This window comes from Triticum urartu, chromosome 4A (assembly GCF_056163025.1).
Source record: "Triticum urartu cultivar PI428250 chromosome 4A, HENAU_Tu73, whole genome shotgun sequence".
NCBI lineage: Eukaryota > Viridiplantae > Streptophyta > Magnoliopsida > Poales > Poaceae > Triticum > Triticum urartu.
Genome location: NC_141876.1, coordinates 479,705,628 through 479,777,716, shown reverse-complemented (window position 1 = coordinate 479,777,716; position 72,089 = coordinate 479,705,628). Strand labels below are relative to the sequence as shown.

Sequence of the window (72,089 nt, the reverse complement as noted above, 5' to 3'; positions counted from 1 at the left end):
ATTTCCGTAAACTAAATAAAGCTACTAAAAAGGATCATTACCCGTTACATTTTATTGATCAAATGCTAGAAAGATTATCCAAACATACACATTTTTTCTTCCTGGATGGTTATTCTGGTTACTCTCAAATACCTGTGTCAAAAGAGGATCAAGAAAAGACAACTTTTACTTGCCCTTCCGGTACCTTTGCTTATAGACGTATGCCTTTTGGATTATGTAATGCACCTGCTACTTTTCAAAGATGTATGACTGCTATATTCTCTGACTTTTGTGAAAAGATTGTTGAGGTATTCATGGATGATTTCTCCGTTTATGGGACTTCTTTTGATGATTTCTTAAGCAACCTTGATCGAGTTTTGCAGAGATGTGAAGAAACTAATCTTGTCTTGAATTGGGAGAAATGCCACTTTATGGTTAATGAAGGTATTGTCTTGGGGCATAAAATTTCTGAAAGAGGTATTGAAGTTGATAAATCTAAAATTGATGCTATTGAAAATATGTCGTGTCCTAAGGACATTAAAGGTATAAGAAGTTTCCTTGGTCATGCCAGTTTTTATAGGAGGTTCATTGAGGACTTTTCTAAGATTTCTCGGCCTCTGACTAATCTTTTACAAAAAGATGTTCCTTTTGTCATTGATGATGATTGTGTAGAAGCATTTGAAATACTTAAGAAAGCTTTGATTTCTGCACCTATTGTCCAGCCTCCTGATTGGAATTTACCATTTGAAATTATGTGTGATGCTAGTGATTATGCTGTAGGGGCTGTTCTAGGACAAAGAGTTTATAATAAATTAAATGTTATTCAATATGCTAGTAAAACTCTAGACAGTGCTCAAAGAAATTATGCTACTACTGAAAAAGAATTTTTAGCAGTTGTGTTTGCTTGTGATAAGTTCAGACCTTATATCGTTGATTCTAAAGTAACTATTCACACTGATCATGCTGCTATTAAATATCTTATGGAAAAGAAAGATGCTAAACCTAGACTTATTAGATGGGTTCTCTTACTACAAGAATTTGTTTTGCATATCATTGATAGAAAGGGAGCTGAGAACCCCGTTGCAGACAACTTGCCTAGGTTAGAAAATGTTCTTGATGACCCACTACCTATTGATGATAGCTTTCCTGATGAACAATTAGCTATCAGAAATGCTTCTCGTACTGCTCCATGGTATGCTGATTACGCTAATTATATTGTTGCTAAGTTTATACCACCTAGTTTCACATACCAGCAAAAGAAAAAGTTCTTCTATGATTTAAGACATTACTTCTGGGATGACCCACACCTTTATAAAGAAGGAGTAGATGGTGTTATTAGACGTTGTGTATCTGAGCATGAACAGGAACAGATCCTACATAAGTTTCACTCTGAGGCTTATGGAGGAGACCATGCTGGAAATAGAACTGCACATAAGGTATTGCAATCCGGGTTTTATTGGCGACTCTCTTCAAAGATGCCCGTAAGTTTGTCTTGTCTTGTGATAAATGTCAAAAAATTGGTAATATTAGTAGATGTCAAGAACTGCCTATGAATTATTCACTTGTTATTGAACCATTTGATGTTTGGGGCTTTGATTATATGGGACCATTTCCTTCCTCTAATGGGTATGCACATATTTTAGTTGTTGTTGATTATGTTACTAAGTGGGTAGAAGCTATTCCAACTAGTAGTGCTGATCATAACACCTCTATTAAGATGCTTAAAGAAGTTATTTTCCCGAGGTTTGGAGTCCCTAGAGACTTAATGACTGATGGTGGTTCACATTTTTATCCATGGTGCCATTCGTAAAATGCTTGCTAAATATGATGTTAATCATAGAATTGCATCTCCATATCACCCACAGTCTAGTGGTCAAGTAGAACTTAGCAATAGAGGGCTTAAATTAATTTTGCAAAAGACTGTCAATAGATCGAGAAAAAATTGGTCCAAGAAACTTGATGATGCATTATGCGCTTATTGAACTGCATAGAAAAATCCTATGGGTATGTCTCCATATAAAATGGTTTATGGTAAAGCTTGTCACTTACCTCTCGAATTAGAACATAAGGCATATTGGGCTATTAAAGAGCTCAACTATGACTTCAAACTTGCTGGTGAGAAGAGGCTTTTTGACATCAGCTCACTTGAAGAATGGAGAACCCAGGACTACGAGAATGCCAAATTGTTTAAAGAAAAAGTTAAAAGATGGCATGATAAAAGGATACAAAATGTGAGTTTAATGTAGGTGATTATGTATTGTTATACAACTCTCGTTTAAGTTTTTTTGCAGGCAAACTCCTCTCTAAATGGGAAGGTCCTTACATCATCGAGGAGGTCTATCGTTCCGGTGCTATAAAAATCAACAACTTCGAAGGCACAAATCCGAGGTTGGTGAACGGTCAAAGGATCAAATATTATATCTCAGGTAATCCCATAAATGTTGAAACTAAAGTTATTGAAACCGTAACCCCGGAGGAATACATAAGGGACACTTTCCATAACGTTTCAGACTCCGAAAAGGAATAGGTACGTGGTACGGTAAGTAAACCGACTCCAAAACTGTTCTAATGGCAATTTTTCTCTGTTTTGGAATATTTAAGAAAATAGGAAAATAAGAAGCAGTCCGGGAAGGACACGGGGCTTCCACGAGGGTGGAGGGCGCGCCCTACCCACCTGGGCGCACCCCCTGCCTCGTGGGCACCTCGTGTGCTCTCCGGACTCTGTTTTCTTGCATGATACTTCTTTTGGTCGGTAAAAATTCACTATATAATCTCCCGAAGGCTTTGACCACCTATCACGCAAATATCTCCTATTTTTGTTTCGAGCTGTTTTCTACCAGGGTTGTTAAAGCCAGGCATCATGTCATCTCCCTCCTCTTCAAACAATGAGGGCAACGATGCTTGGCTAACGAAGATAGAGCTGAAGAGAGAAGAACCCGGAGAGATCAACAAGGATGATGGGATCAAGAAGGCCATGGGGGATCAAGTTCCGGCAGTAGCGGAAGAAGACATCCTTCAACCTCACCACAATCTCTTTACCCCAACAGAAATTGAAGCTTTCAAGATGATTGAGTTAGCTCGCATTCAAAACAAGTATCTCACAAGTGAAAATATTTTTTGAAGGAGCATATCATCGCACTCAAGGGCATTATCCACAAATTGGAGGATCTCCTACGCTCGATGTGCGACTATCCATCATTGCCAACACCTTCTTCACCAACAAAGAAGAACTGAGCATCGGGTATGGGCACTCCCCTTGGCAACTGCCAAGCTAGGGGGAGTGCCTCGGTATCGTATCACCATCATTTTCATCTTTACCGCTTTTCTTAGTTCGATCCTTTTGGTAATTTCTTGATCTAGTAGAATAAAGTTTTAGTATGATCTAGTTGTGAGCTTTGCTTTATGATTCTTCTATGTAATCGAGTCCGTGAGCTATATGTAATAAAGATTAGTGTTGAGTCAAGGGCTTGATTATTTTGCTATGATCTTGAGGGAATAGAATAAAAGAGAAAGAAATAAAAAGAAATGAAGAGATCATATGGATCTTATGGAGAGTAATGACTTCACATATAAAGAGTATGATGAATAAAAATTGTTGAGAGTTGACAAACATAGTTTTGGTCATCGTTGCAATTAATAGGAAGTAATAAAGAAAGAGAGGTTTTCACATATAAATATACTACCTTGGACATCTTTTATCATTGTGAGCACTCATTAAAGTATGATATGCTAAAGAGTTGACGTTGGACAAGGAAGAACACGTAATGGGTCATGTTTTCTTACATCTAAGATAAATTACCAAAAGGATCGTCCAACATGTTGAGCTTGCCTTTCCCTCTCATGCTAGCCAAATTCTTTGCACCCAGTAGAGATACTACTTGTACTTACAAATATCCTTAAACCTAGCTTTGCCATGAGAGTCCACCATATCTACCTATGGATTGAGTAAGATCCTTCAAGTAAGTTTTCATCGCTGCAAGCAATAAAAATTGCTCTCTAAATATGTATGATTTATTAGTGTGGAGAAAATAAGATTTATACGATCTTGTGATGTGGAAGAAATAAAAGTGACGGACTGCATAATAAAGGTCCATATCACAAGTGGAAATATAAAGTGACGTTCTTTCGCATTAAGATTTTGTGCATCCAACCATAAAAGCACATGACAACCTCTGCTTCCCTCTACGAAGGGCCTATCTTTTATGCTTGTCTTATACTTCATCCAAGAGTCACGGTGATCTTCACCTTTCCCTTTTACATGTTATCCTTTGGCAAGCACAATGTGTTGGAAAGATCCTGATATATATGGCTAATTGGATGTGGGCTTTCATGAACTATTATTGTTGACATTACCCTTGAGGTAAAAAGTTGGGAGGTGAAACTATAAGCCCCTATCTTTCTCTGTGTCCGACTAAAACTTCATAACCGTAAATATCACGTGAGTGTTAGCAATTGTGAAAGATTAAATGATAGTTGAGTATGTGGACTTGCTGAAAAGCTCTTATATTGACTCATTCCTATGTTATGATAAATTGCAATTGCTTCAATGACTGAGATTATAGTTTGTTGGTTTTCAATGAAATTTCTGATTCATACTTGAGTATGTGAATGGATTGTTACTTTAGCATGGGAGATCATATGACAATATTTATATATGTTGCTGTTATAAGAATGATCATGATGCCCTCATGTACGTATTTTATTTTTATCGAAACCTCTATCTCTAAACATGTGGACATATTTTTCGATTTCGGCTTTCGCTTAAGGACAAGCGAGGTCTAAGCTTGGGTGAGTTGATACGTCCATTTTGCATCATGCTTTTATATCTAGATTTATTGCATTATGGGCTGTTATTACACATTATGTCACAATACTTATGCCTTTTCTCTCTTATTTTACAAGGTTTACATGAAGAGGGGGAATGCCGACAGCTGGGATTCTGGCTTGGAAAAGGAGCAAATATTAGAGATCTATTCTGCACATTTCCAAAAGTCCTTAAACTCCACGGGAATTATTTTCAGAATATACAAAAAATATTGGGCGAAAGAAGTACCAAAGGGGGGCCACCCACCGTCCACGAGGGTGGGGGCGCGCCCTACCCCCTGGGCGCGCGCCCCTGCCTCGTGGGCCCCCTGATGGCCCTCGGATGGCCATCTTTGGCTATATGGAGTCTTTCATCGAGGAAAAAATCATAAGAAAGCTCACGGGACGAAACTCCGCTGCCACGAGGCGGAACCTTGGCGGAACCAATCTAGGGCTCCGGCGGAGCTGTTCTGCCGAGGAAACTTCCCTCCGGGAGGGGGAAATCATCACCATCGTCATCACCAACGATCCTCTCATCAGGAGGGGTTCAATCTCCATCAAAATATTCACCAGCACCATCTCATCTCAAACCCTAGTTCATCTCTTGTATCCAATCTTTGTATCCAAACCTCAGATTGGTACATGTGGGTTGCTAGTAGTGTTGATTACTCCGTGTAGTTGATGCTAGTTTGTTTACTTGGTGGAAGATCATATGTTCAGATCCATTATGCATATTAATACCCCTGTGATTATGAACATGAATATGCTTTGTGAGTAGTTACGTTTGTTCCTGAGGACATGGGAGAAGTCTTGCTATAAGTAGTTATGTGAATTTGGTATTCGTTCGATATTTTGATGAGATGTATGTTGTCTTTCCTCTAGTGGTTTCATGTGAACGTCGACTACATGACACTTAATCATTGTTTGGGCCTAGAGGAAGGCATTGGGAAGTAATAAGTAGATTATGGGTTGCTAGAGTGACAGAAGCTTAAACCCTAGTTTATGAGTTGCTTAGTAAGGGGCTGATTTGGATCCATATGTTTCATGCTATGGTTGGGTTTACCTTAATACTTCTGTTGTAGTTGTGGATGCTTGCAATAGGGGTTAATCATAAGTGGGATGCTTGTCCAAGTAAGGGCAGTAGCCAAGCACCGGTCCACCCACATATCAAATTATCAAAGTACCGAATGCGAATCATATGAACGTGATGAAAACTAGCTTGACGATAATTCCCATATGTCCTCGGGAGCGCTTTCCTTTATATAAGAGTTTGTCTAGGCTTGTCCTTTGCTTCAAAAAGGATTGGGCCATCTTGCTGAACCTTATTTACTTTTATTACTTGTTACCCGTTACCAATTACCTTATCACAAAACTATCTGTTACCAATAATTTCAGTGCTTGCAGAGAATACCTTGCTGAAAACCACTTATAATTTCCTTCTGCTCCTCATTGGGTTCAACACTATTACTTATCGAAAATGCTACGATAGATCCCCTACACTTGTGGGTCATCATGCTGCTCTATCTTGAACTGATATGATTTGAACCGTGTCTCTATTTTGATTTGGCAAGACAATGCAGTGACCATAAGACATAGATATATGTTTGTTTGATGCTTTTATTATGTACTACTTGGCAATAGAAGACTTGGTAGTTTAATCCTGTCCACCTTACTAATGAAGTGGTTCACCGAAATGAGTTTCATATACTAGTACATGCTAAACCTGTTATTTGTCTACTTGTTTCTTCTTTTAGAATGCTGGCAGAATATTGGGGAAGAGTGCCTTATTAAGCAATGGTAAATGAAGTAATGCAGATAAGGTTCAAGATAGTGAGACATCCTTGTTGGTCTCCAACAAAGCTGATAAACAGCTAAGGAAAACTATCTTGAAGACAGTGAGACAACCCCAAAGTTCTGCCTTGGTTTGGTGTTCAAGTTACTGGCCACTACCGCTTGCACAAGCTATTCAAACTCACTGTCTAAATCAGTTCAGTTTCTTGAGTCTCAACTACAAGCTGAAAGACATCGATCAGCTGTGCTGCGACAAGAAGCGGAAGGACTGCGGAAGTCCCCGAAGCATTCAGATGCATACTTTCTGGTGCAACAACAAGCGTTGGAGGATTTTAGCGCCAAACAGGACAAAGCTAATAAGATTGCTAAGCATATTGACAGCATGGTGGATACCCAGGATAACGTTTCTTGAGCTCTTATGAAGTTGTTTCAGTTATGGACTTGTTTTGATGCTGCGTTTATTTGCACCGGTGGCCAATTTAGACGGCCAATGTATGTAATATGCTGCTTTGTTCCCTATATTTGCACTAGTGGCGAACTTTCATGCCCAGTGGATGTAATATGTGTAATAGCCGTAATAGCCTAGTGTTCGTTGCTTGCTTATTAATTTCCTTATTGTCTTGTTTAGTTGTTTGCTTGTAGTCACTATAGTTCTTTTTCCGCATTTTTCTAGTGGCCACAATAACCTATTTTTATAACTAGGCCACAATAACCATGGCAACACACGGATTGTTGCGACCATGGTCCTGCTACCTGTTGTAGTGACCATGGCCCTCCACGGGCAATACGATCCATGTGCCTTCTATAGGCCGTAGGATCCATGGGCCTTCTATGGGCCGTCTCATCTACGGGCCTTCTACGTGACGTATAATCGTTTCGCCAAACATGGGCCATACTATTCATGGACCAATAACGTACCGCAAAATGGGTCATAAACGGGCTAGAGTGGAGATCATTTGTTTTATGGCCCGACCATAACGGGCCGTTAATAGGCCATAATTATGACGCTATGAAAACAACCCAACTAGTTAACGGGCCACAAACAGGCCAACTGTAACCACGGGCTGAATTTGGCCCACAAGCGGAACAGGCTAGTAACGGACTGTAAGTAATCAAATTCTGGAAATGAGCCCAAGAATAAATGGGCCCTTAGAAGGCCGAAAGTTAACATGGGCTGGAAACGGCCGATGGACTAATGGGACGTTAATGGGTATAAAGTGATGCACTGTTCATTACGGGCTAGTTTCACCACGGGCCATTAATGGGCCAAGAGTTACAAAGGGCCTCATATGAGCCGAAGATGCCATGGGCCATACATGGGCCAGAAGTTACAACGGGCTGGAATCATATTGGATGGCCCAAATGACGCTATTGGGCCTAATTTGGATAAGCCGTAACAGGTCATGACTTAGCGGGCTGTAAATGGGCTATATGCGAATAGGCCGTTAACAGACTTTTCATGGGACGGCCCACTACCTTTTAACCAAGTCAAATGGGCCGGCCTTTTCATCGGAATGGGCCTTTGTTGGGCCATGCCACGTGTCGACGTATCATAGGCGCCTTCCATCCAATGAGTGGATGACATCTATCCCAACGGTGAGCCGGCACATGGTTCCTCTGGCCATTCAGAATTTTACATGTGGAAAATCCCCATTGGTCCGGGCTATTAACAGGTTATCGAAATGAAACCGGAACCCAATAGCTTAACGGCGACCCGTTACGGAGGATTCCACGTGTCGGTTACCCTTGACGAAAGCAATTCTATGACGCGTGATTTATCGTCATGGAAGGGACACTTCCGTGATGATAATTTTGGTAATGTCATGGAACACTTCTACGACAGGACAGGTATGACTACTTGATTCTGTAATAAAATCGTCATGGATGTACATGCATGACAGAAAACGTGGCCTACTGTGACAAACATGTATCATCACAGAAGTGTATTTTTTTGTAGTGCAAGCCTCGGGGCACGAGATGTAGGATTTTTACCTCCACCGAGAGGGGCCTGAACTCGTTAAATACTAAGTGTTACACCTGTGCCGTATCTAGGCTCTGCCCCTTATTCATACCCCTAGTACTCATTGTCAGGATCACAACCCTGACAATAGATGCTGGAAATATTAGGACATTTTTTATTATAATCTGCGAGTAGATAGTGAGCACGACATTAACGGTATGCAACTCATACCGATAAGTAAACATGTGAGCACATATATAGCATACAACCGAGACATCTCCGAGCGAAACATATACGGCTAGCGCATGAATGAGCAAGTAGGGGATGAATGAATCATACCCTTTGGTAGGCCATGCTAAGGCCGCAACGGCTTCAGCCTCTTCTGCGGCCTTCTTTGGTGGCGTCATCTTCAGCCATGGGGTCGTGTTTGAGGAAGTAGACGAAGTGGAGGACGAAGATGAGGACGAACCGGGAGGAGTCGCACCTAGATGCTCTCCAAAAACCTTATCACACCTAACTCGATTACATGATGAATCTCTTCCAACTCATCACCGACCAGCGAGCCTATGAAGGAATTACATACTCCTGGTGGAGAGCATCATGGAATTGGCAGTGGAGGAGGGTTGGTGGTGATGAAGACCGAAGATTACCCTCTCCAGAGATCCAAACGGACTCTAGATCTGGCCTCCCAATGAAGAACAGGAGGTGACGGCGGCTCCGTATCGCGAAACGAGATAATTCTTCCTCCCTCATTTTTCCTAGAAAAATGTGATTTTATAGCGACGATTTCAGGGTCCACGGGGCCACCAGGTGGGGACAACCCACTTGGGAGCGCCTGGAGGGGGCGTGCCTGGTGGGTTGTTCTCACCTAGGGGCCCCCCTCCGGTGGTTCTTGCACTACTGCAGGATGCTGCTAACGCAACACTACGATCAGAGACCCTTCGACAAAACTGTGTGCGATGCCATAATCGCAACTAGTGGTGTAAAAAACCATCAAAAAAGGTGCAAAACGTTTGCAATGGAGGATGCATCAAACATGGTTTAGATTTTAGTTGCGTGTGCGATGCAGGGCATATGGTTCAATTCTAGCAACCATTTGCGATGAGGACGAACAAAATAAACGGGCAGACAGATGAAGGTGTGTGGGATGTATAGCATACGGTTCACTCGGACGAACTATTTGTGATTAGGCAACACAAAATAAACGATCAGCCAGATCAAGGTGTGTGCGATGTACAGTATACGGTTCACTCGGATGAACTGTTTGTGTTGAGACATGGGAACAGAAACGGTTCAACTTAACAAGATGTGTGTGATACGCGGCAAACAGGTCTGTAAACAGAAATGTGTGTGAAGACCGATAATAACACAGACAATTGCTTCTAATAAGACGTATGTGATATGCTATGTCTACACAACATCTATTGGCCATTGGGGGACGGGCGGTCATCCGGATACACCATAAGGATGCGAAGAGGCATCCTATATCAGCAAGGACTAGTTGTTCCACCAGTAGCTCATGTAAGAGAACTCTCAAGTTAAGTGTGCTCAGGCTGGAGCAGCCATCAAATGGGTGACTGGATGGGAAGTTTAGTTGATGTTAAATTAACTGATAGGATGGGTCGTATTTGTCAAATTAAATGACTGATACGACCCATCTCATGAGTTAATTTAACCTCGAGGTCCTTGTTTTTTAATTTTTTTAATTTTTGAACACATGTTAAAGAGGGTCTACCACATTACTTTTTGATAATGTACGATATGTGGCATACAGTTGATCCATCCCACCTGTTTGTGATGGAATAAGCTGTGTGTGTTGGGCAAATGCTTGCTAGTATTCAACCGTTTGAAATTGATGAATTCATCACCGACGGGTTCCCTAGTGTGGTCCGTGTTCATCTGATCATCATCTACTTCTTGTGCTAGCTCAATGTTCCTTCTATGCTAAGTTTCCATTACTTGATGGCATTTTGTGAACACGCCATCTTTTCCCGCCATTTCCTCAATTGTTTCCCGCCACCCAGCGATATTGCGCATAAACCTAGGCGGCGTGCAACGCACAGAGGCGACAAGCGCAGCCTGTAGCACATCCACCTTTCCCAAGCATGCCAACCCACCAAAGCGCCGCCTCTGCCATCAACCTCGTCGACGAGGAAAACAAGCAGGTGCCACGGCCCGTCGATGCCGAGGCGCTCCCCAGCAATGCGATGGACGACACCGTGATGCGCGTCATCGCCAGGGTTAAGCAGACCTTTGGAGCATGGTGCTTGAGTGCCGTGGATCAAGATAGGCATGTCAGAGCCGACAGGCTACAGCTGGCCGCACAACATGATTGACGGCACGCCACAAAGCAAGCTAGGCACGTCTGCGCCGATAAGTTGTAGCTCGCCACACGGCGAGACCGTTGGAGCACCGCATAGCAAGAGCGGATCCATCGGCGCTTGCCTGCTGACGACACGGTGTCGCAACTGGGTACATGTCCGGTCAATACCCCCATTCCTCGCCAGGAGTGGGCAGAGGCCCTCAGCGCCATACTTGCACCAGAGGTCGGCCGCGCCATACTTGCACCGGACACCCGTCGTGCCGTTCGCATTGGTGCCACCATTCGCCTTGTCTATGGCCCACTGGATGCCAACGCGTGGGTCCGTAGGCTTGACTGCCTCCTTGGCCCAGGTGTCCACCTGGGCGCAGTAGAGAAACATGGCCGTCGCATCCTCGAGCTGGTGATCTCCGATGAAATAGCCAACTTGGAGCTCGAGATCCCGCTCCAGATGTACCGCGAGCATGTCGACCGCTTGGACGAACGCCTGCATGAGTTCAGGCAGGGCCAAGAGCTACCGTAGGCAAGGGCTGGTAGTCATGTTCTCATGGACGCGTTTTATTTTGTTGAGTCGTTTCGACGTGGATATCTATGTATTCACAGCCATCATAGTATTGCTCTGTTTGTTCATCTGTTTCAATGTGTTTACCCTGTTTTCCGTTCTTATATGTTCTGTTTCAATGTGTGTGTATACGGTTTCCATTTTGTATATGTGAATGATAACAACTAGATTCAAATTAGTATACAAAAATAGATAGAAAATGGAATTCATAATATATATATATATATATTAATTGGTCATTAGTTCATCACAGAATATATATATATATATACGTGATGATACTTAACTACTAGGTACAATGCATAAAATTGAAAACGAACAATACTAAAACTAATAATCCCTCCTGGGCCAGTATTTCGGCAACCCCTTGCCAACAGCTCCGTGGTGCGCGGCGTCTTCCTAGTGTGGAGGCAGTACTCCGCATCCTCCGCCTCACAGCTCTTTACATACCGATCTGCCTCTTGTTGGCGGACGCGCGCGAACGATCTTGCCATTTCATTGGGCGCCTACCGGAGCTCCTCGTCGGTGGCATGCCGGAGCTTATCGGCCCACCTCCACGCAGCGACGAGGCGCCCAGCGCCTATGACCTTCCTCGCGAATTACCCATCTTCATACACCTCCTCGGCACGACGACGCGCCCGCCCCCAAAGCTCCGTCGCCTCCTTTTTCCAGGCGGCATCACGGGCTTCACAGGCCGCCTGTTACTTGGCTTCCTCCTCCACCATCTCCTTCTTCAACGCTACTTGTCTGGCTTTCTCAGCTGGCGGCAGCAACTTCCAAGATAAAGATTGTACTGTCCCCAAAACAAATCCAAAGTTAGGGGGTCCGGCACAACCTCGTCAGGCAGCGCGTAGGGGTCCTCGTCGCTGCTATTCGAGTGAGCTTCCTCGGGGGGCGGCGACTCCTCGTCGGCGCGTGGGCAGACCGGCGGCGCCATGGCAGAGATTTGTGTGAGAGAGAGGGCGAGCGAGGGGAGGATGTAGATGAGAATGCAGGCGGGATGACGTGAGCAAAGGAGTATTTATTGGCAGCTGGAATCTAGATCGACGGGAACAGTATACACGCCGGTTGCCAGAATTTACGAGTACTGTAGTTTGAATTACACATGATTCCCGCAGCAAAATCCGTGTGTGAACATAATAGCTGACGGTTTCCAATACAGAACCGTGTCTGATTAATGATCCCCGCCAATCACCTATCAAACCTCGAGCCGCGAGATAGAGTGTCAATCATGTGGGGGGCGGTTGTCTTGCCAGATCTTTACATTTTCTTTTCTGAACACCAGATATTTACATCGTCTGATGATTTTTAACTCGCACACAAGTACACAAAAATATGATTTTTCAAACCGTTATGGTTAGGCGTTGCAGATGTAGTTCAAATATGAATTACGGTCATTAAATGGTTAGAAAATCACTTAAATGTCTTTAAAAGGTCAAATGACCCCTGAAATTTTCCAAATTTTCACATGACTGTTGTATTTGCACATTAAACATAGAAAAAAGATTGAAGGCCGTAAGAGGAAGTTATCTCCCATTCATCATCAAACATGCATTGTTCCCTCTCGGAACCACGAACTAGTGAGTTGGTCCGGTTTGTGAGGGGTGTGTGTCCAAACTTTCGTCAAATAGGCCAATTTTTTTACCACATCATCTTGGTGGCATGACATTAAATCAAGCAAGGTTTCATGTTTTTCTGATCATTTTTAAATTTTTTGGAATTAAAATGCCATGGCACTCCATGCATGTGCCCATGCCATGAGACCAATATGTTTAAAAATTCCTTCTAATTTACTGCACGTGGAATTAACTCGCACACAAGTGCACAAAAATATGATTTTTCAAACCGTTTTGGTTAGACGTTGCATGTAGATGTAGTTCAAATTTGAATTATGGTTATTAAATGGTTAAAAATCACTTAAATATCTTTAAAAGGTCAAATGACCCCTAGAATTTTCCAAATTTTCACATGACAGTTGTATTAGTGCATGTTAAATGTAGAAATAAAATTGAAGGCCGTAAAAGGAACCTATCTCCCGTTCATCATCAAACATGCTTTGTTCCCTCTCGGAACCATGAACCTTCTAGTGAGTTGCTCCAGTTTGTGAGGGGTGTGTGTCCAAACTTTCGTCAAACATGCCAATTCCTTTACCACATCATCTTGATGGCATGACATTACATCAACCAAGGTTTCATGTTTTTTGATCATTTTTAATTTTTTGGAACTAAAATGCCAAGGCACTCCATGCATATGTATGCATGTGCCCATGCCTTGAGACCAATATGTTTAAAAATTCCTTCTAATTTACTGCACATGGAATTAACTCGCACACAAGTGCACAAAAATATGATTTTTCAAACCGTTTTGGTTAGACGTTGCATGTAGATGTAGTTCAAATTTGAATTACGGTTATTAAATGGTTAAAAAATCACTTAAATATCTTTAAAAGGTCAAATGGCCCCTGGAATTTTCCAAATTTTCACATGATAGTTGTATTAGTGCATGTTAAACGTAGAGAAAAATTGAAGGCCGTAAGAGGAAGCTATCTCCCGTTCGTCATCAAACATGCTTTGTTACCTCTCGGAACCGTGAACCTTCTAGTGAGTTGCTCCAGTTTGTGAGGGGTGTGTGTCCAAACTTTCATCAAACATGCCAATTTCTTTACCACATCATCTTGATGGCATGACATTACATCAACCAAGGTTTCATGTTTCTTGATCATTTTTTAATTTTTTGGAACTAAAATGCCAAGGCACTCCATGCATATGTATGCATGTGCCCATGCCTTGAGACAAATATGTTTCAAAATTCCTTCTAATTTACTGCACATGGAATTAACTCGCACACAAGTACACATATATGATTTTTCAAACCGTTTTGGTTAGGCGTTGCATGTAGATGTAGTTCAAATTTGAATTGCGGTCATTAGATGGCTAGAAAATCACTTAAATGTCTTTAAAAGGTCAAATGATCCCTAGAATTTTCCAAAATTTCACATTACAGTTATAGTAGTGTACGTTAGACGTAGAAAAAAATTGAAGGCCGTAAGAGGAAGCTATCTCACGTTCGTCATCAAACATGCATTGTTCCCTCTCGGAACCACGATCCTTCTAGTGAGTTGCTCCGGTTTGTGGGGGGTGTGTGTCCAAACTTTCGTCAAACATGCCAATTTCTTTACCACATCATCTTGGTGGCATGACATTAAATCAACCAAGGTTTCATGTGTTTCTGATTTTTTTTATTGTTTGGAATTAAAATGCCAAGTCACTCCATGCATACGTATGCATGTGTCCATGTCGTGAGACAAATATGTTTGAAAATTCCTTCAAATTTACTGCACATGGAATTAACTGGCACACAAGTACACAAATATGATTTTTCATACTGTTTTGGTTAGGCATTGCATGTAGATGTAGTTCAAATTTGAATGTGGTCATTAAATGGCTAGAAAATCACTTAGATGTCTTTAAAAGGTCAAATGACCCCTAGAATTTTCCAAAATTTCACATTACAGTTGTAGTACACGTTAGACATAGAAAAAAATTGAAGGCCGTAAGAGGAAGCTATCTCCCGTTCGTCATCAAACATGCATTGTTCCCTCTTGGAACCACGAGCCTTCTAGTGAGTTGCTCCAGTTTGTGAGGGGGGTGTGTCCAAACTTTCATCAAACATGCCAAAAAAATTTACCACATGATCTTGGTGCCATGACATTACATCAACCAAGGTTTCATGTGTCACTCCATGCTTAATTGTGGCATAGCCGTTAGACCAATATGTTTGAAAATTCCTTCCAATTTATTGACATGGAATTAAATCGCACACAAGTACACAAAATATGAGTTTTCAAACCATTATGGTTAGCTGTTGCATGTACATGTAGTTCAAATTTCAATTACGGTCATTAAATGGCTAGAAAATGACTTAAATGTCTTAAAAGGTCAAATGACCCCTGAAATTTTCCAAAATTTGACATGACAGTTGTATTAGTACTACAAAATTTCTCATTCATTTGAAACACCATCCGTTGCCACTTTACTCCAAATTCGTCTTTCACAGCTAATAAAAAATATCTACAACATCACACACAATTGTTTTCTAGGAACCGTTTGCGATGAAAATATCTTGGTCTATTTAAGTCTCCCTCCGTAAGCTTCGACGGCTCGTTTGCTCCAGTGCAGGCAACCCCTGAATCCACGAATCCCGATCCCCATTCCCACACCCCCTTCTTGCAAAGATGACACAGTGGAAACGCTTCGTGAAAGCCCATACAATGCCCCCCCCCCGAGCGTCGCCGCCTGTGCCGAGAGCGCAGCCGCCTACGCCGAGACTGCCGCCGCATCCGCATTGAGCACGGCCGCTTCCGCCGAGAGGGCGTCTGCGGCAGCCCACAGGGTAGTTGTAGCAGCCGAGATGGCTGCAGCTATTGCTACGATGGCGGCTGCAAACACCGAGAGCACTGAAGCTGTCGTTCGTGCCGCCGATGTCGCCCTGGCCCGGGTTGAGGCCATCCATGCCAAGATCGAGGATGCACACGCCAAGATATTCCAGGCCACCTCGGACTCCAGCATGCAACCCATGTCTGAAAAGGCGGCGGTGGCCATGGAGCACCTAGTTCCTCATGAGGTCGCCGAGCGGGAGCTGGAGATGCAGGAGGCGGTGGAGATTGAGGAGCGTCGGGAGGAGGAGTTGTGCGTGGCCGAGGTCGAGGTAGAGAAGAGTCTGTCCGTCGAGGAATCGGCAGTGGAGTACCAGCGCGAGCTTTGGCGCAGCCACTACTATGAGTACTACAACCTTGAGGGCGGCGTCGAGGATGAGGATGAGGACGAGGATGCGGTCGACTTCAGCAGGGAGATGCGGAGTCCACCAACGGCGGAATGTCGCCAGGACAAGTCATCGACGTCTCATCTCACACCAGCGATGCATAGGCCGGCGTGGCAGCGCATTTGTTAAAATTATGTGTACTTAGGCTTTATTTTTAATGCTAGTCTTTTGTTAGAGCAATATTTAGGTCAACCGGCTCTGTTTAATTACTAAAATTGCTCGATTCAGTAAGTGTGGTATGTCTGCTGTACGCTCTTTTGTTGTGTGCCCAAATTAGCAAGAGATGTTAAATTATGCAATGACGTACCGGGGAAATTTCCACCAAAATTTGAATTATCAAACTCAAACCATGCACGTAAAGAGGAAGAATCGTTTGCGATGCACACAATCGTTCAAAGTGAATGGTCCAGCGGCACCGCGTGCAAAGTTTCCCTCCACATTTCCAAAATGTTGGCCTACCCCCAAAATATCTACCCCCGCCCCCTTCCCCCTTCCCCACCCCCTTTTCTCCCCAATCACAAGTCACATTTCCCATGTTTCCTCCTTCCTTCCTTCCTAAGCTATAGCCGCTTCCTCGCTCTCGCCGTCTCACATCCTACCGCCAGGGTCACCATGGTCTTCTTCAAAGACCTCTCCAGTGGTTCCTCCTCCGGCGATGACTTCTTCACCACCCGGGTATGCCTCTCTCCTCTCTCTCTCACGCTATGACTTGGAATGAAGGATTTTTACCCGGCAGTCGATTCGAGTCATTTCTTCATCTTGTAGCTCCCTAGGACCATTAGTGGCAACGAATGGATCAGGTGGCTGAAGATCTATCTGCTCATTGTCACCATCAATCTCCATGCGTGAAGCTAGTTGCGTTTGAATCTGTGGACAGTGAGAGGAAGTTTCTGGCATGTGCAGAGAAGGTTAGACCCTCTTTCGCTGTTACAAATCATTTGTTAGATGTGATTCAGACACTATCACGGTCCCAACCCATTCATACCATACCTTCAACCAAACGCATCCTAACACAGTGTCACAGTTTGTACCTAGTATCTTAAATTGTTGCCATCTCATGAGCGCTGCCATTAGAAAATTATTTGGCACTGCTTCAGCAGTTTGTGCAGCCAACTTTGGTCCACACATCCGAGCAGCCAAGCAGTAAAATACTAAATCTTTATGGCACAAAGGAACTGGGCATCGGAGCAACTACGTGCTCCGGAGTCCGGGTCCCTGATTTGTTTCCGCTGCATCTGCTCGCCAGTGCAGGACACCGATGCGAGATGTAGCAACAGTTGTCTTTACCCTAGTTTTGGCATACATAGTGGACGACCTTAGTGCTATTAGTTCTATGTTACTAAATTTGTGCATGTACACACCTGTTAGTATCAATTTGCTGTCATCCAAACACTGTCGCTATGCTATTGCAGTTATATTTACATTCCTCATAAAATTTTCAATTTGTTATTTATTGTACATGACTGAGAACTTGTAGCGTTGTTGTAGTTAATTATAGCTTCTGATGTTCCAGAATTTGGTTGTTGTCTCAGTAGCAATTAATTCATTTGCACATTGATCTTTTTGAGAAGATATGTCATAATTAACATGTTTCTTCAGCTTTTCAAAATAAGCATAGGTGATTTTCTATGTTGCTATAAACCCATTTCCCCTACAATTGTTACCGATCTAGTATTAAATATTATAGGATGCACGAAAGTGTTCTTACTTGGAGTGGGTTGATCAAGAGTGGCCATAGCTTTGAAGATGTGCCTAGCAAAGCTCCGGAGCATGTATGAGGAAGAGAACAGATGTAGGCTTAGAGAAACTGTTGTCAACGCTGAAGAATATTTGAATATGCGGGATAAAAAGTTGAAGGTGGAGAATGAGCTCAGATCTTTTAAATCAGACTTTGTTAAGATGGTGTTGGCAAAGGAGGAGGCACTTTCCCAGTTGGCCCGTCCAAACAGGTTCTTAATGAACTGAAAGCAAAGGTGGATAAGACGAGCCTGGATGATCTTGATTATGGAAATGAATATATTGTTCTTATGAAGTTGAACTAGCTATAGGTCGTAATGTGCTGTTTTCATGTAGCTATCGTACTTTGATGTTATAATATATTTATGTGCATGATATGAAATTGGCAAACAATTGTTCGATATGAAATGTGAATTTGCGTAATACTGGAATTATTAATTGGAAACTAATAAACCTACTAAATGTGTCATGGACCTTTGCATATGGTTCTAGCAGTAAAAGCGCTTTCGATGGATAGCCCAATGCCACATAGTTTTCTTCATCAAATCATGTGTGATATAGTTGATAAAAGCAAATAGTTAACCAAGGCAGACCGTGTGTGACAATTACACCTTTCACACACAAGCCTACACATAAAACTATGTGGGATGTACGTACAAACGGAAACGTTTTCCCTGGATTGACTGTGTTGGATGTACATAAGAACGGAAACATATTCCTTGGATTGACCATGTGGGATGTACATAGCTATGGAAATGATTTTCTAGGATTCATCGTGTGGGATGTACATACCTACGGAAATGTTTTTCTCGGATTACCGTGTGGGATGTACATACCTACGGAAATGATTGGGTTTCGATGCCTCGCCCGATCGCACACGGCCCCAGCCTGTGTCCCAGGAGGGCCTATCCCCGATGATTTCTGGGTCGTGTGGGAAGGACCCCCCCCTATCGCCCGCACTCACTTGGCGACGGTTCCAAATGCCGTCGCGGATAGGGGTTAAAAACTGTTTGTATAGCACCGACGCGTGCCAGTGTTGGCTCCAGTATTTTTCTTTATTCATATAAAAATTCCTTGCAAAGTTTTGTTCCAATCCAAGAACTTTTATTTCTTCATAAAACAACACCATGGTAGTTCTGCTGAAAACAACGTTAGTCCGGGTTAGTTTCATTCAAATCATGCAAGTTATAGTCCAAAACAAGAGGAAAAGCGTTAGGAAAAGTAGATACGACGAAGACGTATCAACTCCCCCAAGCTTAAACCTTTTCTTGTCCTCAAGCCATTCATTTGATAAACTGAAACTGAAAAAGAAAAACTTTTGTGAACTATTTTTCTCTTGTTTGCATAAATAAGCTTAAACAACCCCCAGGTTTTGAGCCAAGATTATAACTAACCATGTAGACAATAACTCTTAAAAATTATATTAACTCATATCACTGACATAATCAGCTAGCGAGTAATAATAAGATATCTCAAACGACAACACATTGTCAAAACAACCATGATATAATATGACAATAGTGGTATCTCGCTAGCCCTTTCTGAGACCGCAAAACATAAATATAGACTACCTCCAAAGTTCAAGTAGCGACTAAACATTGTAATTCAAGGTAGAAAAGATCCAGTCATGATGCACCCAACATTAGCTACACACAATGCATGAGCATGACAACAGTGCTCTCAGGTTCTGGCGCTTATTTGAGAAGGTGATACACAACATAAAAGTAAATAGATAGTCCCTTCACAGAGGGAACCAGTGATTTGCAGAGGTGCCAGAGCTCATGTTTTTAAAGCAGAGGTAAATGAAATTTTGAGAGGTGCACCCTTCTTGTTTACTTCGCAACCATTAGTTATCAATATCTTCCATGCTAAACACATTAGTGGCGGTTTCCAAGCGATAAAGTAAAGGTTATTACTCTGTAGGAGTTTTTGTTTGATTATTTGTAAGCTCTTTTCTTTTTGTAGTTCCGGACTGGGAATCCCTATTACCGCCCCTTCTCATGCAATGACGAGTGAATAAACACTCATCATGAGATTAACCCGCTTAGCATGGAAGATACTGACGACCTCTTGTCGCTCTATCAACAATCCAGACACACAAAAATGATATTTATTTGAAGGTTTTAGAGGTGGCACATGCAAATTTACTTAGGACGGTAGGGTAATACCGCATACAGGTAGGTATGGTGGACTCATCGGTAATAACTTGGGTTTATGGTTTTTGATGCACAAGCAAAGTTCCCGCTTAGTACAGGCAAAGTCTAGCAAATAGGTTGAGAAGCGGCCAGCTAGAGAGCAACAACAGTCATGAACATGCATTATGCATAAGTAACATTGGATACTAGCATGAGTAGGATAAATATCATGGAGGCTATGTTGGTTTTGATTCAACTACATGCATGAACATGTGCCAAGTCAAGCCACTCGAAAATTCAGAGGAGGATACCATACCATCATACTACATCACAATCATTTTAACGCAATGTTGACATCCAAGATAAATCATTATCCACTCCTAGCTAATTATGCATGGTATGAGAAACAATAATATCTAATTGTCATTGCAAACATGTTTGATCATAATAGGTTGAATCATGGATACTAGGTTAAACATATTTACAAAAGCAAACAAGTCGAGTTCATACTTGTTTCCCTCTACCACTGCCAGTTCATCAAATAACGTCATTATTGCCTTTCACTTGCATGACTGAATGATATGAGAATTATAATAGTGCAAGAGTGTCGAGGACTAAGCTGGAATCTGCAAACATTTTATTCAAAAGGATAAGATAAGCTAATATGGGCTCTTTGTTAGATCAACAATAATGAATATGAGAGCCACTCAACATTTTCATTATGGTCTTCTCCTTGGTATGACTCAAAAGAAAGAAAAAGAAATTCAGAGAAACACACTGAAATGTTTTTGGAGTTTTTGGCTTTTTCTTAAACAAGCAAATAAAAGGGAAAAGCAAAAACGAGAAAAACTATTTACACTGGAAAGCTCCCAACATGTTAAAGAAAAATAACGAAATCTTTTTGGGTTTTCTTTTTTAGATACTACAGCTAACTACGCTACAAACAAAAATCAAAAAGAAGCAGGAAATATTTTTGTATTTTCTCAAAGTTTTTCCAACTCACAAGAAGAAAGCGAGAAAATAAATTTAGCATGGATAATACAATGAAAGAGTGTGGACACCGACAACTGAAATGAAATGTATGAACATGAATGTAATGTTGGTGGAGATACGTACTCCCCCAAGCTTAGGCTTTTGGCCTAACTTGGTACTCAGTCAGTAGCCTGCATAATGATCGGAGTGATAGCTCACAGAGGTTCTCGGTGCAGATGCCTTAGCTTGTCGTGCGACCACAACCGCCGCGTTATGGGCTCGAGCCTCGCTCTCAAGAACAAAATATCTTCCCCTACAGTGAACATCAAAGAGAGCAGGTGCAGGCAAATATGTATGCACAATAGAACTTTTATTAAACAAAAGTTTATAAGTGAAATTATGGGCTTCACCACTAAGCATCTTATGACGTTTCATAGCATCGAAATCTAAGTACCGCGTGGGTAAAATAGGGTCATAAGGCCAAGGTGAAACATCCAGCTCTCTTGCTAAGCGTGTGGCATAAATTCCACCATAAAAAATATCCACTACCAGCGTTGTGTTGCAACCTACGTGCAACAATCGCTCCAAGGTTATAACTCTTGTCACCAATGAGAGTGGTGCGTATGAGGCTCAAGTCTGGAGCACAAAGTGTACTACAATCTTGTTTGCCTACAATGCATTTTCCATTAAATAAAGCAAAGTAATGGATTGTGGGAAAATGAATGCTCTTTACTCTACCTTGCGTCACTCCCCTAGTCTCACCATAGCAAAGACTAGTCAAGAATATCTCAAACACAGACCTTGGCGGTTCGTCAAGCGAACCCCAGAATGGGATTTTGCAGTGGTGAGAAAATCTCTCTAAAGATATGGTGAATGGATTTTCATACAATTTAAATGACACCCTAGACTCACAGGGATGGAATTTAAATCCTTCGACAAATGATTCAGTGAGAGTGAGGTGTTGGTTGCACTTATATGAAATGTAGGGACCGAGCTCGGCATTGTGAACATATTTCTCAAATTCTTCCTTAATGCCCACACTCACCATATAATCGTTGCATGGCCGTAAGCATGTTTTGGTGGCGGCATCTCGTATGGAACTTTCACTTGGTTCAACATAAGACCGACGAGCGGAGCTGCTACTAGAAGATGCCTCCGAGGATCTCCTCCTCGAAGAACTCCTTCCAAAGAGGTTCATCATATTCACGAACAATTTTTTGAAAATTTTGGCCACAAAAATTTGTTAACAAAACTTCACAAGATTGATAGCAACTACTCATAGGGATACATAGAGGCCATTGCAAGCATTCAAACTACTTAGAACTCTAAGAATTCGACAGGTAAACTCATCTACAGCAGCACCAAGAGTAGCTAATTATTCAAAATATAAACCACTAAAACAAAAACTAATTGGACAAACGGAGGAGTCACATACCAAGCAACAATCCCCCGAAACAGTTTCGGAAACGGAGATTCGAGCAAAGAGATCAAAATCCGCGGGTTTGAGAGGAAGAACACGAGAGAGAGAGAGAGAGCAATGGTGATTTTTTTCTAGAGGTAGGTGGTGATGTGGGATGAAGAGATAAGTGAGGAGGCCCACTTGGGGACCACAACCCACCAGGGCACGCTTAGGGGGTCCTGGCGTGCCCAGGTGGGTTGTGCCCACCTGGTGCATCTCCCTCTGATGTCATTTGCACAAAAAAATCTTAAATATTCAGAAAAAATCGTATTAAATTTTCAGAGCATTCTGAGAACTTTTATTTTTGGGTCATTTTTTATTGCACGAGAAATTCAGAAAACTGATAAAACATGACATTTGATTTTATTTAACTAAAAAATAGAAAACAAAAGGTAGGGGCAGAGAGTAGTGCTCACTAAATTCATCAACTTCAACCTCTCAAAAATGATCCATTAATAAGGTTGATCAAGTCTTATTAACAACCACTTTCGATTAGCATGAAACTGAAGAACTTTCGTAAATCACTGAGTTACCTCAACGGGGATATGAATGTCCCCAATAATAAGCATTTCATATTTCATTTTAACAGTAGGTAGAGGTAGTTGAAAACTTCCAATAGTGATTGTCGGAGATGTTTCAATAACGTTAATACCATTCACTTGGAATTGTTTCTTCGGAAAGTGCACCGTATGCTTATTACCATTGACAGCCCCTGCAGTATTCAAAAAGGATCTCCCAAGGATAATCGACATGTTCTCGTCCTCGGGCATCTCAAGTATAGCAAAGTCAGTCAAAATAGTAAAATTAGCAACAACAACGGGCACATCCTCACAAATACCGATAGGTATGGCAGTTGATTTGTCAGCCATTTGCAAAGATATTTCAGTAGGTGCAAGTTCATTCAAATCAAGTCTTTTATATAAATAGAAAGACATAACACTAACACCAGCTCCCAAATCACATAAAGCAGTGTTCACATAACTTCTTTTGATGGAGCAAGGTATAGTTGGTATTCTCGGATCTCCAAGTTTTTTAGGTACTCCATCTTTAAAATTATAATAAGAAAGCATGGTGGATATTTCAGCAGCCGTTATTTTTCTCTTATTGGTGATGATGTCTTTCATGTACTTTGCATAAGGGGGCGGCATTTTTGTGATATCAGTCAAGCGAGTAAGCAAAAAAGACTGGCCTCAGCATTTCAGCAAAGCGTTCAAATTCTTCATCATCTTTATTTTTAATTGACTTAGGTGGAAAGGGCATAGGTTTTTGAACCCATGGTTCTCTTTCCTTATCGTGTTTTCTAGCAACAAAGTCTCTTTTATCATATCTTTTATTCTTGGGTTGTGGGTTATCAAGATCAACTGTTGGTTCTATCTCAACATCATTGTCTGGTTCTTTATTATTTGTTTGAGTATTTTCAAGAACCTCATCATTTATATTTTTCATTATCAGAGGGTGAGTGTTCATTACCAGATTGAGTTTCAACATCAGAGATAGAAACTTTGTTATCATTTTCAGGATATTTTCATACTTCAGGTTCACTAGAGGCATGCAAAGTTCTATCATTTTTATTCTTCTTTTTCATTTTAGAAGGACTATGTGCATCAGTGTTAACCCTTTGAGAGTCTTGTCCAATTTTCTTTGGGTGTACCGTAGGATAAAGTGGTTCCTGAGTCACCTTACCTCCTCTCGTGGCTACTCTAACAGCAAATTCATTTATATTGTTGTTAATTTCATCTAACAACTCTCTTTGAGATTTAGCAACTTGTTCTAACTGAGTTTGAACCATAGAAGCATGCTTCCCCACACCTCTAACATCATTTGAGATTCTAAAAAACAAGTCACTCAAGCGAGCAACCATATCAGAATTGTATTTCAATTGTTTCATAACATTTGCATTGAAGTGATCTTGCTTTCTAATGTAATTTTCAAACTCATAAAGGCATTGTCTAGGGTGCATATTATGAGGATTATCATTATCAATGAATTTCATTAGCCAATTTACCTCTACCACCTTAGGTGGTGGTGTAGTATCAACCCCATGTATTTCTTCAATATGAGGTAAATTTTTTGACATCCTCAGCTTTAATACCTTTTTCCTTCACAGATTTCTTTGCCTCTTGCATATCTTCAGGACCGAGATATAAGATACCCCTCTTCTTCGGAGTTGTTTAGGCGGTGGTTCAAGAAGAGTCCAATCATCATAATTTTTCAATATGTTATCCAATAATTCTTTAGCTTGCCCAATAGTTCGTTCCCTGAAAACACAACCAGCGCAACTATCTAGGAAATCCCTAGAAGCATCGGTTAGTCCATTATAGAAGATATCAAGTAATTCATTTGTCTTAAGAGGATGATCCGGCAAAGCATTAAGCAATTGGAGAAGCCTGCCCCAAGCTTGTGGGAGACTCTCTTCTTCAATTTGCACAAAATTAAATATTTCCTGTAAGGCAGCTTGTTTCTTATGAGTAGGAAAATATTTTTCAGAGAAGTAATATATCATATCCTAGGGACTACACACACAACCAGGAGTAAGAGTGTTGTACCAAGCTTCATCACCCTTTAATGAGAACGGAAATAATTTGAGAATATAATAATAGCGAATTTTCTCATCATGAGCAAAAAGGGTGGCTATATCATTCAACTTAGTAAGATGTGCCACAACAATTTCAGTTTCATAACCATGGAAAGGACCAGATTCAACCAACTAATAAACTCTGGGTCGACAGAGAATTCAAAATCCTTATCATCAATAAAGATAGGTGAAGCAGCAAACTGAGGATCACATTTCATTTTAGCATTTAAAGTCATTTCTTTATACTTGCATAATACTTTTTCTAGATCATCTCTATCCTTACAAGCAAGAATGTCTATAGTTGTCTCCTCATTCATAATATAACCTTCCGGCATCTTTGGGAATTCATATCTAGGAGGGCTAGTTCTAATAGTTGTTTTAGTTTCAAGCTCTTCACCAGTTTCAACAATTTCATCAATTTCAGCATTCTCAAAAGCTTTAAATCTAGCAAGTTGTTCATCAAGAAATTTACCTAGTGGCACATTATCATCAAGCAAGGTACTAGCATCATCATAAATATCATTTATAGCAGAAGTAGCATCATCAATAACTTGCGACATATCAGGATTAATAGCATGTGGTGGAGTTGCAAGCTTACTTATAACAGAAGGTGAATCAAGTGCAGAGCTAGATGGCAGTTCCTTACATCCCCTCGTTTTAGAGGAAAAAATCTTAGTTTTAGCATCCTTCGGATTCTTCATAGTGATAATTTGATAATAATCCCAAGTGACTCAACAAATATAGTTATGCTCCCTGGCAACGGTGCCAAAAAAAAGGTCTTGATAACCCACAAGTATAGGGTACGGCAACAGTTTTTGAGGGTAGATTATTCAACCCAAATTTATAGATTCGACACAAGGGGAGCCAAATAATATTTGCAAGTATTAGCAGTTGAGTTTTCAATTCAACCACGCCTAGAGATTAATGATCTGTAGCAAAGTGATCAGTAGCATAGTAATATGCTATATTTGATAGTAGCGGTAGCAGCAATATTAACCATAACCGTGATAGTAATAGTTTTCTGGCAATAACGATAGTAACAACAGTTGTAGTAGCTTAGAAGGTCAATATGTAGGAAAATCGTATGCATTGGATCGACGATTTGTTGGATGATAATCATCATATAACAATCATAACCTAGGGCGATATGGCACTAGCTCCAATTCATAAATATAATGTAGGAATGTATTCCATAAATAGTCATACGTGCTTATGGAAAGAACTTGCATGACATCATTTGTCCCACCCTCCCGTGGTAGCGGGGTCCTATTGGAAACTAAGGGATATTAAGGCCTCCTTTTAATAGAGAACCGGAACAAAGCATTAACACATCATCACCGCAATCTTCACCAACAACTTCACCGTCATCATCAACAACTCTTCCCCCTCTATGCAGCGGTGTGACCTATCTCTCTTACCTGCTATAATCTCTACTTAAACATGGTGCTCAACGCTATATATTATTTCCCAATGATGTATGCCTATCCTATGATGTTTGAGTAGATCTTTTTGTCCTATGGGCTATTTGATGATCAAGACTGGTTTGAGTTGCATGTTTTATTATTGGTGTTGTCCTATGGTGCTCTCCGTGTAGCGCAAGTGTGAGGGATCCCCACTGTAGGGTGTTGTAATACGTTCATGATTCTCTTATAGTGGGTTGCGTGAGTGACTGAAACACAAACCCGAGTAAGGGGGTTGTTGCATATGGGATAAAGAGGACTTGATGCTTTAATGCTATGGTTAGGTTTTACCTTAATGATCTTTAGTAGTTGCGGATGCTTGCTAGAGTTCCAATCATAAGTGCATATGATCCAAGTAGAGAAATTATGTTAGCTTATGCCTCTCCCTCACGTAAAATTGAAACAATGATTACCGGTCTAGTTGTCGATTGCCTAGGGAGAAATAACTTTCTCACAACAAAAAGCTCTTTACTAAAACTAACTTAGTTGTGTCTTTATCTAAACAGCCCCTACTTTTTATTTGCGTAATCTTTATTATCTTGCAAACCTATCCAACAACACCTACAAATTACTTCTAGTTTCATACTTGTTCTAGGTAAAGCGAACGTCAAGCGTGCGTAGAGTTGTATCGGTGGTTGATAGAACTTGAGGAAATATTTGTTCTGCCTTTAGCTCCTCGTTGGGTTTGACACTCTTACTTATCGAAAACTGTTGCGATCCCCTATACTTGTGGGTTATCAAGATCTTTTTCTGGTGCCGTTGCCGGGGAGCAATAGCGTGGGGTGAATATTCTCGTGTGTGCTTGTTTGCTTTATCACTAAGTAATTTTTATTTGTTGTTCTTAGTTGTTTTCTATCTTTATTTATGGGTAGGAAACGCAAAATACCAAAAAAAATAGTTGTACCTACTAAACCAATGGTTGAAGAACCACTCAAAATCTATCACACTGCTGAAGCTTATTACTTGGATCATCTTCGATCCCTATGTGCTCGTGCTGAAACCCCAACTAGCTTAGTTGAGGGCAAATATTTAGATGAGGATGCTTGTTATGTGCGACACCGAATATCTAAAAAAGGGAAAATTTTACTGGGTCAAATTCATCGTTTGCAATGCTATGCTTGGAATTTATGCGAAATATATGATATTACTTGTTGTTCTGAAAACCCTAAGAAACACCTTCCCTATCAATGTGAGTTTAGTGATAATGGAATCGTATCTTTATATGCTAAGGGTGTTTATAGTTACTATGATGTTCAACAAATTGAAGAATTTGTTGCTTTTAAGGGTGCTTACGAAATTGCTTCTTTGATGGAAAAGTATGATGCTACTCTTTACAAATCTGAAAATTTTGCCATACTTAAATATTTCTATGATAATTATGCTTCTAATGCCTATGTTGAACCATATATTGAGGACTACTCCGCTGTCCAAGAAGAGACTAATATTTTGCAGGAGTCTATGGAGGAAGAAATTGATGAAACTGTGAGCTCATTGGATGAAAAAGATGAGGAGGAGAGTGGAGAACAAAAGGAGGAAGAGCGGATTAGCTACCCGTGCCCACCTTCTAATGAGAGTAACTCTTCAACTCATACATTGTTTAATTTCCCTTCGTGCTTACCGAAGGATGATTGCTATGATGATTGTTATGACCCCGTTGATTCTCTTGAAATATCCCTTTTTGATGATGCTTTTTATGCTTGTGGCCAAGATGCCAATATGAATTATGCTTATGGAGATGAACTTGCTATAGTTCCTTATGTTAAACATGAAATTGTTGCTATTGCACCCACACACGATAGTCCTATTATCTTTTTGAATTCTCCCGACTACACTATATCGGAGAAGTTTGCACTTATTAAGGATTATATTGATGGGTTTCCTTTTACCGTTGCACATGATGATTTTGATGAATATAATATGCATGTGCTTGCTGCTCCTACTTGCAATTATTATGAGAGAGGAACTATATCTCCACCTCTCTATGTTTCCAATATGATAAAATTGCAAGAAACTGCTTATGCTATGCATTGGCCTTTACTATATGTGCATGAATTGTTCTGTTATGACATGCCGATGCATAGGAAGAGAGTTAGACTTCATTTTTATATGATATATGTTACTTTGTGCTCACCACTAAATTACAAATCATTGCTAATTAAAATTGGCTTTGGTATACCTTGGGATCCGGGTGGATTCATTACTTGAGCACTATATGCCTAGCTTAATGGCTTTAAAGAAAGCGCTGCCAGAGAGACAACCCAGAATTTTTAGAGAGTCATTTATTTCTGTTGAGTGCTTTCATATAGTTTAAAAACAACAAAAATAAAGAGGGGAACCCAAAACTTTTTCAAAAAGGAAAGTGAAAGTGACAAAGACAAGCATTGTTGAAGTGGGAGAGCTCCTTGAACTTTGTTCATGCTCACGGCAACTTTGTGAATCTTGATTACAGAAAATTTTCAACAAAAATAATTATCCCCTTGTAAAATTCCATTGTATTATAAAAATAATGTGCCAAGGTTTGCCTTTAGGATGTTTTAGATGCTTGTTGGTCTATACGGTGCAGGACAGAAACTTTGACTGTAGTGCGCGATTTTACATTTTTAGCTGGAACGTAAAATGGTTCTGATTCTTTTTGCACTGTCTTTCTATACAAATTGTTTATTTTTCTTAATTTTGGCAGAATGTTTCAAGTATCAGAAGTATGGTTAATGTTAAGATTGTTATAGACTGTTCTGTTTTAGACAGATTCTGTTTTTGATGCGTAGTTTGCTTGTTTTGATGAAACTATCAATTTATATTAGTGGATTAAGCCATGAAAAAGTTATGTTACAGTAGACACAATGCAAAAAAAATATGAGTTGGTTTGCAACAGTATTTATAGTAGTGATTTGCTTTATTATACTAACGGATCACCGAGTTTTCTGTTGAAGTTTTCTGTGGATGAAGTGTTCGATGATCGAGGAGGTCTCGATGTGAGAAGATGGAAGAGAGGCAAGGGCTCAAGCTTGGGGATGCCTGAGGCACCCCAAGTAAATATTCAAGGAGACTCAAGCGTCTAAGCTTGGGGATGCCCCGTAAGGCATCCCCTCTTTCTTCAATAAGTATCGGTATGTTTTCGGATTCGTTTCGTTCATGCGATATGTGCAATCTTGGAGCGTCTTTTGCATTTAGTTTTCATTTTTCTTTTATGCACCATGCTGGTATGAGATAGTCCTTGGTTGATTTATAGAATGCTCTATGCACTTCACTTATATCTTTTGAGTATGGCTTTATAGAATGCTTCATGTGCTTCACTTATATCATTTGAAGTTTGGATTGCCTGTTTCTCTTCAATTAGACATCAGCCATTTGTAGAATGCTCTTTTGCTTCACTTATATTTGTTAGATCACGGGCATATCTTTTGTAGAAAGAATTAAACTCTCTTGCTTCACTTATATCTATTTAGAGAGATGACATGAACTGGTCATTCACATGGTTAGTCATAAAATCCTACATAAAACTTGTAGATCACTGAATATGATATGTTTGATTCCTTGCAATAGTTTTGCGATATAAAGATGGTGATATTAGAGTCATGCTAAAGGGTAGTTGTGGATTGTAGAAATACTTGTGTTGAGGCTTGTGATTACCGTAGCATGCATTTATGGTGAACCGTTATGTAACGAAGTCGGAGCATGAGGTATTTATTGATTGTCTTCCTTATGAGTGGCGGTCGGGGACGAGCGATGGTCTTTTCCTACCAATCTATCCCCCTAGGGGCATGCGTATTAGTACTTTGCTTCGAGGGCTAATAAACTTTTGGAATAAGTATGTGAGTTCTTTATGACTAATTTTGAGTCCATGGATTATACCCACTCTCACCCTTCCATCATTGCTAGCCTCTCTAGTATCGCGCAACTTTCGCCGGTACCATAAACCCACCATATACCTTCCTCAAAATAGCCACTATACCTACCTATCATGGCATTTCCATAGCCATTCCGAGATATATTGTCATGCAACTTCCATCATCATCATATACATGACTTGAGCATCATTGTCATATTGCTTTGCATGGTCGTAAGATAGCTAGCATGATGTTTTCATGGCTTGTTTGTTTTTTGATGTCATTGCTACGCTAGATCATTGCACATCCCGGTACACCGCCGGAGGCATTCATATAGAGGTTGTTCTAGTATCGAGTTGTAATATCGAGTTGTAAGTAAATAAAAGTATGATGATCATCATTATTAGAGCATTGCCCCCCCCCCAAAAAAAAGAAAGGCCAAAGAAGCCTAAATAAAAAAGGGGGCCAAAGAAGCCCACACAAAAAAAGAACAAAAAAAAGAAAAGAAAAGGGGGCAATGTTACTATCCTTTTACCACACTTGTGCTTCAAAGTAGCACCATGTTCTTCTTATAGAGAGTCTCTTCAGTTATCACTTTCATATACTAGTGGGAATTTTCATTATAGAACTTGGCTTGTATATTCCAACGATGGGCTTCCTCAAATGCCCTAGGTTTTCATGAGCAAGAAAGTTGGATGCACACCCACTTAGTTTCAGTTTGAGCTTTCATATACTTATAGCTCTAGTGCATCCGTTGCATGGCAATCCCTACTCACTCACATTGATATCTATTGATGGGCATCTCCATAGCCCGTTGATACGCCTAGTTGATGTGACACTATCTTCTCCTTTTTGTCTTCTCCACAACCACCATTCTATACCACCTATAGTGCTATATCCATGGCTCACGCTCATGTATTGCGTGAGGGTTGAAAATGCTGAAGCACGTTAAAAAGTATGAACCAATTGCTCAGCTTGTCATCGGGGTTGTGCATGATGTGAATATTTTGTGTGGTGAAGATGGAGCATAGCCAGACTATATGATTTTGTAGGGATAACTTTCTTTGGCCTTGTTATTTTGAAAAGACATGATTGCTTTATTAGTAGGCTTGAAGTATTATTGTTTTTATGTCAAATGATAGACTATTGCTTTGAATCACTCGCATCTTAATATTCATGCCATGATTAGATATGTGATCAAGATTATGCTAGGTAGCATTCCACATCAAAAATTATCTTTTTTTATCATTTACCTACTCGAGGACGAGCAGGAATTAAGCTTGGGGATGCTAATACGTCTCCATCGTATCTATAATTTTTGATTGTTCCATGCCGATATTCTACAACTTTCATATACTTTTGGCAACTTTTTATACTATTTTTGGGACTAACATATTGATCCAGTGCCCAGTGCCAGTTCCTGTTTGTTGCATGTTTTTTGTTTCGCAGAATATCCATATCAAACGGAGTCCAACCGGAATAAAAACTGACGGAGATTTTTTTTGGAATATATATGATTTTTGGGAAGAAAAATCCACGCGAGACGATGCTCGAGGGGCCCACGAGGCAGGGGGCGCGCCCCTGAACCTCGTGGCCACCCCGTAAGGCAGTTGATACCCTTCTTTCACCGCAAGAAAGATAATATCCGGATAGAGATCGTGTTAAAATTTCAGCCTAATCGAAGTTACGGATCTCCGGGAATATAAGAAACGGTGAAAGGGTAGAATCTGAGAACGCGGAAACAGAGAGAGACAGAGAGACAGATCCAATCTCAGAGGGGCTCTCGCCCCTCCCATGCCATGGAGGCCAAGGACCGGAGGGGAAACCCTTCTCCCATCTAGGGAGGAGGTCAGGAAGAAGAAGGAGGAGGGGGGCTCTCTCTCCCTCGCTTCTGGTGGCGCCGGAGTGCCACCGGGGGCCATCATCATCACCGCAATCTTCACCAACAACTTCACCGCCATCATCAACAACTCTTCCCCCGTCTATGCAGCGGTGTAACCTCTCTCTTACCCACTGTAATCTCTATTTAAACATGGTGCTCAATGCTATATATTACTTCCCAATGATGTATGGCTATCCTATGATGTTTGAGTAGATCTGTTTTGTCTTATGGGATATTTGATGATCAAGATTGGTTTGAGTTGCATGTTTTATTATTGGTGCTATCCTATGGTGCTCTCCGTGTAGCGCAAGCATGAGGGATCCCCACTGTAGGGTGTTGCAATACGTTCATGATTCGCTTATAGTGGGTTGCGTGAGTGACTGAAACACAAACCCGAGTAAGGAGGTTGTTGCGTATGGGATAAATAGGACTTGATGCTTTAATGCTATGGTTGGGTTTTACCTTAATGATATTTAGTAGTTGTGGATGCTTGCTATAGTTTGAATCATAAGTGCATATGATCCAAGTAGGGAAAGTATGTTAGCTTATGCCTCTCCCTCACGTAAAATTGCAATACTGATTACCGGTCTAGTTGTCGATTGCCTAGGGACAAATAACTTTCTTGCAACAAAAAGCTCTTTACTAAAACTAACTTAGTTGTGTCTTTATCTAAACATTCCCTACTTTTTATTTACGTAATCTTTATTATCTTGCAAACCTATCCAACAACACCTACAAAGTACTTCTAGTTTCATACTTGTTCTAGGTAAAGCGAACGTCAAGCGTGCGTAGAGTTGTATCGGTGGTTGATAGAACTTGAGGAAATATTTGTTCTGCCTTTAGCTCCTCGTTGGGTTTGACACTCTTACTTATCGAAAACTGTTGCGATCCCCTATACTTGTGGGTTATCAAGATCTTTTTCTGGTGCCGTTGCCGGGGAGCAATAGCGTGGGGTGAATATTCTCGTGTGTGCTTGTTTGCTTTATCACTAAGTAATTTTTATTTGTTGTTCTTAGTTGTTTTCTATCTTTATTTATGGGTAGGAAACGCAAAATACCAAAAAAAATAGTTGTACCTACTAAACCAATGGTTGAAGAACCACTCAAAATCTATCACACTGCTGAAGCTTATTACTTGGATCATCTTCGATCCCTATGTGCTCGTGCTGAAACCCCAACTAGCTTAGTTGAGGGCAAATATTTAGATGAGGATGCTTGTTATGTGCGACACCGAATATCTAAAAAAGGGAAAATTTTACTGGGTCAAATTCATCGTTTGCAATGCTATGCTTGGAATTTATGCGAAATATATGATATTACTTGTTGTTCTGAAAACCCTAAGAAACACCTTCCCTATCAATGTGAGTTTAGTGATAATGGAATCGTATCTTTATATGCTAAGGGTGTTTATAGTTACTATGATGTTCAACAAATTGAAGAATTTGTTGCTTTTAAGGGTGCTTACGAAATTGCTTCTTTGATGGAAAAGTATGATGCTACTCTTTACAAATCTGAAAATTTTGCCATACTTAAATATTTCTATGATAATTATGCTTCTAATGCCTATGTTGAACCATATATTGAGGACTACTCCGCTGTCCAAGAAGAGACTAATATTTTGCAGGAGTCTATGGAGGAAGAAATTGATGAAACTGTGAGCTCATTGGATGAAAAAGATGAGGAGGAGAGTGGAGAACAAAAGGAGGAAGAGCGGATTAGCTACCCGTGCCCACCTTCTAATGAGAGTAACTCTTCAACTCATACATTGTTTAATTTCCCTTCGTGCTTACCGAAGGATGATTGCTATGATGATTGTTATGACCCCGTTGATTCTCTTGAAATATCCCTTTTTGATGATGCTTTTTATGCTTGTGGCCAAGATGCCAATATGAATTATGCTTATGGAGATGAACTTGCTATAGTTCCTTATGTTAAACATGAAATTGTTGCTATTGCACCCACACACGATAGTCCTATTATCTTTTTGAATTCTCCCGACTACACTATATCGGAGAAGTTTGCACTTATTAAGGATTATATTGATGGGTTTCCTTTTACCGTTGCACATGATGATTTTGATGAATATAATATGCATGTGCTTGCTGCTCCTACTTGCAATTATTATGAGAGAGGAACTATATCTCCACCTCTCTATGTTTCCAATATGATAAAATTGCAAGAAACTGCTTATGCTATGCATTGGCCTTTACTATATGTGCATGAATTGTTCTGTTATGACATGCCGATGCATAGGAAGAGAGTTAGACTTCATTTTTATATGATATATGTTACTTTGTGCTCACCACTAAATTACAAATCATTGCTAATTAAAATTGGCTTTGGTATACCTTGGGATCCGGGTGGATTCATTACTTGAGCACTATATGCCTAGCTTAATGGCTTTAAAGAAAGCGCTGCCAGAGAGACAACCCAGAATTTTTAGAGAGTCATTTATTTCTGTTGAGTGCTTTCATATAGTTTAAAAACAACAAAAATAAAGAGGGGAACCCAAAACTTTTTCAAAAAGGAAAGTGAAAGTGACAAAGACAAGCATTGTTGAAGTGGGAGAGCTCCTTGAACTTTGTTCATGCTCACGGCAACTTTGTGAATCTTGATTACAGAAAATTTTCAACAAAAATAATTATCCCCTTGTAAAATTCCATTGTATTATAAAAATAATGTGCCAAGGTTTGCCTTTAGGATGTTTTAGATGCTTGTTGGTCTATACGGTGCAGGACAGAAACTTTGACTGTAGTGCGCGATTTTACATTTTTAGCTGGAACGTAAAATGGTTCTGATTCTTTTTGCACTGTCTTTCTATACAAATTGTTTATTTTTCTTAATTTTGGCAGAATGTTTCAAGTATCAGAAGTATGGTTAATGTTAAGATTGTTATAGACTGTTCTGTTTTAGACAGATTCTGTTTTTGATGCGTAGTTTGCTTGTTTTGATGAAACTATCAATTTATATTAGTGGATTAAGCCATGAAAAAGTTATGTTACAGTAGACACAATGCAAAAAAAATATGAGTTGGTTTGCAACAGTATTTATAGTAGTGATTTGCTTTATTATACTAACGGATCACCGAGTTTTCTGTTGAAGTTTTCTGTGGATGAAGTGTTCGATGATCGAGGAGGTCTCGATGTGAGAAGATGGAAGAGAGGCAAGGGCTCAAGCTTGGGGATGCCTGAGGCACCCCAAGTAAATATTCAAGGAGACTCAAGCGTCTAAGCTTGGGGATGCCCCGTAAGGCATCCCCTCTTTCTTCAATAAGTATCGGTATGTTTTCGGATTCGTTTCGTTCATGCGATATGTGCAATCTTGGAGCGTCTTTTGCATTTAGTTTTCATTTTTCTTTTATGCACCATGCTGGTATGAGATAGTCCTTGGTTGATTTATAGAATGCTCTATGCACTTCACTTATATCTTTTGAGTATGGCTTTATAGAATGCTTCATGTGCTTCACTTATATCATTTGAAGTTTGGATTGCCTGTTTCTCTTCAATTAGACATCAGCCATTTGTAGAATGCTCTTTTGCTTCACTTATATTTGTTAGATCACGGGCATATCTTTTGTAGAAAGAATTAAACTCTCTTGCTTCACTTATATCTATTTAGAGAGATGACATGAACTGGTCATTCACATGGTTAGTCATAAAATCCTACATAAAACTTGTAGATCACTGAATATGATATGTTTGATTCCTTGCAATAGTTTTGCGATATAAAGATGGTGATATTAGAGTCATGCTAAAGGGTAGTTGTGGATTGTAGAAATACTTGTGTTGAGGCTTGTGATTACCGTAGCATGCATTTATGGTGAACCGTTATGTAACGAAGTCGGAGCATGAGGTATTTATTGATTGTCTTCCTTATGAGTGGCGGTCGGGGACGAGCGATGGTCTTTTCCTACCAATCTATCCCCCTAGGGGCATGCGTATTAGTACTTTGCTTCGAGGGCTAATAAACTTTTGGAATAAGTATGTGAGTTCTTTATGACTAATTTTGAGTCCATGGATTATACCCACTCTCACCCTTCCATCATTGCTAGCCTCTCTAGTATCGCGCAACTTTCGCCGGTACCATAAACCCACCATATACCTTCCTCAAAATAGCCACTATACCTACCTATCATGGCATTTCCATAGCCATTCCGAGATATATTGTCATGCAACTTCCATCATCATCATATACATGACTTGAGCATCATTGTCATATTGCTTTGCATGGTCGTAAGATAGCTAGCATGATGTTTTCATGGCTTGTTTGTTTTTTGATGTCATTGCTACGCTAGATCATTGCACATCCCGGTACACCGCCGGAGGCATTCATATAGAGGTTGTTCTAGTATCGAGTTGTAATATCGAGTTGTAAGTAAATAAAAGTATGATGATCATCATTACTAGAGCATTGCCCCCCCCCAAAAAAAAGAAAGGCCAAAGAAGCCTAAATAAAAAAGGGGGCCAAAGAAGCCCACACAAAAAAAGAACAAAAAAAAGAAAAGAAAAGGGGGCAATGTTACTATCCTTTTACCACACTTGTGCTTCAAAGTAGCACCATGTTCTTCTTATAGAGAGTCTCTTCAGTTATCACTTTCATATACTAGTGGGAATTTTCATTATAGAACTTGGCTTGTATATTCCAACGATGGGCTTCCTCAAATGCCCTAGGTTTTCATGAGCAAGAAAGTTGGATGCACACCCACTTAGTTTCAGTTTGAGCTTTCATATACTTATAGCTCTAGTGCATCCGTTGCATGGCAATCCCTACTCACTCACATTGATATCTATTGATGGGCATCTCCATAGCCCGTTGATACGCCTAGTTGATGTGACACTATCTTCTCCTTTTTGTCTTCTCCACAACCACCATTCTATACCACCTATAGTGCTATATCCATGGCTCACGCTCATGTATTGCGTGAGGGTTGAAAATGCTGAAGCACGTTAAAAAGTATGAACCAATTGCTCAGCTTGTCATCGGGGTTGTGCATGATGTGAATATTTTGTGTGGTGAAGATGGAGCATAGCCAGACTATATGATTTTGTAGGGATAACTTTCTTTGGCCTTGTTATTTTGAAAAGACATGATTGCTTTATTAGTAGGCTTGAAGTATTATTGTTTTTATGTCAAATGATAGACTATTGCTTTGAATCACTCGCATCTTAATATTCATGCCATGATTAGATATGTGATCAAGATTATGCTAGGTAGCATTCCACATCAAAAATTATCTTTTTTTATCATTTACCTACTCGAGGACGAGCAGGAATTAAGCTTGGGGATGCTAATACGTCTCCATCGTATCTATAATTTTTGATTGTTCCATGCCGATATTCTACAACTTTCATATACTTTTGGCAACTTTTTATACTATTTTTGGGACTAACATATTGATCCAGTGCCCAGTGCCAGTTCCTGTTTGTTGCATGTTTTTTGTTTCGCAGAATATCCATATCAAACGGAGTCCAACCGGAATAAAAACTGACGGAGATTTTTTTTGGAATATATATGATTTTTGGGAAGAAAAATCCACGCGAGACGATGCTCGAGGGGCCCACGAGGCAGGGGGCGCGCCCCTGAACCTCGTGGCCACCCCGTAAGGCAGTTGATACCCTTCTTTCACCGCAAGAAAGATAATATCCGGATAGAGATCGTGTTAAAATTTCAGCCTAATCGAAGTTACGGATCTCCGGGAATATAAGAAACGGTGAAAGGGTAGAATCTGAGAACGCGGAAACAGAGAGAGACAGAGAGACAGATCCAATCTCAGAGGGGCTCTCGCCCCTCCCATGCCATGGAGGCCAAGGACCGGAGGGGAAACCCTTCTCCCATCTAGGGAGGAGGTCAGGAAGAAGAAGGAGGAGGGGGGCTCTCTCTCCCTCGCTTCTGGTGGCGCCGGAGTGCCACCGGGGGCCATCATCATCACCGCAATCTTCACCAACAACTTCACCGCCATCATCAACAACTCTTCCCCCGTCTATGCAGCGGTGTAACCTCTCTCTTACCCACTGTAATCTCTATTTAAACATGGTGCTCAATGCTATATATTACTTCCCAATGATGTATGGCTATCCTATGATGTTTGAGTAGATCTGTTTTGTCTTATGGGATATTTGATGATCAAGATTGGTTTGAGTTGCATGTTTTATTATTGGTGCTATCCTATGGTGCTCTCCGTGTAGCGCAAGCATGAGGGATCCCCACTGTAGGGTGTTGCAATACGTTCATGATTCGCTTATAGTGGGTTGCGTGAGTGACTGAAACACAAACCCGAGTAAGGAGGTTGTTGCGTATGGGATAAATAGGACTTGATGCTTTAATGCTATGGTTGGGTTTTACCTTAATGATATTTAGTAGTTGTGGATGCTTGCTATAGTTTGAATCATAAGTGCATATGATCCAAGTAGGGAAAGTATGTTAGCTTATGCCTCTCCCTCACGTAAAATTGCAATACTGATTACCGGTCTAGTTGTCGATTGCCTAGGGACAAATAACTTTCTTGCAACAAAAAGCTCTTTACTAAAACTAACTTAGTTGTGTCTTTATCTAAACATTCCCTACTTTTTATTTACGTAATCTTTATTATCTTGCAAACCTATCCAACAACACCTACAAAGTACTTCTAGTTTCATACTTGTTCTAGGTAAAGCGAACGTCAAGCGTGCGTAGAGTTGTATCGGTGGTCGATAGAACTTGAGGGAATATTTGTTCTGCCTTTAGCTCCTCGTTGGGTTCGACACTCTTACTTATCGAAAACTGTTGCGATCCCCTATACTTGTGGGTTATCACCTACCACCCTTAAAATGAATCTTACCCTCGAGATTCGGAGAGGCTAGCAAGAAATAGGTTAGGTTAGGGGTCTTCTCAAAATCCATCGATAGTCACAGGGGTCTGGGGTGCTTCCACCCTTAGAAGCATGGTTCCATCAAAACTCGGGTACTACATCATTCTTGTTGGCAGGGTCAGACTTCTGAGATTCTCGGGAAAATTCCTACATCATTCTAGTTTCATCTCTGGTATTGCATATCCTCTTCCTGGGTTTTTCCTTCAGCAAGAGTGTGCTTGCTTCTTGGCAGGTCCTGGAGTCTGTGGGTTACGGGCCCACCTCATCATATTTATGACCAACATTATACCTCCTTTATATCCAATAGTACTTCATCCCTTGATATTCTTGGGGTATCCCAAATATCGAGATAAAACTCATACTTATTTTGTCTGAAGTCCACTCCGTGGAATATCATCATCTTTTCTAGGGGTCAAGTGTCCTCACAGGGTACTACCACCCTTGAAATGCACAAATTCTTGCATAGACCATATTTCTCATATCCTCAAAAAATGGTCAAAATCCTTCTTCATAGAGTAAAACTCATAAGATTCAAAATCAGTACCAACAATGCTAACTTTATTGATTCTCAAATTATTATAATCTCCTGCATTTCCATTACATGCCTAAACTCAACTCCTCAATAATAAAAAGAAATGTTCTCACTACTACTTCTATTTAGCACAAGCCTCCTTCTCTTTGGGACAATCTCTGGCAAAGTGCCCTGCTTCGTTACAACGAAAACATATTACTTCTAACCAGTCTCGAGGTTTCCTTGTGATTATATAGCCTCCTTGGGTCCTCGTCTTCCCTTTTGGGCAATCGCTGAAGTAGTGTCCTGAATCTTTGCACCTGAGGCATGTGATATGACTCAGCTCCTTCTTTGTAGAAATTGGGTTGTTCCTGGAATTCAATCTATTTCTCTTCCTTGTCTATTCTGTGCCAATTAGGGCTTCTATTTCCTGTGGGTTATACTCTACTTCCATTGTCGACAATGCTACTAGATCCCCCCTTCGGACAATTCTAGGAGATGTGTCCTTCTTCTCCACATGAATAACATGACTTGGTGCAGGGTTTAATTGGGTCTTGTTCGGGTGTGTCCTCCACCTCTTCCGTCATCACATATTCTTCTAAAATTTCCATGAGGGCTCCTTTCATTGCTTCTTTCTTCTGCTGGATGGTTTTTTGAACCATGGGGTAAATGTGACACTGAGCAGGGCAGTGGGTAGTCCCTTCACACAAGAAACAAGTAATCTTCCTAGTTGGGCATTCTTCAGCTGGGTGACTTTCTTCACAATGAGGGAATTCATCTTTGCGTTCTTTATGGTTGTGTCCTATTTCTCCACAGAGCTTGCATGCCCAAGGTTTCTTCATATCACTTGCATAAGGCTTCAATTTTGGGGACACAAGACGAGACTTTAGCAGAGTCAACTTAAATTCTTCCCAAGTGGTTACTCCTTGCCATCCATTGATGGTTTGGTACATCCTCCACCAAGTAGCAGCACCTCTTTCAAAGCACTGAAGAGCATGTTGGGCCATATCCTTTCCGGCTATAGTGTTATTCTTCATGTGTTCTTCCATGTTCTGGATCCATCGGTCCGTCTCCAATTGACTTATCGGTACCGGAAATGTGAGTTCATCTCCATTCATCCTCTATTGGTTCCAAGGGTTTTGGGGTGAGATAAGAGAGATAGAGAGGGATACACACAATACAAACAATAGTTTTGAAGAGACGGATTTTATTTTGTGGCTGTCGAAAACACATCAAACAAATGACAGCTCACAATCGTCGCATCTAACGTAAGTATATAACAGGGGTTTGGTCTTCTTCTGATCGTGCTTGCTGATCTTCTCAAGTTCTTCTGCCAGGTCATTTCTATTGACGTGAAGTCTCTCGTGACGTCCTTTAATATTCTGGAGTTGTGTTCCAAACTTCTGGGTTTCAACATCCTTCGCATGAACCATGGTCCTGTTGTCCTTTAGTTCCCGACGAATCTCCGGTATCTCGAGGTTTTACTCCTCTAGCTTGGCTACTTTCAGCTTTTGGGTCCTGAGTTCTTCATGAAATGCTTTCTTGTCAAATACGGCTTCCTGAAGGTCCATCTTAAAATTCTTGATGTAATACTCCAGATGCTAGTGATACACCAGCTAAGGTTAAAACTTCATCTTTTTATGATAGGTGCTCCATTAGCCCTTTTGTCATCCAATCCTTCCAAAGACATGCATGCTTAACTCAGCACGGTGACAATAGCATAAGCGGGCGATAACATCCTGGATAGTCGTGTTTATGCCCATGTCATTTCCATGGGCTATCATTCCATAGTTTATATCTCCCGGCTTAGGGTTTTCTTGACAAAAACTTTGAGCTTTAACGCTCCATGCTCCGGTCTTTCTCCGACAAACCTTGATCTCAGGTATTGACAGCTTCAATAGTCTGACAAGTTCCATAAGGGTAGCTTTCCTAGGTCATTCCAATCTGGGAATTCTTCTGAGCCTTCAAATTCTCCGAGTCTTCGGAGTCTTCAACCGTTGTAGTTTCAATTATTCAGATGCACGATAAAATCCTCTTTATTCCGAAGTGGTCTTAGTTGACCGATACCCTGTACTTCTTGGAGTGGTCTCATCAGTCCAATCTTCGCGTGGTCAAAAAGGGGAAATGGTATAGTCTAACTATTTGAGATGATAGGAAATACTTGGTAAAGCTTAGAAAAGATGAGGGTTAAAGGATTTCTTTTGAAAATAAAGTTTTAGAGAAATATTTTCCTAAGGGCTTGCCAGTTTCTAGGGGTCACGTCCTACAATCAACATGTGCTCTGATACCATCTTCTAGCGACCTGACCCAAATGGATCAAAGTCTCCATGCTTAAGTGTCATCCCTCGATCGGTATACTGACACACACACACAGTACTCGAGGATTTATAACAGAGGTAAATCACGTGTGTAAAATAACGTAAATACTATTACCTCAAATAACATAGCGGAAGTGACAACAAAGTTGTGGAGTCTCATCACTACTAGGAAAAAGGCTACTAGCAGCGCAGGTAAAATGGCTACTAGCAGCGCGGGTACCCGCGCTACTAGTATCGTGCTACAGCTAATAGTTAGTAGTAGCGTGGGTGAAACACGCGCTACTACTAATGAAATAGTAGTAGCGTGTGTAAACAACCAACGCTACTAGTATCCAATATACTAGTAGCACCCAGTTTCCACCCCACGCTACTACTAACTTATTAGGAATTGAAAAATAAAATGAACCAATTCAATTTTATGTTTACAATTCCAACAAAACAAACAAATATTTGTAATAAGCGAGTACACATCATTACAAATACAAGATCTATAATAAACCGGCATTAGAACACATCCAGTAAGAGCATACATAATTGACATGGGCTCCTATTTCATGGTTAACTGGACACCGAAGCCAATAAATGAGCCAACAAAGAACATGCAAGTATGTATGTCATTAACAATTGCAAACATAAGTTCCTTTTTACTACATTTATTGTATCTACTATCACATAGTTCCTCATTCTACCTATTCTCACTCCACTAATAAGAAAAATGAAAACGAAAAATGGAGATAATCTACCGCAATTGCACTTCGGTGTCATGGATTCAGTTTGCCGCTTCAACATCTCTTTATCCTGTAGCATTGGAAATTTGCCCCAAAATTACCTTTTGCAACTCTTCAAATCTCTTCGTTGAAGCAGACAGTGAGGTCTTAACCTACAAACAAAGATTGTCCCATAAGCATTGCAGACTTCAATCATGGGAGAATATAAGAGTGTACAAGGCATATACAGAAAATGGAACCAACCTTTAAAAGTTCATCTTGTAGCTCCCTATTTTTGGCCAATTTAGTGTCATATTGTACACATGTAGGAGATGACAACTGTACAGATCACCCATTTTTATAGGTTCAAAGACAGATAACAAAAATTAAGTAGAAAGAGTTAGATGACAGTGCGAAGCTTAAAGCTGCAGCAAGAAACATTAGATATACACATTTTGAAAATCAATCTTGGTGAAACAACATAAGATTGCATCAAGATTTCAGAATTAAACATAGGCATATCTCATAGTTTAAAACAAAGGCACTCAACAGAAAAGTGCATAAAAGATTCCAAAATAACTCAACAAGGTGCTTCAGCTAGCATCATAGGAGGGGATGTAGATGTATAAAAATTGAGAGAAAACCTTTGGCTAGAACAGCAACACAGCACAGGAGCTACGTTCGGTGGCGGAGCTCACTAATCGGTGGAGAAGGTCGAAGTACCAAGTACGTAGCAGCACGACAGAGGAGCACCTATGTTAATGTTGCCCATACAGTTGATTTAACTCTTACTAGTTCTTACTAAATTTACATAATCTGGGAAAGTTTAACCGACAAAAATGTGAGGCAAATAGCATCTTCAGTTTAGCAGAAGGATCCTACTAGTTCATCTACTAAACTTACATAAACTAAATCTTACTAGCTCAATCAGAATACTATGGTTTCTACAAAACTGTACTTTTGAGTACTGTAAGGTGTTTGCCTAAACCAACAATAGTAGTTTCATAAATCTGCCGTGTTGGAGCATGTGCATATATGTAGGATGTCTTTTTATTTTGAACTAAAAGAATGGACGCCAGTGGTATCTAGGCAATAACTGTAGCACTCATTTGCTCATACAATCATTCAAAATTCAGAAGTAGAAATAGAAGCTTATGCAGTTGCCGATCAACTGTAGCTAATGGACTAAAGAAATCACTGCTCCTCGCTTGTGATAAATTAGGTTAAAAAACTGCATGTTCAATTTTGCATCAACCGAACATAAGAGAACGGAGAAAGCAGACCTTGGGTTGTAGCTCTTGGCGACGTATCTCCGGACACCAGGGTTTATCCGCACAATCCTCCCGATTGAGTCATCGGTGTCCTTAGCATATCCCACCCACCAACCTACCTGAAAATGAAATTGCTAGAGTCAAACCCAATAACGCGTGCTGCAGGATGGCATCAAAAGCCCACTTGATGGATTATCTAATGTTTACAACTTTGGCCATATCTGGAACAGACATGTGTGTATTCTTTTGCATATATAAAGGATCGAACAATAGAGGAATTATCACTAGCCATGGTTTGTTATTACTTATATTAGGACCAGCACCTTGCTATTAGAAGATGGTTTGTTAAGAAGAAGCAGCAACGATGGAGAAGCAGGGGAGTAGGCGATAGGGGGCTCACTAGGCTAGTTCTAGCGAGCTTGGTCAGCCTGGAGGCGTCCTGGTACCGCTGCTCCTCGATGGCGCTCTGCCAGGATCGACCAAAACAATAGGTGAGGGAAACAAAACAGGGGACGAGGACATACCCTAGGTATTAAGAACATCGGGAATCAGGCCAGAATTGGTGATGGCGAGATGGAGGAATCAAGCGGTGAGCGAGCAGACCTTGCGCCCAGCCATGACGCGGGAGACGGCGTCGCCGACGATGGCGTCGAGGAGCGCGCGCTTGAGGGCGGCTGACTCGGTGAGGTCCTTGCCCTCCACGGCCACCTCGAGCTGGAAGCGTAGCACGGAGACGTAGCTCTCGGCCTGGCCCACCGTCGCGAAGTGGCGGCTCCAGCGGGTCCAGTCCTAGGCTGACGGGGAAGCCGACACTACCGATGCCGATGCCACGGGGACGAGGCGGTGCAGCGAAAGTGATGGAGGAGGAGTTGGGGCCGCGGCGGTAGGGCACGTGAGCGGCGGAGGGGGCGGGCAGCGGCGCGAGATGGGAAGCGGCGGCCACGGGGCCGCCGGCGTGGTGCACGCAGCGGAGGATGGAGGCAGAGGGAATCTGGATCGGGCATTGGTGGATTTTTTTTAGACAAACATGGGTTGGGTGGTGTGGGATGGTTGCGGGTGGGAGTGTATCCGGCAGGGGTGGGTGGTGTGTCAGGGTGCAAGCGGCGCGGGACATCCCGCTCGGCCGCCACGCCGCCCCGCAAAAATAGCCCGCAAAATGCCGTTGGGCTGACCGCCTCGTGTGTAACGGGCCCAAGCGGTCACGCCGCTGAGTCCAGCGGGCTTGCCGCAATCCCGCATAAGGCCTAACCTAGCTTCGAACAAAAAACCTAGTGCCTACCCACGATGGCGGCGGCGGCTACTGCTGCTTCGCCCACCTGACGCTTCTCCTTCGCCACCTCCTTGACGACGGCCTGCTCCTCGCCGCTGACGCCCTCTACCTCCCGGCCACCCTCGCCTTCGGCGCCACCGCCAAGTCCCCTCCCAATTTGTGTGCACGCCCCGACGGCCTGCTGCGGAACTTCGACGTCCTCGCCGGGTACGGGCTTCTCCCCCTTCCCCTTCCCCTTTCTTGCTCTGGTTCAAGGTTGCGTCCTCGCCCAGCGACTGGTCCACTGGTTGATTAGTTACGGGGGATTCATCGTTGATGCGGTTTCCTGATGTCACGGATCTGCTATTCGTGTTGTTAGCCTGGTAGGCTGTGCTTGTGGGCGTAGATGTGCGAGAATCTTGGAGCGGTCGATTTGTAGGCTGTTGTCCCTTTGTTGACAGAATTTCAAGCCATATAAAGTGTTATCATCTTTGGTATTCTCATTAAGTTGATGTATATGATGCAGTGCTCATGTATGTTTTGCCTGGGTGTAGGTTCCTTGCGTTCCTGTGATATACGGTTAGAAGAACTCCTTGTTTATTGAGCAATCATGGTGGTGTCGATGGCGCCATCTCCACATCGGGACTGCCCTACTGAAATCCTCGATGGAGATGTTGTCCCTCCACTGCCTCCCTCACATGCTGAAGCTGTGGTTTCTCCGTCGCTTCCCTCCTTGATTGGAGCTGCTGTTTCGTCACCTTCCTCTTCAGCAAGGGCTCCTGCAACCTTGCCGTGCCCTTTCCTATCCTCCAAGAACAAAGGGCATGCATCCAAGAACAAAGGGCATGTGTCAGCTGATGAAGTCGATGCAGCTGCAACACTTTGTTCCCTTGTCCCAATGACCCAAGATCCTCACCAAGGTACATGTAGCTCCCTTGCCTTTTAATCTTGATGGGTCATCTACTCTCTGTTTGTATTAGTAGCTTGGACAGAGAGAGGGTGAACTGAGATAGTTCTTTTGAATAGTTCATATGTTTACATACATGACAGCTCAAGAACTACTAGATGTAGAGATTGGAAATGCAAATGTTAACTTATATATTATTTGCAATTGGGCCTAGTATTGTTTGCAACCAGATACAAATTAATTGAAAATTGTGCTCTTACTTATGCATTATTTGTATGATTGAAAACAGGTTACTCAGGAGAAAAGCAAAGACTCGCAAAGAAGAGGATGAGGTCACCGTTACTGGTGCCCATAGTGGGATCCCCAGGGGTTAATGTCGTGTTATCTCAGGCATCTCCAAGATTAGGTGTGAAATGATCATCGCCAACACTGCCTCAGATTCCTCGTAAGTTTTAATGTCTATTCTGCACACACGTTAAGTTTTAATGTCAATTGTGCGCATATCGCAAATGTCTTGGCATAAGTTATTTGTTCATCTCAAATTCCTTAGGTCTTTCACATAAAAGAAAAAGAAGGAAACTTAAATCTGAAATCTGGAATGATTATGATCCTGTGTATGATGGCAACAAAATCAAGGAAGCACATTGTAAATATTGCAAGAGAGTTTTTATTTGTACAAGAATAGCTGGTACTAGTCAATGCATCAGGCATTTGTTAGTTTGTGAGGAAAGAGCCAAGGTCAATGAGTTTCTCGACTCGGTTAAATCAGCCATGCCACAACCTGATCCAAACAGTGTAGAAAAATGGAAATATGACCCCGACAGAGCACATTGGGAGTTGATGAGGATGATTGTCGTTCATGAATTGCCATTCTCCATAGTGGAATATGATGGGTTTAGGCGATTCGTGCATAGTCTGAATCCAACATTTGAGGTGGTGTCTAGGACGACAATAACACTTGATTGCCTCCTTCTATTTGATGAACAAAGGACAAAGCTTCGAGAGGCTATGCAGAACTTAACCTCCCGTTGTTCTTTAACTGCCGACATGTGGACTTCAAGTCAACTCAAGAGCTATATGTGTATAGCATGCCATTTTGTTAGTGAGAACTGGAAATTGCAGAAAAGAGTGATTTGGTTTTCCGAGGCACAAACACCACATGATGGAACAAATTTATTTAATATCATATTAGGATGCATACAACATTGGGGTTTGCAAAAGAAGATATTCTCTGTTACGCTAGACAATGCATCAAATAACAACTCGTGTGTGCGCTACATCAAATCCAGTTTTCTAGGAAAGAATCTGCTACCTTGTAAAGGAGATCTTTTACATGGTCGATGTGCATCCCATGTGATCAACCTTATTGTCCAAGATGGATTGGAGATTACTTGCGAGGCTGTGGATAATATCAGGGAAAGCATCAAGTTTGTTAGAAGCTCCCCCACTCGAAAACAGAAATTTAAGGAAATAGTTGCACAAGAAGGCATTGCTTGCAAAAAGAGCCTATCTCTGGACGTCCTTACATGGTGGAATTCAACGCATTTGATGATCAAAATAGCCCTGGATTATAGGAGAGCATTCGCCGCTATGAAGTTGCAGGACACCACATTTACATGTCAACCCACAAATGTTGAATGGGAAACGGCAGAATCTGTTTGCAGCTTGTTAGAGGTTTTCCTCGATGCAACTATGGTGGTGTCCGGTACATTATATCCAACATCTCATTTGTATTTCCACGAACTTTGGAAATTTCATCTAATATTGCAAAGATAGACCAAACATAAGGATATTGTCATCAAATCCATGGTTGAAGCAATGCAAGAAAAGTTCATGAAGTATTTGAAGCTGTCATTCTTGACCATTTGTCTTCCGGTCATACTCGACCCCAGGTACAAGTTTAAATTCTTGGAGTTCTGCTTAAAATCTGGACTTGAAAGTGATGCAACAAGGTATCTTGCTAAAGTGAAGAGAACATTCAAAGATCTATTTGTTGAATATTCTATGCATGAGGGTGAGTCAAATATGAGAAATGATCAAGGAACCAACAATGTTGGTACAAGTATTGATAACCCATGGGATCAATGGAACAAACAAGTTAAGCAAAATCAAGAAAATCGAGCAAAGCTGAGTGAACTTGATATTTACCTAAAAGATGATGTTTGCACACAAGTACAAAGCTGAGTGAACTCGACATACTATGTTGGTGGTCCAATAATGCACACAAGTACCCCATAGTATCTCGGATAGCAAAGGATGTATTGGCTGCACCTGCATCTAGTGTAGCATCAGAGTCGGCCTTCTCCACTGGAGGAAGAATATTCAGTGACTATAGGACCAGATTGCTTCCTACCACTGTAGAGGCATTAATCTGTCTGCAAGACTGGATGCGACCTCGCGGTAACAAACTATGTTTTTAGTGATATTTAGCATTTTTTGGTGTTATGATGATAAATCTTTAACATTTTTTTTCTCTCATTACAGGAACTAATCATGTTGGCATCATAATAAATGATGTTATTTATAGAACAAATGGCGATGTTGATGCTCATTGATTGCAACATTAGGTAAGCCTAATCTTGAAATACATCTTAGTTTTTTATTCTAGGAACTGTATAATGGTAGTGAACATCAGTTTTTGTCAAGGTGAGATACATAAACATCAGTTTTTTCCCTGTTTACATTTTTTTGCTCTGTTTCAGTTTCAGGACCTGAAACTCTGCATGCTTGTTTCTTTTCCTTGAATAATCACAACAACAGGTTAACTAGTAAAATGCATTTAATTTCCAAAAAAGCTAGCTAACTTATATACATATTTTAGTTGAAGTCAGAGCTTGCAAACTTTCTTATGAGTTTAGTTTGGCAGTGAAGTTCTTTTTTAGAAGATGAGATACATAGCGGTTGGAGACAACTTCCTGTTCTTCTCTCGAGTGTATTCTAATTTCATCCATTGGCTAAATATCGTACACCTTATTCATATGCAGAACCTCCGTTCAGTATATTTGGAGACCCTCGGCACCGGCATCTACAACAGTATTAAGCCCAGAAGATCAAGCTTTTTGTACAAGTGATGAAGCATCTGAAGCTTTTTGTATATTATCAGTCACTTTCATATCAGGAGTCTCCTGATTTAGCTATAGTAGTTAATTGAATTCTTGCTATCTTGTTGAATTTAGCTGTAGTAATTCATGCCACTTACCTTTTGCAGTAATATGTTTTAACACTGTTGAGTTTACTGAATGAGCATAATGTTTCAGAAATCAAAGGGTTCTCTTGCTGTTGTACATACTACTAGTTTGCTGAATGAGTACACTGATGTGCGCACATTGCTGTCTTGAAAGGCTGAAACAAGCAGCTTACCGTGATACATGTGGCTCTTGTAGTCTTGTGATGAATTTGTGACTGTACAACATTGGGACGGAGTTGTACAGTACATGTGCCTGGCGGGTCTTTGCGGTCACATGCAGGCTACCGCATTGTCCGCTAATAATCATGCGGCTTGAGGCGGGCAGCCGCGTTGGCCCGCTAAACTAGTTGGCTCCCGCTTTGGCGTCCGGCGGGCAGCCGCAACCCGCCCCGCTTGCACCCTGAGTGGTGTGGGAGACTAGTAGTAGCGCGGGTGTCTGACCTGCGCTATGGCTATCCACGTAGTAGTAGCGTAGGTTTTACAACCCGCGCTACTACTATAGTTTGTGCGCCGTGCACAATTGAAGACATTTACTAGTAGCATGTTTTTCTTTGTCACACGCTACCAGTAATATTTATTAGTAGCGCGGGTCAATATAGCACGCTACTAGTAAATAGCAGTAGCGCTGGGAAATATAGCGCGCTACTAGTAAGCATCTGTCCATAAGCTTTTCCCTAGTAGTGCAATAACACCAACGACAAAGTTGAGTGTAGACATCGTAACCCTAATGTATCACTTACTCGTCGTAAGAATCCTGCAACATGAGACGTTGCAGCCATGTAGGTCAATACATTGAATGTACTGGCAATTTCACACCATAGAATGAAAATTTCTATCTCTATATGCATATTTCGCTAGTGGAGGCTCTAAGTTTAATTTTGCATAAAGCCAATTTTTCCCTACAACAAAGAAATAAATTTTATTTACTACCAAGTTAAATTACCCATATTGAGAATGTAACCTCAACTCAATCCCAAAAATCACCAAATCATTAATAACCCAACAATTTCATTAAATAGAGTGATGAGATCAACCAATAATTCATTTTCAGGACAAATGCATTTTTGCCCCTAGTTGGAACCTACCCACGGGGATTGTCCTTACTTTTCGACTCTGCTCAGTTTTGCCCTTAGATTTGCCTCCGAGGTCGCCCGTATGCCCTTTGGCCGTTTGACCAATACTTTGAAAATTCATAACAAATTCATATTAACTTGGAAACATGCAAATAAGATATCAAAATGTTCAGATAAACATTACCTTTATGTGCATATCATTTACATTCAGGGCAAAAGCACCGGTTAAACTACCCGAGGTTATTAGTATTATTAACATTATTAAAAATAAAAATGTATAAAAATACTTTTTTATGAATAAAAATTACATGCAAATGTAGGTGATGTTTTCTGGACATCCTGGTATCTTTTTTTAATTTTTCGGAGTTCATATCAACTTGTTATAAAGTTTCAAAATAATGGTCAAAGTCATTTGAACATTCATAACTCCGAAAAATGCAAATAAGATATCAGGATGTTCAGAAAACATCACCTACATTTTAATGTAACTTTTATTCACGAAAACTGTATTTTTATACCTTTTTATTTTTAATAATGTTAATAACATTAATAACCTCGGGTAGTTTAAACGGTGTTTTTGTCTTGAATGCAAATGACATGCACATAAAGTTAATGTTTATCTGAACATTTTGATATATTATTTACATTTTTCCGAGTTCATATGAATTTATTATGATTTTTCAAAGTATTGGTCAAATGGTCAAAGGGCATTCGGACGACCTCGGAGACAAATCTAAGGGCAAAACTGAGCAGAGTCGAAAAGAAAGGGCAAACCCCGTGGGTAGGTTCCAACTGGGGGCAAAATTGCAATTGTCCCTTCATTTTCAGATACTCAAAGTTGTCAATAACCGGGGACACGGCAAATCATGATTTGTTTGTGCACTCTGCAGAGGTTTGTGCACTTTTCCCCACAAGTCTCAATCTCCTCCATTGAATTTCTCGCACTGCCTGATGTTTGAGAACCGGATGATCGAGACATAGTCCTTCCGAAGAGGTCCCCTTAACCGATAGATTGGCCCGTACACCTACAACCCCCCTACATCTGCTAGCCTATCATGGAAAGGTTTCCCACAACTTACTTAACTATGCCAGAGCCCATAATGGCTTTGTGGCTGCACACGGAAGTTTCTGAGCATGAATAAACTTATGATCCCTTTAAGCCTGAGTGGAATATCATAGGATGATCACACGGGTACCTCGGGATCTCCTAGGACAACACTGGATTCCGAGGTGCCCGCAACCAATCCACCCAGATGTGTATTAAAGTAGCCACCTTAAGTTAACCCTCAATTATTGTAACTCTCACAACTTTCATGAATCTCATATACCAATCCATGTATACAAGCATGACTAAGCAATACATAACAAAACGAATATCCCAGGGTCTTTCAAGGATCATAGGTTCCTACCTCATGAACTACACAACAAACCTAATTCCCTATCCTACTCATGCAAATTTGTAAGGGTGAAACTAATGCAAGTAAAACGAGGTATAGAAAGAGTATTATCAAAGTGTGAACTTGCCTTGTACTATTCATGAAGATTCTTCACACTCATAATTCCTGACAGTTCTACTCATCACAGTCCGATCAATCAATCGTAAGCAAACAATTATAACCACACATAAGCAATCACTCAAAGATCCAAAAGAAAAGGAAAAGAAACATTGCAAAAACTCCAAAAGAACCAAATTAAATTATTTTGAAAGATCAGATGCTAATTTCGGTGAAGAAGTGTGGTGATAGCTAAAGATGTTAGATTACACCTAGGGATTCAATTTGAAACAAGGAATCAATTGAAAAAGCGCTACAGTTTACAAGATATGATCAAGTGAAGCTTCGAGTTCAAATTTTGAATCGTTCAAATTTAAAAAAAGTTGAAACTAATTATGCTACTGGATGTAGGAAGTCAATATGAATATGTAAGAAAAATAATTACTAGATTGAAAATAACGGATCAAGTAATTCAACATAGCATTGAATCTGCTTAGAATGTTGTGTAACAACTCTTTGATGGACTAGTAGAGTAACTGGCTAGGATCAAAAAGATGCAAATTGTGTGAACGAAAATATTACTTCAATACAAATCCGATGCAGTTGGGTTCGTCGGAAACGGAGCTACGGATAAAAAGATATGATCAAAAGAAGTTTGAATATGAATCTGAGCAAATTTCGAAATTTGAAAGTTGCAAAAAATTTATTTGATAGATTCACTAGATAGGTGGAATCAAGACGAAAATGTAGGTGTTGATTTTATCTAATTTGGATGAACGAGTAAAAAGTTATGGCTATTTGAAAAATCAGGGTCAAGCTGTTTTACGAAAGAAAAAGAGCTATTGCTAAAAGATTTCTACGCCTAAAGTGTAAATACAGAGACTAATTGATAATCTAATTGCTCTATGGTACAAGTCTAGAAATAATAAGCTATGGGAGTATATAAAAAAATACGAAGAAAGATACATTTATAAGGTAGAGAAAAGACAATTTCGGAGAAAGGAGACAACTTCTAGAAGTCCTGCCGAAGAGAAGAAATAAATTTTCTTTAGTGAATCTAGTCAAACCAAAATATTAATTTAACCCGAATCGAATGATTTTTGGAGGCTCTATGGGTCTATATTTATAGGTGGAAAAAGGATTAGGAGTCAAAGGCTAGGCAATGTGGGACTAAGAGCATCTCCAGCCGCGCCCCCAACAGGCCCTCCCCGGGTGTTTTTCCCGTGTCGGCGCCCAAAAATCCGCCCAGTCGCACCCCCAAGAGCCCGTTTTTCGCCGGCTTGGGCCGACATTGGCGCTGGCAGACCCGGGCAGAACTGGGCGTGCTGGGGGCGTCCGGGGGCGCCGGGGCGAGACGTTTTGGCGCGAAAGCAGATGGACCCGCCAAGTCAGCGACATGCTGCTTTGTTGCCCTCATCGCCTTGGTTCCCGTGGGAATCAATGCGAAGGCTGCCACGCCGGTCAGCCTCCATTGATGCCTCACGGGTGGTGCAGTGAACGCACCGCGACGCGCGTCCAGCCATGTGTCGCCCGGCATGTAGCCCGACGCCGCCAAAGTACGTCTATAAAAGGCGACCTCCCCGTCGGTGGATGACACAACTCTCATCCCCCCCTTTCCGGCACAGAAAGCAACACTCTCCCGTCTTCCCGTCGACAAGAAAGATGGTCGAGAGGTACCCAGGTGACGGCATGACGGCGAATGGCTTCGGCTGCCGCCACCTACAAGAGGCGGAGGCATGGCTGCTGTACGAGGCGGAGTACCCGGCGCACCCGGACATACGGGTGCCGGGGACGTGGAGGCTGAGTGCCGGCAGCCTCCGGTTGCCCCCGGTGCCCAAAGGGGCGACGCGGTGCACCGAGATCGCCCGCATTCGCTCCTCCCTGACGGACGAAAAGCGGAACGAGCCCCGCTACGCTGTCGACAGCCATGCCCTCTGGACGATGTACTTCGAGCGCCGCCGCGAGGAGCAGATCGCCTCCACCAACGGCGTCATCCCGCGGGGCCGCCACAACGCTGTCGGGCGGCGCGAGTGGTGGGGCGTTTCGGGTCGCACCCTCGAGGCCGTCCTCGACCACATCGAGACCGGCAACGTGCCGCGCCTCGGGTACCCGCAGCGACCATCCTTCTCTCGCCGCTAGGGTAGCTCCTGGACGCCATGGCGGATGGAGCCAGGGTCGTCCTCGTCGTCGGGCTCCGGCTCGCCGGCCGCGCTCCGCCCCGTCAAACCCGAGCCGAAGGAGATGCCGCTCCGGCGCCGCACCCGCAGCGGCGCCCTCGTCATCAACGAGGCCGCCCGATCCTCCCCGCGCGGATCCTTCCGCCTGGTCCGGCCGAAGCCAGAGCCAGGGCTGCTCCCGGTGAAGCCGGAGCACATTGAGATGGCGGCCCCCGACGACAAGTCCGCCCTCAAGTGGGCGAAGGAGGACTACGTTCGGGAGCAGGTATGCTGCCATCGCCGGGCGTACGAGGAGCTCCAGGCCCGTCGCCGCGGTCGCGAGGTAGGTGGCGTCATCGTCGTCGACAGCGACGAGGAGGGCGAGGCCGGGCCGTCCAGCGCCAGCCCAAGCCAGCCGCCCGACGACGACGACGGCGACGGCGACTACACCTGCTTCTACTGGCTCCTCGGCATGTAGACGACGGTGACGGCAGTGGCGGCTAGGCGTAGTTTAGGCATTGTTAAGGCGTAGTTTTGCATGTGTTTTGTGTTTTTGTACAAATTTCAATGAAGTTTCGCCGAGTTCGTGCAAAAAACGCCGAGTTTTCATATATTTTGTACGGACGTCGCCGAACCCGGGGCGACCTGTGGGCCGACGACTGAGACTAGGTCGCCCCAGGGGCCAATCTAGCGCCGGCTCGCCCCTAGGCGGCTCTTTTTCGGCACCCTAGAGGGCTGAACGGCTGGAGATGCTCTAAACATATACATACGCAGATGAAATTAAAAAGATCATGCGCATGGGCTAAGAATTCGGCCCGGCCGCGCGCGTACACTACGCGGCAGTTTTTTTATTTTTATTTCTGGAAATTTTATTTTATTTTTGAAAAAATAAATAAATAAAATAAAATTGTAAATCTTAACAAAAATAAAAAGAGAAGAAAAAAATACGGACCAGCCTGTCTACTATGCTGCGCATGTGGGCGACAAATAAGTATGAGCCGCACGCACAATTTCTTTTTTAAATAGAAACAGAAAGGAATACTGAATAACGAAAATAAAATAAAATTTGATATAGGCATATTATGTATCAAAATTTTAAGGTTTTTTTTCCTAAAACACAACATAGTTTCAGCGGCAAATATATTCCGCAAAAATTTAAATAAAGCACACAGTACTGCTGGTTCCTTTAAAAATCAAATAAAAATATTTTAAAATACCAAAAGTAATATCAAACTCATTTTCTCCAATTTTATACTGTAGGGAATCATTTTACCCTATTTTCCATATATTTTATTTTTGGAGAACTAAATATTTGAATAAGAACCAAATATTTCCAAATTGATAAATGAGTTTCAAAATAACTTCAAAGGACTTTCAATTTGATTCTTTGAAACTTTCAACTCTCTTTCTTAGCATTTGATGTAACGCCCTCGATGCAGCTATATCTCCCACGTGTCGAAGCACGACTTAGAGGCATAACCGCATTGAAAGCAATGTCACAAGTGACGTAATCTTCATACAACCCATGTAATACGTAAGGGAAAAAGATACATAGTTCGCTTACAATCGCCACTTCACAGAAATACATGAATAAAGCATTACATCAACCAGATACAATCAAGGTCCGACTATGGAACCAAAATAAAAGAAGACTACCCCAAAAGCTACACAGATCCCCGATCGACCCCAATTGGGCTCCACTACTGATCAACTGGAAGCGGATCAACATAAAGGACAAGATCTTCATCGAGCTCCTCCTTGAGCTTGGTTGCATCACCGGCACAGTTCAACGGCACCTGCAAGCTGGTTTTGGAAGTATCTGTGAGTCACGGGGACTCAGCAATTTCACACCCTCGCAATCAAGACTATTTAGCTTATAGGAAGGGTAAAAGGTATGAGGTGGAGCTGCAGCCAGCGACTAGCATATATGGTGGCTAACCTATTCGCAAAAGAGAGGGAGAAGAGAAGGCAAAGCACGATCGAGAAACTATGATCAAGAAGTGATCCTAAAACAACCTACGTCAAGCATAACTCCAACACCGTGTTCACTTCCCGGACCCCGCCGAGAAGAGACCATCACGGTAACACACGCGGTTGGTGCATTTTAATTAAGGTCAACTTCGGGTTTACTACAACCGGACATTAACAAATTCCCATCTGCCCATAACCGCGGGCACGGCTTTCGAAAGTTCAATACCCTGCAGGGGTGTCCCAACTTAGCCCATCACAAGCTCTCACAGTCAACGAAGGATATTCCTTCTAGCGGGAAGACCCGATCAGACTCGGAATCCCGGTTACAAGACATCCTCGACAATGGTAAAACTAGTCCAGCAAGACCACCCGATGCGCCGACATCCCGATAGGAGCTGCACATATCTCATTCTCAGGGCAACACCGGATAAGCAATCCGTACAACTAAAACCAGCCCTCGAGTTTCCCTGAGGTGGCGCTGCAAGGGGCTCTAGTTTGGACCAACACTTAGACAAGCATTGGCCCGGGGGGTTTAAAATAAGGATGACCCTTGGGCTGGCCTAACCCAAGGGAAAGAAGGCTAGGTGGCAAATGGTAAAACCAATGTTGGGCCTTGCTGGAGGAGTTTTATTCAAAGCAAACTGTCAAGGGGTTCCCAATATAGCCCAACCGTGTAAGGAACACAAAATCCGGGAACATAACACCGATATGACGGAAACTAGGGCGGCAAGAGTGGAACAAAACACCAGGCATTAGGCCGAGCCTTCCACCCTTTACCAAGTATATAGATGCATTAATTAAATAAGAGATAATGTGATATCCCAACAAGTAAACATGTTCCAACAAGGAACAACATCTCCATGTTCCAACAAGGAACAAACTTCAATCTTCACCTGCAACTAACAACGCTATAAGAGGGGCTGAGCAAAGCGGTAACATAGCCAAACAACGGTTTGCTAGGACAAGGTGGGTTAGAGGATTGGCTTAAGAATATGGGAGGCATGATAAGCAAGTGGTAGGTATCGCAGCATAGGCATAGCAAAAGAGCGAGCAACTAGCAAGCAAAGATAGAAGTGATTTCGAGGGTATGGTCATCTTGCCTGAAATCCCGCAAGGAAGAAGAATGAGTCCACGAAGAAGACAAACGGTCGTAGATGAACGGGTCCTCACAAATGCAACATTACCGGAACCAACCCGAAGAAGCAACACCGGAAAGAAGCACACAACATAGTAAACAACCAACACATGATCATGGTATGATATGCGAGATGCGGTATGCGGTGCATATGCATGATTTGACAAGGAATGATTGAACCTGGCCTCAACTTGGAAATCCAAGAGTTCCACTGGAAAGGTGAGGTGATTTCGGTTGAAATCAATATAAAGATCACCGGAATCGGATGCACGGTTTGGAAATGGCAAGCAAAACAAATATGGCACCGGTCTGTGATAATCAGCAAGTAGCCATCTAAATGCATCAAGATAAATATGCTACAGCACTCAAACATAGCAACAAAATACATGGCAGGGATACACTCATGAAGCTTGACAAAAGATGAACACTGAGCTACGGCTAAATCACCCATAAACAGGTTCAAACAAGCATGGCAAAAGTGCAAATGATAACAGGTTTCAGACTAAGTGAAATTAACACAAGTTTGGAATTTAACCTCAGGTAGCACACTTTAGAGCATGACAACTACATGCTACAGGAACTTAACATGGCAAATCAAGGCATGGCATGAAGCTACTCAAAGCACTTAACAGAAGTCCCTTAGTGACCTTGAGCCAAAAGGGATCATAAAATACAATTGCAAGCATGTGAACATGGCAAAAACATAAACAGATCTCAGACTTAGTGAAAAGCTGGAGCATGCAAAACAGTTAACGAGTAGGCATGTTTACGAGCTCGATGCACTCACTACAGAGCATGGCATGACCAACTAAGCATACACACATCAAGAAGACATGGCATAGAAGCTAGACATGGCAAGAACAACATCATAGCATGCACGGATCAATAGCAACATCCTCGGCAAAATCGCTAACAAGTCAACAATCTGCCAGGATTCACGAAATAGCAAAAGTAGAGCTCGATTGACTCAAGCTAGGGTGCTTCATAAATGCAAACAAAGACATGGATGGATAGAGCACCACAATGTTAACAAAACATCCTTACTGATCATCCTGAAAAGAGGCACGGATCACTAGGAAACAACATGAACATATGTCATAACGACAAAAATAGGACAATGACTTAGTGAAAATCTAAGTCTCTGAAATCAGCATTACCGATTACGCTACTTTGCAAGCTTGTGCTAGTCACCAAACATATCACAAAAATACATGGTAAGCACCTATGTAAAGATGGCATGGCATATAACAAAACACATGTAGAGCTCAGGATCATATCATGCACACATTAATCATGGAAAAAATGACAAATATCTATTTGCTGAAACAGATCTGACAAATTCATCACATAACCCTCTTCCAACAGCATTTCGGGCATTAAGATGAGCTCCAATTAAAATGATGTAATGAGATGAAATGATGTACTCGTCGAGGCGAACATTTTGATATGTTACACGCTCAAAACGGAGCCATGGATGATGAGTTAAGACGGGATGTAAATGCCCAAAAATACTGGAATCTAGGGGACTTAGCAGAAATATCATCACCTCGGAGCAAAAGTCAACGGCGGCGTGGATCTCGCCGGAAAGTCACCGGAGACGATGGAGACGACGGCAGAGGTCGAGGGAGAGGTCGGGGAGGCCGGGGAAGGACGAATCCGGGGCGCCCTCGACCGGATCTCGCCGGATCCGGTGTCGGCGGCGAGCGGGGCGGCGGGCGCGCTCGCCAGCCAGAGCAGTTGCCGGGGACGAAGGGGCCGCGAGCTCGATCCGGTTCGAGCCCTCGCATAGTGAGGTGCTCGGGCGAATGGCGGCGGGGTTTCTGGCGAGCTGTGGCGGAGGCACTGCGAGGCGGCGGGGCTCCGGCGAGCTGTGGTGGAGGCGCGGCGAGGCGGCGGTGTTCCGGTGAACTGGCGCGGTGGCGGAGCACGACGGAGCGGGCGGCGGGCGGGGCGCAGTTCGGGCCCGGCGCAGGCGCGGGCGGGCCGGCCGTGGGCCTCGCGGGCCGCGGCGGCGGAGGGCGGCGCTCGGACACGTGGCGCGCACCGATTGGTCCGGCGCGGCGATGCGGACATGTCCGACTCGGGATGGACATGTCCGGCGGGAGGAGGTGGAAGAAGACTAGGGTTTCATCCGAAATTTCGGGGAGATGCACATATTTATAGGTAGAGGGAGCTAGGAGAGTCCAAATGAGGTGCGGTTTTCGTCCACGCGATCGTGATCGAACGACCGAGATGATGGAGAGGTCTTAGGTGGGTTTTGAGCCAAATTGGAAGGGTGTTGGGCTGCAACACTCACGAGGCCTTTTCGGTCCCTTGGTTAACCGTTGGAGTATCAAACGAAGTCCAAATGGTACGAAACTTGACAGACGGTCTACCGGTAGTAAACCAAGGCCGCATGACAAGTCTCGGTCCAATCCAAAAACGTTTAACACCCACACACGAAAAGAGGTAGAAAGGACCACCGGAGGACATAGGAGCACCGGAATGCAAAACGGACAACTGGGAAAATGCTCGAATGCATGAGACGAACATGTATGCAAAAGAAATGCACATGATGACATGATATGCAATGCATGACACGCAAGTAATGACAAGGTAACAACAACGAATAACTGGAGGACACCTGGCACATCGGTCTCGTGGCGTTACAATACTCCACCACTACGAGAGGATCTCGTCCGGAGATCTAGGATGGCACCGGAGGGAAAAAGAAGAGGAAGAGAAGAGGTAAAACTAAGTTGCTTCTTCGATTAACGAGTGAGACCAAAGAACCTTGAAAGGTTAAGCCATTTCCGAGAATAGAATAAACGGAGATGAACGAAGTTGAACACACTCCGTTAAGAGGAAAAGAAAGAGCCGATTCGGGTAGCACTTCGGTTGAAAAGAGATGAAAGACTTGATAAGACTAAAAGAACTTGAGCAAAAAGGTCACAACACTCCGGTTAAAATGAGATAGAGAAGGAATAAGAATGATATAATTTGGACAGCACTCCGGTTGAGAAGGGATGCAAAATTTGATAAGATGAGAGAGCTCGAAAGAAAACACGACACTCCGATTGAATGGATAAGCAAAGAAAAGAACACTATCATGACAAAACAAGAAGATGGATAGAAGAGAGCAACATCACAATGCCTCCGGAACAAAAGAATAGAAGATAGATAATTGAGATAGCAGAATGGAGAAGAAAATTCCAACTTCTGCCACAAAAGAGCTTGAAGAGGCATCTTTAGGAGAAGGGTCGAACGGAGTTGTTGGGAAACCAACAACGAAAAGAATAATCTTGATGTGGGCTTATGGAAGACATCCCAAAATTATGAGGTGAAATTCTACCACTAACAGAAACAATAGATTGGATTGATATAAACAAAGGGATGAGAAACTATTTCACTGTGAGGATAAAAGAAGAACTTGGGTCAAATATAAGCTCCATAAATAGCAAGAATCCTTAGGGAAAGCTTTAGGTGAAATATAACCCAAGATAATTCCAAAGAAGAGATTGATGGGTTTAAATATCTCATTCCTGACAACTTTTGAATCATGAAACATGAACTCAAAGTATCAAGAATGGCATAATACCACCTCCAATGATATGGTAGAAAGAATTGCACTCCGGATAGCAAGAAGAAAGAATGCTTGAACTGCTTACAAAAGAATCTCGATGAAAACTTCGAGAAGGAATTAAATCCTTTATGAACCCTCATGTAGAACCTTCATGAGGAACTCCGGTAAACAAAAGAATGATCGAACGAAAAGAAAGATGAGAAGATTAAGGTTGAAGCCTTGCAATGATTAGATGAAGCTTTGCGACGAGATAAAAAGAAAACTTGGAACTCTGGAAAAGAAAGATGAACAAATGGAAACAAGAATTTGATGAGCCTCCGGAATAGGGAATTAATCACTCGATGAAACAAGAATAAGAATTACATTATGCTTAACCTTCACCAATTTAATTGATGACAAGCAACGGATTTGGCATACTACTTATTCTCATGGAAAGGACTAAGATAGATATAGCGCAAACTTGAGAAGGTCTTCAACGAACCACCGGTAGGGTTGAAACAACGAATGAATTGATATGATAAACGAAGGAAGAGAAATCTTGAATGAACCACCGTAAGAATTAAAAACGAATGAAGAAAAGATAAGGAAACACCGGAAAGAATTAGAAAATGATCGAAGATACTTGAGACCATCTAGATACATGAGAACGAAGGGATCACAAACTGAATAGAGATCACTTGAACGAAGCACCGGTAAGATTTGGAGAACCATAGCTGAAAGCTGAGAATGAATAAATCTTAGATCATGGGCTCCGGATGATCAAACTGAGAAGACTCTTGAATTGCTCCGGATAGGTGAAAAGAATTCTCACAATCAAACAATTATGAGAGGATGGCCTCGAACTAGAACCACGAATCTCTGAGAGAACGGATAAGATATGGAGGTAAAACTCTTCTTCGGTCTTCAAATGTTGAGAGTGACGACGAGAAACACCACCGTGAATTGTTGAGATACTCCGAAAGAAACAAAAGCGAAGATATTGAGCCAACGATGAAAAGAATGTGGACGATGTTGGAGAAAAACATAAGACTTATGATAATTCATTCTTACGTCAAACTTCGAAAAGAAATTTGAGGATAGCTCCGGGAAAATAAGAAGAGTCAGGTAAGATCCTGGAAAATGACTTGTGGGTTAGGGCCCACTCAAAAGAAACACCGTTGAACGATTTAAAAGAGAGAATGCACCGGTTGAATTAAAAGGCTTCAATAAGATAACATCCTCGAAAAAAAGTTGAACGAAAGCAGAGTGAACACATGAATCTTCGAGATATCTTGAGCACTCCTGAAGAATTGAATATCGAGAAATGAAATATTATGATGTGCACCGTATGAGAAGGCATTTGAAACGAGGAAAGGATATGATCAACAAAGCTTGAATTAGTTCCACCGGAGAAGAAAGAGAATGAATAATGATGAACTTGAGGTTCCGTTAGAATCTTCATGAGAATCACCGGATAAGAACATTGAAGGAAAAGAATGGAGAGACTTCCATCAATAAAATGATACTTGATTGAGAAAACTGAGTCCTTGAAGAAAAAGGGTGGGTGGGCGGGAAAAACAAAGGCAACTTGGAGACGGATGAAACAAACACCGTTGAGAAGAACTGATACTTGATCTTGCGGATGTTGAAATGATCGGATCCACTTGAAGAGAAGCACACTGGTTAAAAAGGATTGACAAAACAATCTTGATGATCAAGAAGGATTGGTATTCACATCGGAGTATGAGAACACCATTGGGGAAAGGTATGGAATTAACATTTGACTTCGAAGCAACTCGAATACCACAACTCAAAACAAAACAAAGAATTGGCTTGCAGAATAAGCCAGAACAAACATATGATAGAGATTTCGTCCGAAGTTTTCGTGGTGGGGCCTACACGGGCTCGATCGTACAGCACCATCATGTACAAGGCAGTGCACATGACATACGAAGCGTCCCCGAGTCGGCATAGCCAAGGACTCTTTAAGACACAACGAGACCACTGTAAAACCAACCATGGATAGGCGGACCACTAGACGTCGAACCCCAATTTCAAATCATACATCTGTCGGAAAGATATCCTAAGAGCTACTTGAGTTCCCACTTATAAACTCCTGAAATTTTCCGGTTATGCAATCAGGTGTTGGGGATACAGGGGAAGCATAATATCTCACCCAAAACTAGCAAATCCTACATCCAGCTGTATCCATCCTTCAACACATAACCAAGAAACCTTCGGAAAATCGTTTACCTCAACCTTTGAAAAGCATCCGTTATACGAGTTATGGCAATACTCCCGAACTCCCGCCCCAGTACTGGGTGGCGTCGAGGTTATCTCACCAACAACTGCATAAAAGAGATTTTTGATGTCGTCGAAACTAAACTCAGGTATTCCAGAACTGCAACGATAAAATTGTGATGACAACACCTCGGAGCTCAACTCCCCGGGACATTGCCACAACCCCTAAACGTCAGGAGGCACCAAGAACAATGTTCTCGTCACAAAACCATCGGAACGATTCCAAGATACCCACGTGATCCTAATTTTTTTTAGTGAAATTTGAGAAGAGAAGAGTCAAAACTCTACATTAGGATGCCTCACCAGAGCGACGAAGGGACTGGGGAGTAAAAAGAATTCCTAACTCTCCGATATATATAATTCCTAAATGACTCAAAACACTTCTAGACTCAATAACGCCAGCGATTCGATCAAGCAGGGGGCTCCTAAGGTCGGGGAAGGCTCTGATTACCAACTTGTAACGCCCTCGATGCGGCTATATCTCCCACGTGTCGAAGAACGACTTAGAGGCATAACCGCATTGGAGGCAATGTCGCAAGTGAGGTAATCTTCACACAACCCATGTAATACGTAAGGGAAAAATATACATAGTTGGCTTACAATCGCCACTTCACACAAATACATGAATAAAGCATTACATCAACCAGATACAATCAAGGTCCGACTACGGAACCAAAATAAAAGAAGACTACCCCAAAAGCTACACAGATCCCCGATCGACCCCAACTGGGCTCCACTACTGATCAACTGGAAGCGGATCAACATAAAGGACAAGATCTTCATCGAGCTCCTCCTTGAGCTTGGTTGCGTCACTGGCACGGTTCAACGGCACCTGCAAGCTGGTTTTGGAAGTATCTGTGAGTCACGGGGACTCAGCAATTTCACACCCTCGCGATCAAGACTATTTAGCTTATAGGAAGGGTAAAAGGTATGAGGTGGAGCTGCATCGAGCGACTAGCATATATGGTGGCTAACCTATTCGTAAAACAGAGCGAGAAGAGAAGGCAAAGCACGATCGAGAAACTATGATCAAGAAGTGATCCTAAAACAACCTACGTCAAGCATAACTCCAACACCGTGTTCACTTCCCGGACCCCGACGAGAAGAGACCATCACGGTAACACATGCGGATGGTGCATTTTAATTAAGGCCAACTTCAGGTTTACTACAACCGTACATTAACAAATTCCCATCTGCCCATAACCGTGGGCACGACTTTTGAAATTTCAATACCCTGCAGGGGTGTCCCAACTTAGCCCATCACAAGCTCTCACGGTCAACGAAGGATATTCCTTCTAGCAGGAAGACCCGATCTGACTCGGAATCCCGGTTACAAGACATCCTCGACAATGGTAAAACAAGTCCAGCAAGACCACCCGATGCGCCGACATCCTGATAGGAAATGCACATATCTCATTCTCAGGGCAACACCGGATAAGAAATCCGTACAACTAAAACCAGCCCTCGAGTTTCCCTGAGGTGGCGCTGCAAGGGGCTCTAGTTTGGACCAACACTTAGACAAGCATTGGCCCGGGGGGTTTAAAATAAAGATGACCCTTGGGCTGGCCTAACCCAAGGGAAAAAAAGGCTAGGTGGCAAATGGTAAAACCAATGTTGGGCCTTGCTGGAGGAGTTTTATTCAAAGCCAACTGTCAAGGGGTTCCCATTATAACCCAACCGCGTAAGGAACGCAAAATCCGGGAACATAACACCGATATGACGGAAACTATGGCGGCAAGAGTGGAACAAAACACCAGGCATAAGGCCGAGCCTTCCACCCTTTACCAAGTATATAGATGCATTAATTAAATAAGAGATAATGTGATATGCAAACAAGTAAACATGTTCCAACAAGGAACAACATCTCCATGTTCCAACAAGGAACAAACTTCAATCTTCACCTGCAACTAACAACGCTATAAGAGGGGCTGAGCAAAGCGGTAACATAGCCAAACAACGGTTTGCTAGGACAAGGTGGGTTAGAGGCTTGGCTTAATAATATGGGAGGCATGATAAGAAATTGGTAGGTATCGCAGCATAGGCATAGCAAAAGAGCGAGCAACTAGCAAGCAAAGATAGAAGTGATTTCGAGGGTATGGTCATCTTGCCTGAAATCCCGCAAGGAAGAAGAACGAGTCCGCGAAGAAGACAAACGGTCGTAGACGAACGGGTCCTCACAAACGCGACGTTACCGGAACCAACCCGAAGAAGCAACACCGGAAAGAAGCACACAACATAGTAAACAACCAACACATGATCATGGTATGATATGCGAGATGCGGTATGCGGTGCATATGCATGATTTGACAAGGAATGATTGAACCTGGCCTCAACTTGGAAATCCAAGAGTTCCACTAGAAAGGTGAGGTGATTTTGGTTGAAATCAATATAAAGATCACCGGAATCGGATGCACGGTTTGGAAATGGCAAGCAAAACAAATATGGCACCGGTCTGTGATAATCAGCAAGTAGCCATCTAAATGCATCAAGATAAATATGCTACAGCACTCAAACATAGCAACAAAATACATGGCAGGGATCCACTCATGAAGCTTGACAAAAGATGAACACTGAGATACGGCTAAATCATCCATAAACAGGTTCAAACAAGCATGGCAAAAGTGCAAATGATAATAGGTTTCAGACTAAGTGAAATTAGCACAAGTCTGGAATTTAACCTCAGGTAGCACACTTTAGAGCATGACAACTACATGCTACAGGAACTTAACATGGCAAATCAAGGCATGGCATGAAGCTACTCAAAGCACTTAACAAAAGTCCCTTAGTGACCTTGAGCCAAAAGGGATCATAAAATACAATTGCAAGCATGTGAACATGGCAAAAACATAAACAGATCTCAGACTTAGTGAAAAACTGGAGCATGCAAAACAGTTAACGAGTAGGCATGTTTACGAGCGCGATGCACTCACTATAGAGCATGGCATGACCAACTAAGCATACACCCATCAAGAAGACATGGCATAGAAGCTAGACATGGCAAGAACAACATCATAGAATGCACGGATCAATAGCAACATCCTCAGCAAAATCCCTAACAAGTCAACAATCTGCCAGGATTCACGAAATAGCAAAAGTAGAGCTCGATTGGCTCAAGCTAGGGTGCTCCATAAATGCAAACAAAGACATGGATGGATAGAGCACCACAATGTTAACAAAACATCCTTACTGATCATCCTCAAAAGAGGCACGGATCACTAGGAAACAACATGAACATATGTCATAACGACAAAAACAGGACAATGACTTAGTGAAAATCTAAGTCCCTGAAATCAGCATTACCGATTATGCTACTTTGCAAGCTTGTGCTAGTCACCACACATATCACAAAAATACATGGTAAGCACCTCTGTAAAGATGGCATGGCATATAAAAAAACACATGTAGAGCTCAGGATCATATCATGCACACATTAATCATGGCAAAAATGACAAATATCTATTTGTTGAAACAGATCTGACAAATTCATCAGATAGCCCTCTTCCAACAGCATTTCGGGCATTAAGATGAGCTCAAATGAAAATGATGCAATGAGATGAAATGATGTACTCGTCGGGGCGAACATTTTTATATGCTATACGCTCAAAATGGAGCCACGGATGATGAGTTAAGACGCGATGAAAATGCCCAAAAATACTGGAATCTGGGGGACTTAGCAGAAATATCATCACCTCAGAGCAAAAGTCAACGGCGGCGTGGATCTCGCCAGAAAGTCGCCGGAGACGATGGAGACGACGGCAGAGGTCGAGGGAGAGGTCGGGGAGGCCTGGGAAGGACGAATCCGGGGTGCCCTCGACAGGATCTCACCAGATCCGGCGTCGGCGGCGAGCAGGGCGGCCATGGCAGGGGCGGCTGGCGCGCTCGCCGGCCGGAGCAGTTGCCGGTGACGAAGGGGCGGTGAGCTCGATCCGGTTCAACCCCTTGCATAGGGAGGCGCTCGAGCGAACGGCGGCGGGGTTTCCGGCGAGCTGTGGCGGAGGCGTGGCGAGGCGGCAGGGCTCCGGCGAGCTGTGGTGGAGGCGCGGTGAGGCGGCGGTGTTCCGGCAAACTAGCGCGGCGGCGGAGCACGACGGAGCGGGCGGCGGGGACGGGCGGCGCGCGGGGCGCAGTTCGGGCCCGGCGCAGGCGCGGGCGGGCCGGCCGTGGGCCTCGCGGGCCGCGGCGGCAGAGGGCGGCGCTCGGACACATGGCGTGCACTGATTGGTCCGGCATGGCGATGCGGACATGTCTGACTCGGGACGGACATGTCCGGTGGCAGGAGGTGGAAGAAGACTAGGGTTTCATCCGAAATTTTGGGGAGATGCACATATTTATAGGTAGAGGGAGCTAGGTGAGTCCAGATGAGGTGCGGTTTTCGGCCACGTGATCATGATCGAACGACCAAGATGATGGAGAGGTCTTAGGTGGGTTTTGGGCCAAATTGGAAGGGTGTTGGGCTGCAACACTCACGAGGCCTTTTTGGTCCCTTGATTAACCGTTGGAGTATCAAACGAAGTCCAAATGGTACGAAACTTGACAGGCGGTCTACCGGTAGTAAACCAAGGCCACATGACAAGTCTCGGTCCAATCCGAAAACGTTTAACACCCGCACACGAAAAGAGGTAGAAAGGACCACTGGAGGACATAGGAGCGCTGGAATGCAAAACGGACAACGGGGAAAATGCTCGGATGCATGAGACGAACACGTATGCAAAATAAATGCACATGATGACATGATATGCAATGCATGACACCCAAGCAATGACAAGGCAACAACAACGAATAACTAGAGGACACCTGGCACATCGGTCTCGGGGCGTTACATTTGAGGAAGTCATTTTATCTTCTCTCATGAAACTCATTGAGTTGCATAAATTTTCCAAATTTGAAATAGTTCCAAATGGAATTCACATCTTTTCGAACCATTTTAATTTATATAAATGGAAGAAGTCATATCATCTTCACTCCAGGTTTTTGTGATGAAATGAAGTTGAATTCATGGAGATCATAAATGCAAGGTGAAAGTTTTTGGAAAGTCATTTTATCCCTCTCATTCAACTTTCAAAATTTTAAATTTCCACTCAATTTCACACCACAAATCACACAATCAATCAATATTATGTAATTAATATAACATTCCAAAATTTAGAATTTTGGGATGTTACACTTTTCCATGGCCATTCCGAGATATATTGCCATGCAACTTCCACCGCTTCCGTTTGATGACTTGAGCATTCATTGTCATATAGCTTTGCATGATCATATACCTAACATAGCAGTTGTGGCTCAGCCCCGTTCATCATTTTTTCATACATGTTACGCTAGATCATTGCACATCCTGGTACATGCCAGAGGCATTCATATAGAGTCATACTTTGTCATAGGTATCGAGTTGTAATTTTTATTTCTTTTGAGTTATAAGTAAATAGAAGTGTGATGATCATCATTATTCATTTTTAGAGCAGTGCCCCAGTGAGGAAAGGATGATGAAGACTATGATTCCCCCACAAGTCGAGATGAGACTCCGGACAATGAGAGAAAAAGAAAAAGAAAAGAAAAGAAAAGAAAGAAAGAAAAGAAAGAAAAAAAGGAAAAAGAAAAAATTAATCAACAAAGAGAGAAGGGGCATTGTTAGTATCCTTTACCACACTTGTGCTTCAAAGTAGCACCATGCTTTTCATATGGAGAGTCTCCTATGTTGTCACTTTCATATACTAGTGGGAATTTTTCATTATAGGATTAGATGCACACCCAATTAGTTTTCATATTGAGCTTTCATACACTTATAGCTCTCAGTGCATTCATTGCATGGCAATCTCTACTCCTCGCATTGATATCAATTGATGGGCATCTCCATAGCCCATTGGTTAGCCGCGTCGATGTGAGACTTTCTTACTTTTTTGTTTTCTTTATATTTACCCCTGTCATCATACTCTATTCCACCTGTAGTGCTATATCCATGGCTTGCGCTCATGTATTGCGTGAGAGTTGAAAAAGCTGAAGCGCGTTAAAAAGTATGAACCAATTGTTCGGCTTGTCATCGGGGTTGTGCATGATAAATATTTTGTGTTAAGAAGACAGAGCATGACAAGACTATATGATTTTGTAGGGATAGCTTTATTTAGGGTTGATATATTGAAAGACATGATTGTTTATTGGTATGCCTGAGTAATGATGTCTTTATGTCAAATTATAGACTATTGCTTTGAATCACTTATGTCTTAACATTCATGCCATGATTAGATATATGATCAAGTTTATGCTAGGTAGCATCCCACATCAAAAATTATCTTTTATCATTTACCTACTCGAGGATGAGCAGGAATTAAGCTTGGGGTTGCTGATACGTCTCCGTCGTATCTATACTTTTTGATTGTGTCATGCCAATATTATACAACTTTCACATATTTTTGGCAACTTTTTGTATGATTTATTGGACTAAACTATTGATCCAGTGCCCAGTGTTAGTTCCTGTTTTCTGCATGTTTTTTGTATCGCAGAGTATCCATATCAAACGAAGTCCAAATGCAATAAAATTTTACGGGGAATTATTTTGGAATATATGTGATTTTGGGGAGTTGGAATCACCACAAACAGAGCCCCACACAGCCCACAAGACACCAAGGCGCGCCAGAGGCCCCTAGCGCGTGGTGGTGGGTTGTGCCATCTTCGAACGTTGGTTGGAGCTCTACTTCGGGCACAAGGAAGCTTATATCCGAAAAAACCGTGTTAAAATCTTAGCGCAGCCGGAGTTACGGATCTCCGGGAATATAAGAGGCGGTTTTCGGCCAGATCCGTGGAAAGCAAAATAGAAGAGAATGGAGAGGGAGATCCAATCTCGGAGGGGCTCCTGCCCCTCCGCCGCCAAAGGAGACCATGGACTAGAGGGGGAATTCTCCTCCCCAGCTAGGGGGGAGGCCAAGGAAGAAGAAGAAGTAGGGGGCTCTCTCCCCCTCGTTTTCTGTGGCGCCGGAGTGCCGCTGGGGCAAACGATCGGGACGGCGATCTACATCAACAATCTTGCTACCGTCAACACCAACTTTCTCCCCCTCTATGCAGCAATGTAACACCTCTTCTCCCCGCTATAATCTCCACTTAAACATGGTGCTCAACTCCATATATTATTTCCCAATGATCTATGGTTATCCTATGATGTTTGAGTAGACTTGTTTTGTCCCATGCGTTAATCGTGATCTTGGTTGGTATGATTGTATATTTTATTTATGGTGCTGTCCTACGGTGCCCCCCGTTCTCGCGCAAACGTGAGGGGCCCCCGCTGTAGGGTGTTGCAATATGTTTATGGTTCGCTTATGGTGGGTTGCGAGAGTGACAGAAGCTTAAACCCGAGTAGGTGGGCTATGGCGTATGGGATAAAGAGGACTTGATACTTAATGCTATGGTTGGGTTTCATGACCTTAATGATCTTTAGTAGTTGCGGATGCTTGCTATAGTTCCAATCATAAGTGCATATGATCCAATTAGAGAAAGTATGTTAGCTCATGCCTCTCCCTCATATAGAATTGCAAGGATGATTACCGGTACTTGTTATCGATTGCCTAGGGACACATAACTTTCTTGTTGACAAAAACCCTTTTACTAAACACCTAACTTTTATTATCTTTCAAAGTACTTCTCGTTTTATTCTTGCAAAGTAGTTCTAGCATCACACCTACAAAATAGTTTCATACTTGTTTCCGATAAAGCAAACGTCAAGTGTGCGTAGAGTTGTATCGGTGGTCGATAGAACTTGAGGTAATATTTGTGAGTAAAATGCACTCATGGTCATTCAGCTTATCGTATAAGCTCACTTTGGTCACTGTACTCAGGAATATGATCAATACGGTCACTATATACGTGTCGAGGTGATTATACAGTCACTGCAGATCGTATAGCTCTGTATTTCATCTTTTTGACTGGTCAAACTATCCGCGTGGTGCCTCATCAGCTCATTTTCTCCGCGGGTCCTCCCTGTCAGTGGGTGGAAAAAGAAGTAGAGCGAAAAATAAAGTGATGCACAAGCATAGGTTCGAACCCAAGACCACATGCTAGAGTGCCAGTAGCCTAACCAGCTGCACTAGTGTGGTTACCTGGCTTTAAGTTCTCTTATCGAGTACATGTATGCTCGCATTGATCAATCAACGGTTGGCAGAGATTAGTTAGATGCCGATCCACCGATGGCAGCTATCTATCATGGACAACGATTTACAGTTTGGATGGATCGGCTCGCGCCTCACGCAGGAGTCCAAACAAGTGGAGTACTTATGAACTGATTAACAGCTAGCTCTTCTTATTAAGTACTAGCAGTATCTCTGAATCTGAGACGAAGCGTGTCCGTCCACCCCCCATTGATCCATCTCGTTCGTCACATGCCATGCGCATAGCTGCTTCCCAATGCCTCGCCTGTTTTGTTGAAATGGAATGAAAAAATGGGATCTTGTCAAGTAGCAGCTAGGTAGCTGCATCGCTGCACGACCGATCCACGCATGCATGATACATCTCCAACGTATCTATAATTTTTTATTGCTCCATGCTATTATATTATCTATTTTGGATGTTAATGGGCTTTATTTTACACTTTTATATCATTTTTGGGACTAACCTACTAGCCGGAGGTCCAGCCCAAATTGCTATTTTTTTTGCCTATTTTAGGGTTTCAAAGAAAAGGAATATCAAACGGAGTCCAAACGGAATGAAACCTTCGAGGACATGATTTTCTCAACAAACATGATCCAGGAGACTTGGAGTGGGCGTCAAGAAACAACGGAGGAAGCCACGAGGCAGGGGCGCGCCTACCCCCCTGGGCGCGCCCTCCACCCTCGTGGGCCCCTTGTTGCTCCACCGACGTACTTCTTCCTCCTATATAAGTCCACGTACCCCCAAACATCCAGGAGCACCATGAAAACCTAATTCCACCGCCGCAACCTTCTGTGCCTGAGAGATCCCATCTTGGGGCCTTTTCGGAGCTCTGCCGGAGGGGGCATTGATCACGGAGGGCCTCTACATCAACTCCATGGCCTCTCCGGTTATGTGTGAGTAGTTTATTTCAGACCTACAGGTCCACAATTATTATCTAGATGGCTTCTTCTCTCTCTTTGGATCTCAATACAAAGTTCTCCTCGATCTTCTTAGAGATCTATTCCATG

The 72,089-nt window shown here is 42.2% G+C and overlaps 1 long non-coding RNA gene across 1 annotated transcript; it reads left to right on the top strand.

The window, feature by feature from the left end:
* Window positions 1-45,816: 45,816 nt before the first annotated feature.
* On the top strand, window positions 45,817-47,114 carry LOC147976227 (uncharacterized). The gene is made up of 3 exons (XR_015602127.1): window positions 45,817-46,105; window positions 46,382-46,537; window positions 46,643-47,114. It is a non-coding gene; the product is annotated as an uncharacterized LOC147976227 (long non-coding RNA).
* The last annotated feature ends 24,975 nt before the right edge of the window (window positions 47,115-72,089 follow it).